The 70,432-nt window shown below is 42.7% G+C and overlaps 5 protein-coding genes across 10 annotated transcripts; 4 read left to right on the forward strand and 1 right to left on the reverse strand.

Annotated features, from left to right (window-relative positions):
* Positions 1-16,355: 16,355 nt before the first annotated feature.
* LOC308111406 (transmembrane emp24 domain-containing protein 9-like) lies at positions 16,356-22,749 on the forward strand. Its single transcript, XM_080466297.1, has 6 exons — positions 16,356-16,552; positions 18,234-18,334; positions 19,243-19,368; positions 19,456-19,602; positions 19,715-19,841; positions 21,872-22,749. The coding sequence occupies exons 1-5, from the start codon at positions 16,363-16,365 to the stop codon at positions 19,832-19,834; spliced, it is 684 nt and encodes a 227-aa protein (XP_080322423.1). The 5' UTR covers positions 16,356-16,362; the 3' UTR covers positions 19,835-19,841; positions 21,872-22,749.
* tmem216 (transmembrane protein 216) lies at positions 21,982-25,664 on the reverse strand (the record flags this gene model as incomplete). Its single annotated transcript, XM_080466299.1, has 5 exons — positions 25,645-25,664; positions 25,087-25,100; positions 24,134-24,227; positions 23,962-24,054; positions 21,982-22,187 (listed from the first exon to the last, which is right to left on the reverse strand). The coding sequence occupies exons 1-5, from the start codon at positions 25,652-25,654 to the stop codon at positions 21,982-21,984; spliced, it is 417 nt and encodes a 138-aa protein (XP_080322425.1). The 5' UTR covers positions 25,655-25,664.
* Positions 25,665-26,162: 498 nt separating this feature from the next.
* Positions 26,163-31,820, forward strand: LOC308111189 (transmembrane emp24 domain-containing protein 9-like). Its single transcript, XM_080465995.1, has 5 exons — positions 26,163-26,340; positions 29,242-29,342; positions 29,434-29,559; positions 29,647-29,793; positions 30,268-31,820. The coding sequence occupies exons 1-5, from the start codon at positions 26,181-26,183 to the stop codon at positions 30,415-30,417; spliced, it is 684 nt and encodes a 227-aa protein (XP_080322121.1). The 5' UTR covers positions 26,163-26,180; the 3' UTR covers positions 30,418-31,820.
* An 8,476-nt stretch (positions 31,821-40,296) lies between these two features.
* Positions 40,297-51,763, forward strand: b4galt7 (xylosylprotein beta 1,4-galactosyltransferase, polypeptide 7 (galactosyltransferase I)). Its single transcript, XM_080465164.1, has 6 exons — positions 40,297-40,899; positions 42,859-43,224; positions 47,214-47,439; positions 48,804-48,887; positions 49,585-49,689; positions 50,572-51,763. The coding sequence occupies exons 1-6, from the start codon at positions 40,835-40,837 to the stop codon at positions 50,725-50,727; spliced, it is 1,002 nt and encodes a 333-aa protein (XP_080321290.1). The 5' UTR covers positions 40,297-40,834; the 3' UTR covers positions 50,728-51,763.
* Positions 51,764-54,620: 2,857 nt separating this feature from the next.
* sil1 (SIL1 nucleotide exchange factor) lies at positions 54,621-64,211 on the forward strand. Of its 6 annotated transcripts, none has more exons than XM_080466235.1 (13): positions 54,621-54,876; positions 55,015-55,052; positions 57,604-57,683; positions 58,539-58,674; positions 58,798-58,903; positions 58,991-59,084; positions 59,280-59,366; positions 59,441-59,536; positions 59,610-59,731; positions 60,108-60,204; positions 62,683-62,847; positions 62,916-63,080; positions 63,149-64,211. In XM_080466235.1, the coding sequence occupies exons 3-13, from the start codon at positions 57,609-57,611 to the stop codon at positions 63,344-63,346; spliced, it is 1,341 nt and encodes a 446-aa protein (XP_080322361.1). In that variant the 5' UTR covers positions 54,621-54,876; positions 55,015-55,052; positions 57,604-57,608; the 3' UTR covers positions 63,347-64,211. The 6 variants fall into 6 exon arrangements, with proteins under 6 accessions (XP_080322361.1, XP_080322363.1, XP_080322359.1 ...); XM_080466236.1 differs by having other exon boundaries at positions 54,623-54,876; positions 55,018-55,052; XM_080466237.1 differs by lacking the exon at positions 55,015-55,052.
* The last annotated feature ends 6,221 nt before the right edge of the window (positions 64,212-70,432 follow it).

Genomic DNA, 70,432 nt, shown 5'->3' on the forward strand with positions numbered 1-70,432 from the left:
CATAAAAACTTGGGTCCAGTGAACCAGGTTGATGACAGAAGCTCGCTGGGAGTCAGGCCTCTAGAAGCATGGTCAGCAGGATTCTCAGTGGTGGGGACGTATCTCCATTGTTTTGGGTTTGAACCGAGATGAATCTTCTGAACACGGTTAGCCACAAAGGTGTGGAATCGCCGTGCTTCATTTTTTATATATCCTAGGATCACTTTAGAGTCTGTCCAGTAAAACTCCTCAGTGTCGGTTGATCTCAGTTCCTCCTTGAGCATGTTACTTATCTTAATGGAGACAACTGCGGCTGTTAATTCCAATCTTGGAATAGTTGTGAGTTTTGTAGGTGAGACTCGTGATTTTCCTACAACTAGGGCACAGTGAACGTCTCCCTCTTCATTTTGTAGTCTCAGGTACGAACACTGTCCATAACCCTTTGTGCTGGCGTCCGAGAAATGATGCAATTCAGCCTTTGAAACCCTTCCAAAACCAGCAGGTGTGTAAGTGCGGGATATGGTGACATTATCTAGTTGAGCCAAATCATTTCTCCACTGTTCCCATTTTGGGCGAAGCTCGTCAGTGAGTAGATCGTCCCAGCCTGTGCCACGTCTACACATCTCCTGAAGGAAGATCTTCGCTTTAAGCAGGACAGGTGCCACAAACCCGAGAGGATCATACAGGGATGCTACTGTAGAGAGAATGCCTCGGCGTGTGGCAGGCTGCTCCTTGAGGGTGACGTTAAGCCGAAAGTGGTCTGACTCCACATCCCATTGAATCCCGAGAGCTCTCTCGATAGGCAGATCGTCGAACACCATATCCATATTCTTCACATTGGTTGCTCGTTCGGAGAGTAGTATACTCTCTAGGACGCCTCTGTCATTTGACACAAACTTGTGTAGTCTGAGACCGCCCATGGCGCAGAGTTTGCGTGCTTCCCTGGCGAGTTGAATAGCATCTTCAGTGCTTTCGACGCTTGTCAGCCCATCGTCTACATAGAAGTCGCGCATGATGAACCTTGATCCTTGAGGGTAGGTGTCGGCATTTTCCTTAGCTAGATGTTTTAGCCCGTAGTTTGCACATCCGGGTGAGGAGGCTGCGCCGAACAGGTGCACTTTCATGCGGAAATCACAGGGCTCTGCATTCAAGTCTCCTTGCTTCCACCAAAGAAAGCGCAGATAGTTGCGATCAACTTCATCTACGTGGAATTGATGGAACATTTTTTCGATGTCACATATTAATGCAACAGGATGAAGACGAAAGCGGATGAGGACTCCGTTCAAGTTGTTCAACATGTCAGGCCCAGAGAGGAGGTGATCGTTTAGGCTAGAACCTTTATATCTGGCTGAGCAATCGAATACCACACAAAGTTTATCAGGCTTCTTCTCATGATAGACGCCATGATGGGGAATATACCATTTTTCACCTTCACTCCCACCGTCTTCGATCTGCTCTGCATCTCCCCTTTCGATGACCTCCTCCATGAACTCGACATAATGCTCCTTATACCGTTCATCCCGTTGCAATTTCCTTTTGAGATGATTGAGGCGTATCATGGCAAAGTCTCTGTTGTCAGGCAAGCTGGGTCTCCTTTTGAAAGGTAGCGGCATTTCGTAATGGCCCAGTACATTTTTTCGTATGCCATCATCCAGCTTGTTGAGGAATGTGATATCATCCTGTGACACTGTTTTGTTGTCTTCACTGCCATCTTTAAAGTCTGATTCTAGAATACGGATAACATCTGCTGGAGTAGCTTGAGGTAGCTCTTTAACTGAGATTCTGTGACACAGATGACTTGTGTTTAGCGAGTCATGGCTTTGTGATGAGCGGCCCACAATACTCCATCCCAAATCTGTCCGTACAGCATAGGGTTCTTCATCTGCTCCCAGAATGACTTGCTTTGGTGCCATTGCTCTAGAGCAGTTATAGCCTATGAGGAGACCTACTTCACAGTCCTTCAGGGGTTGGATTTCATCTACTATTTCAGCAAGATGACGCCATTGTTTGGCTGTCTCACAAGTAGGGATGTGAGCACGGTTCAAAGGTATACAGTCTTTTGTGTAGGCAGCTGGAAGATCGACTTGAGTGGTTGAACTGTATCCTCTTATACGAAGGCCGGAAACCCTTTCACTTGTGAGAACTGTGTCTTTTCCGCTCATGGTAGTCAACTTCAGCTTCACTGGATACTTGTCAGCATTGATACCATTGCTCACTTCTTGGTCGATAAATGTAGTGTCGCTTTGTGTATCAAGTAGAGCGTAGACAAGTTTCTCTGCAGTTGGATTATTTTTAGATGACACCCACACTGGTATCACCATCGATGTGTTGGATGAGCCTTCACCTGCTACACTGAGTGACGTAGCAGAGGCACCTTGACTTGTCCTTGTTTCTGATGAGGACCCTTCCCCTCTTTTATAGTTGTGGTCATGGAGAGCTGTAGGATGCTTCCCTTTGCAGGTGTCGCAGGCGTGACGATGACGACAGTCTTTTGCACTGTGGCCAGGTTTAAGGCACCCATAGCAGAGTTTCTTTTCCCTTACGTAGTTCCGTCTATCAACCAGCAACATCTCTGTAAACTTAGAGCATGCGTGAAGCTGATGCCTGTTATCTTGACAAAAAATGCATGAAGTCTTAACCTTTCTCTGATCTGACTTTAGGCAGTCGCTGTTGTCTGCAGCTGTTTGAGTGGTAAGAACGCTAGCCTTATTTCGCTTTGGGTCTCTGAGATTTCTCTTTTCAGGGGTAGAGTCTGAAGGACGAAGGGCGTGAAAAGACGTAATTGGGTTGCACGCAACCTCAGCTTCGGTAGACGTGAATCTAGCAAAGTCCTTGAAGCTTGGAAATTCTTGGTTCTCATTCAGACTTTGTGTGACTTGACGGTTCCAGCGTGAAGCTGCCCAGTCTGGTAGTTTGTGGATGAGCTTCTGGTTCTCTTCACAGTCATTTAATATGTCGAGACCCTTGACATGAGGCATGGCATCGAGACAGGCGTTGAGAAAGTCGGAGAAGTTCCTGAGTCCTTCAGCATCCTTTGGTTGAATCCTTGGCCAATTGGTGAGCTTCTCTCTGAATGCTCTCTGAATGGTGAAAGGCTGGCCAAAACGACGATTCAGCTTGTTCCAGGCATCTTGGTAAGCTTCATTGTCATTTCGGTAGAAGGTACCGTCTAAAACCTGGCGTGCTGGGCCACCAACGTATTTCTTCAGATAGAAGAGTTTTTCAGCTGGAGTGATTGCCCGTTGGTCGATGAGCGAGGTAAACAATGACTTCCATTCAATGAATCGTATAGAATCACCATTGAAGACAAAGGGCTCCGGAACCGGCAGCCTATTTAAGGTAAGGCTGTCTTGAAGGACCTGAGCGAGGGAGGAAATGTCTGCATGAGGGGAAGTTGTGACATCTGACAGAGGGACTGCAGTGACAGGGGCGTTTTTTGTTTCCTTGTTCCTTTCAATTTTAACGAAGTTAGCAGCTTCGCGTTCCGTTTCCTTCTCATAGACCTTCAGTTTAGCTTGAGCTGCCCGTACTTCTTTCTCTGCTTGCAATCGCTCTAACTCACGCTTTTGTGCTTCTATGGCTTTCCGTTGTTGTTCCTCCAACTCCCGAATTGATTCCTTTTGTCTTTCTTCCTCAAGCATCATCATGTAATTTGCTTCCTTCACCGCTAGATCGGCTGCTGCATCCATACGCTTGGCTTCAATTGACGAAGCTATGGAGTGGTGATCGGACGTGCTGTGGCTCATCACGGAAGCTGCAGATCCATAGACAGATGCTGCATAGTCACGGCGGCGCAGTTCATGAAGGCGGCGCCTTTCATTTTCTTCATTGAACTCACCTACCTCATCTATTGCTCTGTCGTAAGCAATACTTATTATTTCTTTGGTCACTGACTCGCACGTATCGACTCGTCTTCTCATGTCGGTCGATGGTGCGATGAGATCTCGAATTTCACTGTACATGTTCATTATGTCTCCCCTACCTTTTTTGAGTTCATCAATGAGAGGCCAGAGCTGCTCTTCTGGCATGTACATCTTCAATTGATCTCTTGCTTCGCGCACCTGAAGCTTCCATTGTTCATACATGGACAGCAGCCTTTTCTCTCTTTTCTTGGCTTCTTCCTCTTGAAACTCACGCATCTTCTCAGTGGGATTTCGTTTACGTTCTGAGCGGCGGGGACCTTCAATTTGATCATTTTCTTTCTGAAGGGGATCCTGGACGTCAGTCGAGCTGTGTTGTTTTTCCTCAATAGCTTCCTTAAGATGATGTCTCTCAGATGCATCTGATGCTGTGTGGAGCTCACCTTGTATGTCTCCAACTTCCTGATATTCTCCAGCTGTCTGCTCCTCTAACTCTGTCATGCCTGCTGACTGTGACATTATTAACAAGATTAAGAAGGAGTTTGTAAGTTAAATGAAACCCTTTAGCAGATATGGTTAGCCTTTGCAGTGAACAGCATAAACATAGATATCAGGACAAAATAATAAGCACCAATGCAGAAATGTACATACACTTCAAAAGGGGAGAGAATATAGGTCAGACAACAGTTTTTTTTTTTTGTTTTGTTTTTTGATAAGCAGGTAGGTTGACTATTGAATGTCCATCTGCTCACATAAACCTGTTCGTCCGTAGCTCAACTTATTTGAGATGCCGTTGTCCTGTAATGAGGTGATGATACTCACAGTTCTGAATCAATATCAGTGAATACGGCTGTACTTGATCATTGCACCGAGTCCATTGTGACCGCTACCAAACCACCGAAGTAGATCAGGCGCCAAGGTGTGGAGACATGCTGCTTGAAGAGTCCACAGGGATGGCGTGGGCGTTGAAGCACCTCCGTAATGGCGACGATCAGTCAGGATCGATGCGGGTCAAGCTCTTACTGTAGCGAACCCCAGCCAGAGAATGGTGAAGCTTACTGATGTTTTAGAGTCTTTATTTATGTTCAGCCTTCATCCTTATTTTGAGCACAAATGTAGTTCTCCATGAAACACCGTAAGAGCTAAAGGATAAAATGATAGCATACAGTTAGCTCTTTTAACACGGAAAGTAAAGCAATGCTAAGGCGCTAAAACCGAGTGCGACCACAATAAACAGAACTTCCAGTTAGCATAACCATATATACAAGCAATACACAATTTAACAGTTCAAGAACATGAAATACCTTGTTCCCGTTCCAGCTAGGCGCTTAATTTACACAAATATCTCCGTTCTCTGCTCCGCTCCATTCATTCATTTCTGTGCTGTCAAGTAGGGCACCTTAAGCTCAACCTTCACTTCCGCCCAGTGATTACCAAAATAAAAGACCCGTTTAATTTGAGAATTACACAAATAAAATAACAACTTACAATAATTAGTTACTTAAAGAAAGATTGTAAGTCCTTTACAGAGAGAGCTGCGCAACCTTCTAGGTGGACTGTGATCTATAAAAGGAAAATGCGTGCAGATGTGCGTACGCACGGTTTTATCAATCCAAATTTTTTTGGGACGCACGCCATTTTCAGCCTTTTGGGCACACATACATTTTTAGTAAGAATCCGACGCAATGTTTTATAACTGACGCCCCAGATTCCAAAATATCAATTGAGTAAACTGATATATTCAGTAAAATGCAGTAGAGAATGCAACAATTTCATTATCACAGAGAGAAAACAACAGCCACTGAAAGCTTCAGCACACCAGCATCAAGACTCTAAGGTCCTGTTTACATGACAGCATTTTCAAATAAAGATGGAAGTTGTATTTTGGGGATTCATTTACATGACAATGGTGCTTGGACCCACTGAAAACATAACTTTATGAAAACGGCTCCCAAGGTGGAACTTTTTGAAAATGTTTCGACTCCATAGCCATGGAAACAGGGTACAACTGAACTTTTCTGAAACACTGCTACTGCACATGCACATCACAGCCGTGGTAAATAGTTCTTCTACACATGCACTACTAGACGGATAAAAACAACAATGGCGGCCTCCAGAGTGTCATGACTCACAGTAAATATTCTCCTGGAACTTGGTAGTTTTATAATTGAGAGTCACCCATAAAGGCATCGAACAAAATTGGTAATGTGTCCTGATTTCAAGATTATCCGTGTGGAATTACTCAAAAAAAATTAGATTTCCGTGTAATGTTGGAGTTTTTTCATACTGCGTTCCTAGTTAAGCCATTTCACACTTCCATTATTAATGATACGTACACAAACAACACACATTCAACTCGTTCAAATGCACGTGTGTGTTGTCGATTTTCAGTGAAATGTTTGACGATATCCTATTTAACACCATTGCTACTTATTATAGTGACAACACCCAAAAAAGGCAGGAAAAATGCTGATGTCAATACAAATGGTTTTTCATAACTGGACACAGAAGGAGGGAAAATCCTTCAGGACGTGGTGCAGCTTTTGAACGTAAGTTGTTGTTAAATACATTTTAGAAGTCATAAGTATTTCCAGAGGAACCATGTCATTTTGGATTTAAAAGACACGAGAGGGAGAGATTGAAGACCACAATGACATTTACTAAGGTCCTCTTAAAAAGTAAAATTGTATAACAGTATGTTATGGTTGCTCCTACACTAAGCCGGCAGGAACTGGCAACAGAGTTGCTGGGAGTTGCAACGAAGGTTATGGGCAGTCTCAGCAACCAGAAACTACAAATCCAGTCACTTGAAAACCAGCTGACCAACGCAAATGAACAGCTGGAAAACGCAAAAGCAAGTGAACAGTCTGAACATCACCCCGAAGAAATTCTACAGCCTGAATATCTTCCTGAACCAAGTGTACAGGTTGAAGGTATGTGATTGTTGACATGATGAGTTTACAGAAAGATTTCTTCTCACACATTGACGGACACTGACAAGCCACTTTCTCTCTCTTCACAGATATTGAGGAAGTTTGTTCTCCTATGGAGGTACATGAAGAAGCTATTGAGATTGTAGTGAGATGGAAATTCAACTTATAGTATCTGTAGATTTGTTCCTTCAGTCCTGAACACATGTAACAAGGGTTATATGTTATTTAATTACACTTGTTATGAATTGGGTTCACAAATTATTTAAATGCTCAATAGCGCCTCCCTTAGGAATTGTAGGTATATGCTGCTGCCAAGAGGCCAGCATTGTCAGTTCACCGGAGGCGTGCACGAGGTGGGTTGTTGCGCACAGTACAGCGTAGAAATACTTTATATTCATGTTCATTCTTGTTCATTATGTAATCGTGTGTGTATTATATATTACCGGAGTGTTGCTTTTCATGTGTTTGATGTGTGTCTCACGAGTTTAAATGTGTATCTGTGTAATTCACTCTGTGGCTAGCTTGTTAGCCTCCGGTAATGAATGTGAATTTCTGTTGTAGCGTGCTGTGTGTAAACGCCCATTGCGAGCCGTGAACCTGACCAGCAATTGTTGTTCCATATCCAGGCAATAAACGACGACACAAGACAGTTCCAGCCTCCCGTCTCATTCAATAATAAAACACAACGCAGAGTCGAGGAATACTTGAGCCAGCCAGCCACCGGCAGTGAAGTGTGGTTGTGCATGGTTACACACACATGTAGCCATAATTACAGAAGAAGCTGTCAATACTAATATATAAAGTCAAACTTTAGTGCACACTTTCAGTTTTTTATGTATACCATTTCCTTACTCAGGGCAGGTTGACTTTGACTTCATATAGATATATGGTTAAACATTGTATTTAGGCTGATGTTTAAAGTCATAGATGATCAGATTGAAGCTGACATTGCATGTCTCATTATTTTGTGAAGCCTCAGGTCGATGTAACACTGGATCGCATCAATAACGGCAAAGAGACAATCTGGTCCTCCACGTCAGAGTATATAGTGGAGTGTGTCCTTGGCTCTGGTACCTTTGGAACCGTGGTCCAGTGCATGAAGAAGCCCTCCTATGATACGGTGGCGTTGAAACTCATAAAAGACAATCATCACATCGAAGAGGTAAAAACGGAGGTGACACATTCCAACACTCATTATCATATTCATGTTTACAGTTGATTTCATGTGATCTCGCGTGATTCTAGGTGGAGGTGCTGAACACCTTGAAGGCTTTGGACTCCGAACAATTTAACGTCGTGAGCTGCAGCGATGCCTTCATGTATAAAGGGTTGTTGTGCATCGAGTTCCAGAAGCTGGATGTCAGTCTGGAAGGTTACCTCAAAGCTCACGGGCCTCTTCAACCCAAAGAGATTCGTCCAGTTCTCCAACAGGTTTCACCTTCTTATGTTCTTCCGGCTTTTTATTGGTTTTTATCTCTTGATTTCATGTTTTGATTTAATAAAAAGTCCCAGCTGCAACTTTCATTATAACACAGCTGCCATTTTAAAGTAAGAGAAAGAAACGATGAAATCCACAGTAAAGGATAGATTGTAGATTCATGTGTATCTTCAGTTCTTTGAATTGATGGTAAAAATATAGATGTGTTTGAAATGCATTTCATTTTTCCTGTTGTGTCTTCTGTTGCAGATGGCAACAGCTCTGACTTTACTGAAAGACAACGGAATGATCCACACAGACTTAAAGCCGCATAATATAATGCTGGCTGACTGTTTTCGACAGCTGCTGAAAGTGCAATTAATCGACTTTGGCGAGGTGATGCGCAAGCCTGAAAAATGGGTGGGAAGAACTTTCCAAACTTTGGTGTTCAGGTATGAAAACCAGATCTGTTCTGCATATCTGGAACACATCTGGTTCTGCACTGTGAGCTGACTTCTCACTTTCTTTATCAAACCGACTCATAACCACCTTCCTGCTCCGGTGTCTTTTTCAGATCTCCAGAGGTTGTCCTGGGTAATCTCTGTAGCAGCGCCATTGACGTCTGGTCATTAGGCTGCATTGCCGCAGGAATGCTGACGGGGACTCTACTGCTGGACTACTGGTCTGATGCTGAACTGGTCAGTAATACAATTCAGACAGAACACAAATAGTACTTCTATAAATAATACATATTGCCTGGAGTAAAATTGGTGTATCTTTTGAAAGCATGCTCTGACACTGTGTTGACTCCACAGATGGACTGGATCGTCTCCGTCCTTGGACAGCCACCAGACCACATGTTGGAGCAAGGAATGCATAGTGACAAATACTTCAGTAAGACGAGCTCCAGCGATACGACCCAGGGTTGGGTTTTAAAGGTACTATTTCTCTTTTTTTCAACTGTGTTTATCAGTGGAAGTTGTCTATTTTCTCTGGCCTTCTGCATCGGTAGTAAATTAATTCATTCCTCTCTTCAGCCATCAGATCGCCCCGCGCGCCCAAACAGGAAACTGCACCATCTTTTAAAGGTAGTTGAAATTTCTTGGAAAAACATTTGTGTTTCGGAACAAGTTCAGTTCTTTTGCTAAATTCTTTTTGCTTTGCTTTTCTGTCCCTTCAAGGTCGCTGCTAGAATCCCAGCAGAAGATCAACAAGCTGTTTGGTGTGACTGGCTCTGCTTCATGGACTTGGTGGAGAAGATGCTCCGCATGGATCCTTCGTGTTAAACTGCGAGGATGAAGCAAATTACTCCACAATGAAAGCCCTGATTGTGTGAATCTGATGTTTTGATCAACCAACGTGAATAATCCTCTCAGAAAAACCTTTGTCTTAAGAGTAGTTTTAAACGGTATGAAGTTAAGAGCATCTTCTAAAAAAAAGAAGATGGATGACTGAAACAGTTCTATAGATGTAGAAACGCTTTGTGCCACACTGCAGAGAATAGCACTCTAAACACCAGTGTGGTGGGGTATTCAATATTAAACCTTATTAGTGGTCCGCTTCTTCTCCTAACCTCCACCTCTGTCTGTGGTTCACAGTTAAACGTCCAAATGGGAGACCAGCCCAACAATACAGTAAGATTCCGCAGCCTGCTGTTGTGGCGCTGCAGGGAAGAATTCCAGAAGGATAAAGAGGACGACAGGGAGTTTGAGAGGCAGCAGAAGACACTGGACTCTGCTGTATCGGTATGCTTTGATTCATCTTCAGATTGTTAGTACAACTCCTGCAAAGATATGTCTGAATAACTTACCAAGGCTAATATTAATATTTTATTAATATTCCTTTTTGCTCGTCTTGTTTATTTTTAGTCAATGGAGCGCAAGCAGATTCAGGTGGAGCTTGAAGAAGCTCAGGCAAAGGCACGAAGGCACGCCCTCTGCAATATTAAGTTCATTGGCGAGCTCTTCAGGCTAGACATGCTGTCAGAGGCCATCGTGATAAATTGTTTGGAGAAGCTCCTGAAGATCCAGGACGACGAGTCACTAGAATGCCTTTGCAAGCTGCTCATGGCGATCGTAAAAGACATCAACTCTGACAAAACCAAGGTGAGGGTGAAAAAGCCGAGTTATGGGTTCCGCACAGTTTGCAGAGACATTAGTGAGGGTTCGTGTTGGGAATTGATCCGCTTTGTTGTTATGGAACAGAGAAACCAAAATAAAACTATGTCTCACCTTCTCTGTGTTTTTTCCATCAGCCTCAAATGGATCAGTATTATACTGAGATAGAAAAGATCAAGAATGAAAAGGCATCCTCCAGAATCAGATTCCTGCTCCAGGACGTGTTGGATCTGAGATCGGTGAGTGTTTGGTTTAGATGTTTGCTCGAGTCTGAAGTCCTACAAAGATCATGCTTTACCCTACACTGATTCGTTTTCATGATTTCTTTAACTTCCTGAAACACAATATTTGTGAACTGCTCACATTTTGATTTCCCGTCTACTTGAAGTCTAATGTTTAATTCATTTTGGGGAAAAGGGGGGAATTGGAGTCAATGCAATGTAAAACAAAAATAAATCCAAACAGTCTTTTTGCAATATTACAGTTAAAAATATTGAACAGTTGGGAACATTTTCAGTCCTTATAAAACATATATATGATTTCAATAGAGACATCTGTGCTGTCAAATACCTGAACGCCCCCTTAAGTCTCACCCAACACAAGCTGAATGTGCTTTGGTATCTGAATTCAAACTGCAGAATACGACACAAGTCATTGATTCACATTAATAAAAAACATTTGTTTTTCTCAGAACAACTGGGTCTCTAGAAGAGCTGACCAGGGGCCTGAAACCATTCAAGCAGGTCCACAAGGAAGCTCACATTGAGGAGCAGCAAAATCTCAGTAAAGTGCACCATCAGCTGATCTCCATGGACAGAGAGAAACCTAGAGAACAGCAAGAGAGAGAGCAGAGACAGAGACAGCAGAAAGAGAGAGAGTGGAGAGAGAAAGAGCAGAGACAGAGACAGCAGGAAGAGAGAGAACAGAGACAGAGAGAGCAGGAAGAGAAAGAGCAGAGACAGAGAGAGCAGGAAGAGAGAGAACAGAGTGAGAGAGAGCAGAGACAGAGACAGCAGGAAGAGAGAGAGTAGAGACAGAGAGAGCAGGAAGAGAGAGATCCATAAAGTATTTTCAGAAGCAGCAAACTCTCCAGATCTCCTCCAGTTTTTCTTTGACTGGCTGGCTGACGAGGAAGTCATCTGTGACGAGGCTTTCAACAAGTGGCTGACCAGCAAAGATCCTGAAGAGCAGCAGGGACGGGATGTGGCCCTCAAGTCGGTCAGGCACTTCTATATTTGTCTGCGGGAGGCCAGGGAGGAAGACGACGACGACTGAGACAGGAACTCTGCAATTTTCATTTTGAACATGTATTAAAAAAAAAAAAAAGTAAATATTTGTACATCCATCCATCCCCGCTTATCCGTTTCCATTTCACGGGGGTGGCAGTCTGGGCACTGTCACCCAGATCACATTGCACCGATTAAGAACCTTCCTGCAGGAGGTAAGCCCACGGGAAGGTGGCGCCCGGCGTGGGGCACGAACCCACTACCATGATACTGTGGGTCTCATGCTCCACCAACTGAGCTAGCCAGGGCCAGAGAAATGTTTTTTTTACATATAGCCAATCCAAAACAAAACACCGAACATTGTTTGAAAAAGGAGTGGAAGTACAAAACATTTTTAATTTCCCACCCTTAATTACCTATTTAGTTTATACACAGATATCCTTATAATTACATAATACAGCTACCTAAATATATACCAAATATACATTTTAAACATATTTATATAAATCTATACCACATATGCACTTTAGAAATAGCTACATAAATATATAATTACAAACAAAAAATATACTATATATATATATATATATATATATATATATATATACACACACACAGCAACAAGTGAACCAGCGTCAGATCAAGGAGAACACTCTCAGCCATCGTCCCAGGAGTGATCCGAGCAGCTTCAGACTGAACTGTGGGCGGGGCAAATAAAAGAAGTCCTCTGAGGACCAGGCGACAGGGTCGACGGTGTCCTCATGTGTTCACCGCCACATTCTGAATACAGTCGTGGCCAAAAGTTTTTGAGAATGACAAATAATACATTTTGCTTCAAGGTTTTTAGGTGTTTTTCTCAGATGTTTCTATGGTATACTGGCATAATTACAAGCATTCCATAAGTATCAAAAGCTTTTATTGACAATTACACTGAGTTCATGAAACAAGTCAATATTTGCAGTGTTCTTTTTCAAGACCTCTGCAATTCTCCCTGGCATGCTGTCAATCAACATCTGGACCAACTCCTGACTGATGGCAGTCCATTCTTACATAATCAATGCTTGGAGTTTGTCAGACTTTGTGGGTTTTTGTTTGTCCACCCGCCTCTAGAGGATTGACCACAAGTTCTCAATGGGATTAAGATCTGGAGAGTTTCCTGGCCATGGACCCAAAATCTTTATGTTTTGTTCAGTGAGCCATTTAGATGTTACTTTTGCTTTATGGCAAGGTGCTGGAAAAGGCATTGTTCATCACCAAACTGCTCTTGGATGGTTGGGAAAAGTTGCTGTCGGAGGACGTTCTAGTACAATTCTTTATTCATGGTTGTGTTTTTAGGCCAGATTGTGAGAGAGCCCACTCCCTTGACTGAGGAGCAACCCCACACATGAATGGTCTCAGGACGCTGTACTGTTGACATGAGACAGGACTGATGGTAGCGCTCACCTCGTCTTTTTTCCAGATGCCCCCAAACAATCGAAAAGGGGATTCATCAGAGAAAATGACTTTACCCCCGTCCTCAGCAGTCCAATCCCTGTACCTTTTGCAGAATATCAGTCTGTCTCTGATGTTTTTTTCTGGAGAGAAGTGGCTTCTTTGCTGCCCTTCATGACACCAGGCCTTCCTCCAAGAGTCTTGGCCTCACTGTGTGTGCAGATGCACTCACACCTGCCTGCCGCCATTCCTGAGCAAGCTCTGCACTGGTGGTGGATCGATACCGCAGCTGAAACAACTTTAGGAGATGGTCCTGGCGCTTTCTGGACTTTCTTGGGCGCCCTGAAGCCTGTTTGGCAACAATTGAACTTCTCTCCTGGAAGTTCTTGATAATCCGATGGTTGACTGAGGTTCAATATTACTTGCTGCCATAAAGTTCCCTGTTAGGCCATTTTTGTGCAGTGCAATGCAATGATGATCGCACGGGTTTCCTTGCCGGTAACCATGGTTAACAGAGGAGGAACAATGATGTCACGCACCATCCTCCTTTTATAGTGTCCAGTCTGTTATTCTAACTCAATCATGACAGATTGATCTCCAGCCTAGTCCTCATCAACACGCACACCTGTGTTAACGGAGGAATCATTGGAATGAAGTTAGCTGGTCCTTTTGTGGCAGGGCTGAAATGCAGTGGACTAGTTTTTCGGGGGGTGAAGTTCATTTTCAACGCAAAGAGGGACTTTGCAATTAATTGCAGTTGAGCTGATCATGCCTCATAATATTCTAGAGTATATGCAAATTGCCATTATAAAAACTGAAGCAGCAGACTTTGTGAAAATGTAATATTTGTGGCATTCTCAAAACTTTTGGCCATGACTGTACATACATACATACATACATACATACATACATACATACATACATATACACACAGATTAAAAAAAACAAAAATAACTATCCCCATAAATAAATATATACCACGTATACCATATACTTAGTTACAATGTACAATCAACACTAATCTATTTAGAGACTATTCTATTTATAGAGACATACTTCCTAAAATGTTTTTGTACCTTTTATTAAACAGATTTATATTTGCACTTTGTTTAATTTCTGTCTCCAGACTGTTCCACAAAGTCACCCCACAGCTCGATACGCACATGCTTTTCATCTTTGTTCGAATCTTTGGTTTTTTAAAGTTTAGGTCTCCCCTTAGAAATACATCTCCTTTCCCTTTCACTAAACATTCCCTGTATATTTTTTGGCAATAGATTATTTTGCGATTTGTACATTAATTGTGCCTTTCTGAATTTGACCAGATCCATAAATTTCAACTTGTGTGATTTTATGAATAGCAGATTTGTATGATCTCTGGATCCTGTATCCTGTATTGTTTATTGTGATTTGGAGCTAAAATAAATATTTGATGTATGAAAAACTCATGATTTCTTCTCTTGATCAGTGGAAATGTGGGTTGAAATGTACGTTTTTTCCAGTAAAGTGAGTGGGTATTTCTGATTGGGACATTCTTGTCAAGCATACAGGGCTCAGTTTTCCTATCATCCCCACCAGTGGCGGCTGGTCAATAGAGGGCGGTCAGTCTCTGATTATCAGCTCTGTTCCATCTCTTCTAATTTTGCCGTTTGAAAGGAAAAATTTGGCTGAAAAGCTGCAGGTCAGGTTCAACTTTCTCCATCATAGTTATTTTTAAATGCACACAAACAGAAATGTGTTCAGAATTTTGCAAATTTTTCCAGGTTTGTTAATGTTTATGTTTAGATATGTTCAGATTCATTAATGACTGAAAATCTAAGAGCTTAAAAAAAGCAGTTTATTCTGCACTTCTTTTATTGAGGTTTCTATCAAAGCTTTCTAAAATGGATGGAAATATGGATTGATGTGTTGTTTGAAAATACACCTGATATACCTTTTGTTTTCCAGAAACTCGGACTGTTATTTCAAGTAAACCAGTATATGTCTATGGTCTAGCAGTCATTCTCACAGTGTGGTACGCGTACCACTAGTGGTACTCGGGGCTCCCTCTAGTAGTACACCAAAGGACCACTGAAATAAATATAAATGATTTGACATCAACAGTTATTCAAGGTAGCGTGCACGCATTGATGGCAAGAGGTGGAGGATTTTAACCCTTTGAGGCCTAAAGCTCATTTGGACTGTTTTCACTGCTGTTGCTTTTACGTTCATATCTCACTATATAAAGTGTTTTTCTTGATAATGTGGTACCGGCGCGTGAACTAATCAGTTGCGGGGTCACAGGCTGTGCCACTCGGCGTTGTCATGCCCAACTGATGGTGGGCACAGGTGGGCATCTCCGCCTATACAGCCCCGGACGTTTCTGAAAATGAATTTCCAAGAATTCCTCCACTTTACCATGAATAACGACATATACAATGGAGTTCTTATGAAAAATAATGTTTTTATGTGAAAACGGTTATTCAGCGGTGCTTTCTGTGGACTGACCCCGACAAAGGGACCTCATTTCTGGGTTTGTGTCACGGCAACTCACGGTAGAGCGTTTATACCCGTAACTTAGTCTGTACTGCACCTGAAAACACGGGATTTAGCCAGCTCTGTGAGAAAAGGCCTATCTGAGCTGGTTCTCGTGAAAAAAGTTAAGTATTTTGTGTGTAAAATGACTTTTCACGTCGAGTCCCGGAGGTTAGCGGGTCGCTAAGCGTAGCATTACGGGCGATCGTGACACGAAGTGCCGCAACTGCCGTAACGCTGCCCGCTGATTAATATGGATGAATTGGACGGTCGAAGAGGAGTTGCTTCGATCGCTTCTAAAGCCGTTATCTACGTCATAATGTTTATCGTCTGAAATACTCAGTCCGTGAATATGACATCATTTCCTGAAATGCCAGCCATGTGTGTGTGTGTGTGTGTGTGTTTCTGTTTCAGAAAGCAGCCATACAGCAGTGTGTGAAGTTAAGACAGCCTGTTTTGATTTTCTTTTAATCAAGTACAGTACATTTTTAACTTAACATTTAAGTACAGTACAGTTTTATTTAATCTTTAATAACTGTTTTTTGCTCATTTATTTTTCATTTATTTAAGTACAATGTTTATTTAACTTTTCTGGGCAATATATTTTAATTGAATCATTATTTAAGTACAGTCTTTTATTTTCCTATATTTAAGCGTAGTGTTACTAATGTAACTGTGTAAAATGTTACAATGGCTGACAATATCAAATATACTTCTTTAGGAATAAAACCTCTGCCTTGTTTTTGATGAATGCTTAGGCTTACTAGGCTACTGTATAGTGTTGGTCATTATGGTGGTACTTGGTGTAAAAAGTTTGAGAACCACTAGACTCTAGTGTAAATGTCTATGCGAAGAAGTACGAGTGACGTGGCACTGCCCCAGCTGCGCATGCTCAGTGGGAGCAGGATCCCTAGCAAGATGGCGGTGTCAATGCAGAGCGGCAGAATGCAGTCGAGTCTGTTTACACTTTTCCTCCTCTTCGTCTTCTCCCGCTCCGTCTCCTCTCTGTACTTCCACATCGGGAATATCGAGAAGAAATGTTTCATCGAGGAGATCCCCGATGATACGATGATTTTCGGTGAGTGTCCGCCGCGACCGGAGCTAACGGCAAAGTTAGCACAACTAGAGCTAGGTGGCTATTCCGCCAGCTTTAAAGTTTACGTTTTCTCCTCCGAAAGTCAAGAAAACAATCCAAAGACTACAACTCCAGCTGCGTTTCGCTCATTTATGTATACTTCATGACATTTATTTTTAGCATTTATTTATTTAGGCGGGGTTGTCGGGAAGTCGGGCTTACGTCACAGATGACGTTTCGGGACGCCGCCATTTTTGTTTGGGGGACAATAAACCAGCCGGACGAATTTTACGCGCGCGATTTTAATTTATTGTTTTCATTACGTGGATAAAATGGCATACAACGACAAAGACTCGGGACCGATACGATACCAAATTAGATATGTTAGGGTTGTCTGAATGTCCGTACACGCTCCCAGCAGACACCTGGATCAACAATCCTAAACAGTGGCCCGACTATATCTTTCCGGATCTGTACAATTATATGATAAACGAATCGCGCATGGCAGTGTCTTGAAAGTCTTGAGTCTGGCCTTTAAAAGTAGACACTGTCAGTTTCCTAACTGAAACTGGGATCTGGTTCCACATAAGAGGAACCTGAAAGCTGAAAGCTCTGCCTCCATTCTACTTTTAGAAAACCGAGGACCCTCCAGTAAGTCAGCACTCTCAGAACCAGGTATTCTTCTGGGGAGATATGGGACTAACAGTTCTTTAAGATATGGTGGAGCCTGGCTTTTAAGAGCTTTATAAGTTAGGGTGATTTTAAATTCTATTCTAAATTTAATGGGGAGCCAATGAAGAGCAGCTAATATCGGGGTGTTGTGATCTCTTGACCTCACAGCAGCTACAAATCTGTGAAGCAGCGTTTTATCTTTGCAACTGCATAGCTTATTTCTCGCCACAAATGTTTTCAGAAATACATTTTGCTGAACTGTTTTAGTAATAAAAGACAAAGTTTGTGTCCGGGCTGCCATGCTGGTCCAGGAGCTGACAGCCCTCAGTGATGGGTGTATCACGTAACCCCGACCTGCTTCATGCGGTTCTTCAGGTCTCACACATTAGCGAGGCTACATGCTAAACTTGATTGAAATATGATTGATACATTTATTAGCGAGTTGGAACTGTCTGCACAGCACATGGCAGTGCCCAAATTGTTGTTGTTTTGTTATTCAAAGTTTATTGCCCCAAATCCAGCTTTTCCTTGATTTTCCTCCATTTGAATATTGGATCATAGGAGCTGCATTCAGTGTCTGTGTGAGCTTGACTGGCTCCACCCACACATGCCCGTCTTGGGAAGAGGAGGAAGTACTTCCTCCCGTGGTGTCATGTGCCAGAGGAGTGCTGCCTACTGGTGGGAGGGTCAAAGGGAGGGCCAAACTTGATTGAGATTGGCTAAACCCCTGATGACACTATATAGGGTTCGATATCAGATTGGCTGGTTAGAGAGACACACTTTATGAAAACTGAAACAATGGAATAAATGGTTTGGTCCTTTCGATTGATGTATGTCCACTATGTGATTTTAAGTTTGTGTGTGTGTGTGTGTGTGTGTGTGTGTGTGTGTGTGTGTGTGTGTGTGTGTGTGTGTGTGTGTGTGTGTGTGTGTGTGTGTGTGTGTGTGTGTGTGTGTGTGTGTGTGTGTGTGTGTGTGTGTGTGTGTGTGTGTGTGTGTGTGTGTGTTTCAGGAAACTACCGCACTCAGCTGTATGACAAACAGAAAGAGGAGTACATGCCGGCCACTCAGGGTCCTGGCATGTTGGTGGAAGTCAAAGACCCCGACGACAAGGTGAGCCAACGCCAAGAAAGTTTCTTTAAATGCTTGTAAATGAAAACCAGCATGCAGCAGAGAGGTTAATGCAAGGGCTTCCAACCCGCAGCTCTTTCCATGAACTAAAATCATAACAGTGCAGCTCTTCCAATTATAAATAGTTCTTGTGTGAAACAATTTTGATTTTTTTTTTTAAGCAGCACTCAAATGCATCGTTCAGCGCAAGACACCATGGACCACAATGTTCCTCTCACTCTCGTTATCACACAGTTGATAACTGAGAGCAGCTCCGGAAAGTTCCTGTATCAATAACTCTGTAATGAAACGTCATGAACACACAAACCCCGCCTCTTTCCCATCGGTGTGAGGCAGGCAATATGCTACCAGCTCATTTGGTCTTTGCAGTAGCAGAAACAAGATTGTTCTCTGTGAGCAGCAACTGTGAGCAGAGGCGGGGACCGTCTGCAAATTACAAACCGCTGCAACAGTGAAGACAGAAACCACAGAAATACCTGATAACCTGACTGTTATTCACTGTGTCACTAGAATCACTGCAGCCTTCACTTGATCACACTACAACACTTGGGTCGATAGTGATATATGTTTTGTAACATCTGTCTTCACTGTTGTAGCAATTTTGCAATTTGATGATGGTCCCTGAACATTAGTGTGGCTGAAGGCGGAATTATTCCTGTAGATCTCACACCTTATGACTGTTGTCTAACTTTAGTAATTCCATATGGAGACATATCATACATTATGAATGTATTTACACTTTGTCATTTGGTGTCTGCGAGGAAGGGAGTTTGTTTGTTAACCTAGTTTGTATGACGGGCCTCTTTGCAGTAGCACCATGATTTTTGTGGCTCTTGGTCTGTGACTGGTTGGCCTCCCCTGGGTTAAAGCGTCCTGTCGTCCTCCTGCAGTTGATCCTGTCTCGACAGTACGGCTCCGAGGGACGCTTCATCTTCACGTCTCACACACCCGGAGAGCATCAGATCTGCCTGCACTCCAACTCCTCCAAGTTCTCCCTGTTCGCCGGAGGCATGCTGGTGAGGAGACGTCTGCTTCTGCAGTGTCGTAATCGTTTAATCCTCCGATTCACTGTTCTGACCTCAGTCCGTCTCCCGTTCCCGCAGAGGGTTCACCTCGACATCCAGGTGGGCGAACGAACCAACAACTACGCCGAGATTGCAGCCAAAGACAAGCTGACGACGCTGCAGCTGAGAGTGAGGCAGCTGGCGGAGCAGGTGGACCAGATCCAGAAGGAGCACAACTACCAGAGCGTCAGTGTGGGGGGGGCACTTTGTGTCTTTTTCTTGCTGGATTTCTATCTTTTAAGAGCAGTTGCATCCTCAGGGCTTACAGAACCAGTTTTCTTACACTCTGTGTTCACAGATCAGAGAGAAACACTTCCGACAGATCTGCCACAGCACAGAGATGTGGATCTTCTGGTGGCCCGTCATGCGCTCGCTCTGCGTCGTGTTGTTCATCATGCTGGTCACCAAGTCCTGCTAGCAGCTCGGTATGACTCACGTTTCCAGAGCTGCTGTCTCTGTCTGTGCAGCTCACACTGTGACCACAGAGGCACAAACTGACTCCAATTAGAACCAAAATGATCAAAAAGAGATGAAAAATGACCCTGAACAGTTGGAAAACTTGCCCCATGGTAGAGAAACTCAACCAGGAGATGGAATTTCAAAGAGACAAAAAAAAGTTACATAAAATCACGAAAAAGGATGCAAAATTACAAATGGAATGAACCTAAATTTAAATAAATCACCACACAAATAGGGGACATGGCCACACCGATAAAGTGACGCAGAATAGAATCAAAATGCCACCTTTGGATCTCTGATTTCAGAAATACAAAGAGAACGTAAACCCCTTTCTAAACTTACACTCGAGGATTGAATCTGTCAGAATAAACACTCCTCTTTTCAATGTTTGACAGTCCAAATGTCACAAACAGTTTCTAGAATGGGACTGGTTGATTTCAAATCACATATGGTAAGGTAAAAGGGCAAGGATCAAGTACAAAGCTTTACAATTAAGTACAGAAAAGGGGGGTTTGGGTCTCCCCTGTGTACAAGAATACTACGCAGCTCAGATTACGCCTGGAATTTGGTTGTTTTCTAGTTTGACATACACGGCAGGAAGTAGAAGGCACGATGGTAAAAGGAGTACGAATAATGGTCCTACTGACAGACAACAAACTACAGGGTGAATTGAGTGTTTCAGACGACTTCATGTTAGAGGCCCTCCTGGCATCCTGGCAGCAAACTTAAAATTTGTAGACTAGGAGATGCACTAAAAATCTTGAGGTGTTGTGTCTATGACTACGATTTTACACGAAATATCCACAATAGATTCAAAATATGGATTTCAAATGGTTTAACGGACTATTATTCATTTGTCCATATGGGGGTATTCCACAGTTTTGAAACCTTTAAAACTAAACATGTCTCGGTTGCAGAAGATTTCTATAAAGGTGAGAAACTATGGGAAAAGGGGAATCTGGATTTCTGCAGGTATTTTGTATCTCTATTAAAGAATGGGAGGTGACGGCAACGTTTTGAAAATGTTGATTTACACAGAAATGGCAGAAACAATGACGTTTTTATGTTGGGCCACTAGTGGGTGCTGTTGGTTGTTTTTAGTACTGAAAGCACACGCACATGCAGCAGAGAACGAGAACAATGAGCTCTAAAGGCCAATTCATACTCCATAAGAACATGAAGAAAGTTTGGCAGTGCGGGGTCCTGCCGAACAAAATGACCTCATTTCCTTCGTCCAGCTCCCTCTGGCCAAAGAAATCTGTTTCGTGTGCCGCACTGCCAAAATTTCTGCATTGCCGTGTGCTGCGCATGCGTGTTCCAGCTCGCTCATGAGTATCAGTCGTATTTTAATCATATTTATCTTGTAACATCACTACTGTACGAGCGCCTTAGCTCGTTAAAATGTCGCAGTGCAGGCTTACATGATGCACCTGAACGCATCACGAACAGCTGTCAGCTCCTGTAGTTAAAACCGGACCAACATCACGCTCGGAGAAAAACTCTCTTATTACTGAAACAGTTTAGAGAAATGTATTTCTGAAAGCACTGGAGGCAAGAAATAAACTGCAGTTGAAAAGTTAAAACGCCGCTTCAGACATGTGGCTGCTGTGAGGGGGCGTGGCCTGCGAGTTCGACAGCTTCTTATCGGATTATGAGCTGTCTTGTCGAAAAAGCCTTTTTGTTCGGCAGCTGGCTGACGTCACTGCCAAATATTCTTCTTGTTCTTATGGGTTCAAAAAGGGAGTATGAAGGGGCCTTAAACATGAACACTGGGAGAACACGGACATTCTAGTGGACAGACCACCAAGTTGGACAAAACGAAAGTTCACATCTGACACCTAACCCAAACTTGCACAATCCTCATGCAAATAACTGTCAAAGTCAAACCAGTTTTAGTCACAAAAATAGTTTATTTACATTTTTTTTTTTTAACATCAGAGTTGATACCTTTAAAAAAAAAAGAAAGAAAAAAACAACTTTACATGTGGTGTTCCAGGTGTCTGTGGGTGGTCAGTACACTTTGGACCTGCGGAAGGAGATTGTGGAGAGAATGAACATGAAAACCAGCAGGTAGAAGAATGAAAGGTTTCCACGGAGGCGAGCGGCTCACCGGGAGAAGGCGGAGACGGACAGCAGGCCGAGCAGCAGCTCCAGGCCGTAGAAGCAGAGCAGCACAGCGCTGAGGATGAACTCCAGGCGCAGCACGAAGGTCTGCAGCAGCAGGTAGTACACGGCCAGCGCGGCGCACGGCAGCAGGATGAAGAGCGACGCGCTCAGGGCCAGGGAGCGCTCGCACAGGTTCCCCTTGCAGCCTGCACAGAGAACCAGTGTGTGGATGGTGTTTCTTCTTCTGTCTGAAGCAACTTTGACTCACTCACAGATGAACTGCTGAGAGTTTAGTGACCTCTTGTTTGTTACCGTGAACATCTGCACTTTATTTTTTTACTGAGCTCTTTTAAGTACATTTATCTGTCTGGACTCTTTGAAAACAAAAGTGTCCCACAAACGTAAATATTGTCAAATGATTTTTTTAGTCATCAGAAATGTTGAAAATGGACAACAAAGAAAGAAAACAGGTGATTCTTTTGAGAAAATTGTCATCAAAATGCAGCAATCACCCACAACATTATGACCAGTTCCCCCTTCTGATTGTGTAAGATGTTATCAACAGCTCCTTGACTGCCTGATAAACCACTGTGACTTACCATGTGTGTGGTTATAATGTTTTGGCGGGTGGCTGTAGATTATATCCTGTGGATTTAGAGCCACAATAAACCAATTTTTATTTGTCTGTATTTCTGTGTTTAAACACATTATCTCCTCTGCTATTGTGAAATGAAGAAAATCTAATTTAATAAATGTTTTCTTTGTCTTTATCTGTGTGTTTGTACATGTAAGGCAAATATATTTAATCGGCATCATTCAAACACGGCAATTCACAGTGTTTTATAAAGAAATTAAAAAAATAAAAATAAATTGCTTTAGGGCTGGAGTCGACGCTTTAGGTCTGGCTCCAGTGTTTTGGTGACTTTGGAGAATCGGCAGCTATTTCAGTCACATGAGGACAAATTGTTGAAGCGGGTCCACGGCGCTCAGCATCCCATGTTTTCTCACGCGGTACAATCTGACTGTTCAGTCACATTTCCTCCATGTACACAAGCAACAGGGTCGACAGGGTCTACAAGTCCTCACTTTCATGTATTTCACGCAGTGATTCAATCTTGTGTTCAAGCTGCTTCACTTATGAGCCAGTTTCTCACAGTCCTTCAGCTGGATGACATTCTTTCACCGGTCTTTGTTAAACTCCTCAGGCAGCTGGTTGAGAGGAAAAGTAAGTTTTGATCCTCTTATCAGCTTCAAAAAGGTCGATTCTGTGGGAATAAGTATTATGTTGACAGAATAACAAAAGTATTTCTTTGAAAAACGTTTTTATGTAACGAGAATGGGGGAAAAAAAAGTTTTGGAAAAAAGCACAGATGATCGCTGTTGACCAGGTTATGGACGAATATGACGTCACAGTGTGATAATGAAAATGTGTCCCAATCCTAGTGAATTTGAAAAATCCAACATTGCTTTGATTCAGTTTTTGTTCTGGGAATCGTTTAATTGTGAAAATGCTTTTTTGTGCGTGTGATGAAAAACGGTGATGTCAGTTATATTACTGGTTTTAGTCTGAAGCAAAGCTTCACCTCCTCACTTTGGATTAATGTTCCCATCAGCTGCTTTGATCCTTTGACTGTAAATCTGAATCTCATCGAGGTTAAAACAAGTAAGGAGGCAAATTGAAAGATGGAACGAGGAGAAAGTATCTAAAAACCTCAACAAGCAGAGAAATTAAGCTTTGTGTCATATTATTCATCACATTCAACAGAACTTCTGCTGTGTGACCTTCAATCTGACAAGATCCAGCAATGTAACGCATCGCAAACTGCCAGATATTGAAGGTTGAAATAGCTTCAAAAAAACAACATCTACAGACATGAAGTTGTCATAAATCGAGGGTTCGGTGTCATGAGAGGGTTAAATGGACGTGTCAAAGTTGAATCTGTCCCGTTGATTATAAGCGACACTGAGGCAAAGGCTCACCATAGAAAAGCCGCAGGGTCTCCAAACCGAGGAAGATGAGCAGCAGAACCACGTCCAGCACCAGGTTGTCCGCCGGGTACGGCAGCAGGATCCCTGGAAGGACAAAACGTAGAGGAGGATGAAGAGACAGGGACCATCGACTCCGTTTTCAGCCTCAGGACTTCAGTCGTACCTTTGTAGATGAACATGAGGACCTCTGCCAGGTAGAAAGCTGCAAAGTACCAGCCGTTCAGGTAGAAGAGGACCTGCAGAGGAGTGGACGATAGCTGGGAGGGAAACCAGTCAAGGACTGGAAACACGTTTCTTTACTGCAGCGGAAACGATATCGAAGAAAACAGAAGTCCTGATCCAACAGGAAACATGAACAATCGACTGTCTTGACCAGTACGAAGCAGACCTTCATCACACAGGTTTATTTTAAAGACATTACATATGGAATCATTCTTCTTATTGTGGCTATGGCTGCAAAACAAGTTCAAATGTTTGATTCTGAAGACTTTTTAATTGTTGATTATTAAATTCCATGTAAATAGACTTTTAACACCCCCCTGATGTTTCCATTGCTGTAATGTTTGGGGCGGCGGTACATTGTTGTATGAAGTTGAGTCCAGGTTGAGCTTGGAGGCTCTGCAGTTTGCATGTTCTCCATGTGAATGAATGGACGTCCTCCCACAGTCCAAGAACATGTGTTTGGGTTAATTGCTGACGTGAAATGTGCCATACATGTGATTCTTAAGTGTATGTTGTTGTGAGTAGATCTCCAGCAGCTCGATTTAACACGGACTGAAGCCTCACTATCCTACCAGCTTGATTTAACACAGACCGAAGCCTCACTATCCTACCAGCTTGATTTAACACAGACTAAAGCCTCACAATCCTACCAGCTTGATTTAACACAGACTGAAGCCTCACTATCCTACCAGCTTGATTTAACACAGACTGAAGCCTCACTATCCTACCAGCTTGCAACAACCAGACATCACATTTTCTCCCAATGATGCGACGAAGACATGGAATCGTTCAGTTTTGTGCCACATTGATGTCGAGTGGCTCGAGTTTGCATCCTGAGGCCTCCACCTCTGAACAGTGGCAGAAACACAGCGAGCTGTTTCATGTGAAGGATACTATCTGCTGGTTTCCTGCAGAAACACAAGAGAAACAGTAAGAGCCAGACTCACAAATGATGAGCGCACCAGACAGGGTTCAGAGAAAGTAGTTTTACATTCTTTATTTCTTTGTAAAGCACTCTGAATCACCTTGTGTCGGAAATCTGCTTTATAAACAAAATCGTGTTGCTGTAGGGATGAAGAAACTGTAACAAGTATACATAATATGAAAACATTTTAGAGTGTTACCCCTTTTCTGTGGCATTTACTGTAAAGGGAAACCGATCGAAAAGCTGTTGTCGATCATATCTAATAATTCTCTATAGGTCGCAGTTTTAATGTCAATCTGAGACCAACGTAGACGTTGAGAGCCAGAAGCAAATACTCATCATCGATCTTTGCAAAATGGTTAGCTTGCAGCTAACTGGCTTCGAACGCCGCTAACACAGGTTGAGGTTTACAATCGTCCCTGAACGACTGGCTGCCGCTAAAATAGCCGCAACAAACAGAGTGTAAATCATGTAACTTTATGTCTTCTAAAGCTTTTTTCTGAGTCGGAGGGAGATGTTTCACTCACCCGACGCCATCTTTGAGTCCCTCCAGTTGCCATGGAGACGGTCTTCTTCGCTGAATTAGTCTGAAGTACTGAAGTGCTGCCCCCTGCAGATTAAAGACAGACCAGCTGCCACCTTTAGAGTTTCCGCTACTTAAAATAGATTAAAATTAGATTTCCTTCGATATTTGTATATTATTTTAAGTACTTTGCAACTATAAAAGCGTATACCGTCACTATAATGCATTGTGATCAAATAGCAAAAAAAGCACTTTATATTTTTGTAATCAATTAGATGTGTTTTAAGACACAAAAACGTTCACAGTGTTTGCGTTTTTATCATTGCGATAAATTTATGAGTAAAGAAATATTGTTTTTCCGTGGACTGACAATATTTGACACTAAAAAGGAATACGTTGTAAGTTTATGCATTAACTAAAAGTAAAATTTACGTTACCCTCTAACTTCCGGTCGTCCTCTGATTGGCCGGTGCTGCGAGGAGAGTTTACGTGGCACTGCTGCCGCTGCGCATGCTCAGTCAGAACAGGAACCCAAGCAAGATGGCGGTGTCAATGCAGAGCGGCAGAATGCAGTCGAGTCTGGTAAAACTTTTCCTCCTCTTCGTCTTCTCCAGCTCCGTCTCCTCTCTGTACTTCCACATCGGGGAGACCGAGAAGAAGTGTTTCATTGAAGAGATCCCCGACGAGACCATGATAATCGGTGAGTGTTCGCTGCGTCCGGAGCTAACGGCTAAGTTAGCTCAACTAGAGCAAGGTGGCTAATCCGCCAGTGTCAAAGTTTAAGTTTTCGCCTCCTAAAGTCAAGAAAACGATCAAAAAACTGCAACTCCAGCTGTGTGTCCTTCATTTATGTATACTTAATGACAAAGTTTGTTTTATTATTGATCTGCGCGTGTTCTACCACCTTCCTGTCGTATATGACAGCTCAATTAGCTTAATTAAGAGCCCAATAATCAATTAGTTTAGTAGTTTTAACGTTTCAGACTAAAAATCTAAAATGCAACTTTTATCTTAATGGTCGTATTCATGTTTTGGAATATGTAATGACCTACAATCTTCAAAAAAAAAAAGGCCAAACGGGAAATTAAGAAACAGGTGTTTGCTGTGCTGAAGTATCTGAAGATTTCTCTGCAGAGTTTATTGCTAAATGATTTTAAATGAATCTGTTGTGTTAATGTGCTTCTGGTGGGTGTAATAGTTGCGAAAATACTTAAATTGTGATCACCTTCTAATGACACGTTGGTCAAACTTTCCCAGGTTCAGATCTAAAATATGCAACATGATTCTAGAAAACGATATTTCGGTCATTCAAATGATTTTACTTGTTAGAAACTGGCTTTTGTGGCTGTTTTCTCTGTAAGGTTAATCAGTCCACATTTGTTCTGATTGTGTTAGAATGTGATCTGCCTCAAAGAAATGGCAGCAAATTAGTTTTTCACCAGAGAAGGAATATTTAAGTCCCTCACATTTATTCAATATTCTAAATTCGCATTTGAATTATAAACATTACAGCTACATCTGGGTAGGAAAGGTACCCAAAATTCACTTTGCAATGTTGGTAGAACTCAGTGCTTCACCGCAGACAAAACAGAGGAAGCGTAAGGTAATGGTCAATTCATGACACATAAGACAAACAAAAAAAACCATTTGAGGGGGGAAATAAAGCTAAATCTTAAGGATGTAATGACACAATATGAAAAAAAGCAAAACATTTTGTTCAACTATATGATGGAAGAATTGAGACTTGTATCTGAGTAATCCTGACTGCTTAATTGAATAGAACAGATGCCACAATTTAGAAATTCCTGCTGTGGTTTGGGTTTTTATTTTGAAGCTGTTTGGGTCTTAAGTGTCGTAATTCCACCACATTGGGTTGTTGGAGTTATTTGGCTCAATAAGCAGCTGTCAGACAAGTGGTGACTTTACAAAATGAACACGTGAACAAGACGAGAGTGGGAAAAAAATTTTTTCTTCAACTTTGGTTCCAAGTTTTTACATTTAGGGGCCAATTTATAAGAATTGCAACACAAATTCCTACTTTGCAGATCAGCAAGAGTAAAAGTCTTAATTAGAAACAGTTTGAGGTCCTTCAGAGCGCCTGCCCTACATGGTTTAGCTCTCCCTGCTTCAACACACATGATTGCAATGAAGCTCATTACTTGGGTTTGTTAGGTTGGTGATGACATGATCATTAGATTCAGGTGTGTCGAAGCAGGTAAAACATGCGGGACAGGTGCTCTCCAGGACTGGAGCTGGACGCATCTGTATTACTGTGTTCACAGCTGCTCCTGTCCTGCATGTCTTGGCTGCTTCAACACACCTGAATCTCATGATCATATTAGAGAAAAGCCCAATAACGAGCCCCTAATTGAAACCAGGGGTGCTGCAACTGACGCCACGTTTACGCGTACTTGGATTTTTACAAAAACTGACATTTCCCCCTCTACCTTCCAAAAAAATAAAAAATCTTCATTTATACTGACCTGCATATACACCCTGTTCAGAGTCACACTTCAGCCATGTTGAAGCAGGGAGTCGTGGAAAACCAGCAGGGCTGCAGACCTCTAGGATCTGAGTTTGACACCTGGTTTACATGTATCCAGGTTTTTAGAAAAAAATTATATTCCTCCCTCTACGTTTACCTAAAAATATCTTCATTTACACAGACCCGCATATCCACCTGGTTCAGAGCTACTATGAGCAACCAAACCTGTAGGGGGCAGTGTAACAAGAAGCATCAAGCCACTATAGCCAATCAACAGTAGTTGAAGAAAGTCAAGTCAAAGCATCTTAAGCACGGTGCCTCAGTCGTCATGGAAACAGTGCTTTACTAGTTGTCTGTCTGGATCAGAGAGAATCAAACTAACTCCAAAATTTACTTATAGGTCCACGTTAGAACTGTTACCATTTAAATAAGGGACACTGATTGAATTACTGCTTTAATTTCCTAAATCTATTGACATTCAATTGAGTCGCTTAAATATTTTCAGTCTTCAAGTCTAAACGTCTTATCTGGGTAAAACATGGCACTAATCAGAGAAGTAGGACAAAGTTGGAAATGTGGCATTTTTGTACTAATCTGATGCAGAAAAAGCTGATCTCTGAATTTAAAATGATCCTCAGCTGGACTTTCCTCATGAGGAGCTTCAGAGGCAAAATGACCCGTTTTGAAACGCGTCCGACAGGTTTGAGAGAAAGAGACAGAAGACCCACCTCCAGTCTTTGTTTTCTTATGAGATGCTCAGTAAATCCACACTCTGAGGACGTGGCATGCTGACGGGGAAAAAGAGGCGGTTTTACGATGTGTTTTGTGTAAATTGATTGTACAAGGAGGATCCTGGACAGTTTTCCAGGTCTGGAGGTTCAAGGAAACGATGTTAATCTGAAGTTTTAAAACGTTAAAGCAGGAAAATCCAGAGAAGTTCCAGGACGTCAGGTTTTAAACCACAGATTCAGCATTGATGTAAAGAATATTAATTATAAAGAAGCTTGTTTGTATTTCAAAGTTGTTGTTTATCTTCTTGCACTTCTAATTGAAGTGTGGAGTAAATGGTTGTCTTTTGGATTGATTATTGTCCACTATGATTTGAATGTCTTTCAGGAAACTACCGCACTCAGCTGTATGACAAACAGAAAGAGGAGTACATGCCGGCCACTCAGGGTCTGGGCATGTTTGTGGAAGTCAAAGACCCCGACGACAAGGTGAGCAACGCCCAGAAAGTTTCTTTAAATGCTTGTAAATGAAAAGCGGCGTGCAGCAGAGAGGTAAAAGCGTCCTGTCGTCCTTCTGCAGGTGATCCTGTCTCGACAGTACGGCTCCGAGGGACGCTTCACCTTCACGTCTCACACACCCGGAGAGCATCAGATCTGCCTGCACTCCAACTCCTCCAAGTTCTCCCTGTTCGCCGGAGGCATGCTGGTGAGGAGACGTCTGCTTCTGCAGCGTCGTAACCGTTTAATCCTCCGATTCACTGTTCTGACCTCAGTCTGTCTCCCGTTCCCGCAGAGGGTTCACCTCGACATCCAGGTGGGCGAACACACCAACAACTACGCCGAGATCGCAGCCAAAGACAAGCTGACGGAGCTGCAGCTGAGAGTGAGGCAGCTGGTGGAGCAGGTGGACCAGATCCAGAAGGAGCAGAACTACCAGAGGGTCAGTGTCACTGAGCACCACGTACCTGCACCCAGATACAACACGTTCAGACTGTGGTAAAAATGAGTCTGGATTTTTATTGACTGAAATCTACTTTTACATGTTGGGGACAGTAGGTATGCACTGATACAGTATCTGGTCCGACGGCTCACATAGACGCCCCACGCTGCGTACTATAGATGTAGAAGTACTTGTATTGACAAGTAACTAAATGTTCGTAGGTTAAAAGTGATATTGGTGCGTCCCTACATTTTTCAGGAATTTTAACTGCTTTGACTCATTGAGCTGTTTTGCTTGTTTTTTCCTTTTTAGTGGTATAAGATTTTTTTTCTAAGCTTTTTAATCCATTGAAGGTTTATTGAAGTTTGAGACTTGTAGCATTCAGGAAAATAGTCTTGAGTGTGAATAAACTAAACTTCAGGGAGCCTCTACAGAGCAGCTGAGGATTTTAACCATGTGATTGTGTGTGTTCAGTACCGTGAGGAGCGTTTCCGTCAGACCAGCGAGAGCACCAACCAGCGTGTCCTGTGGTGGTCCATCGTGCAGACCCTCATCCTGGTGGCCATCGGCATCTGGCAGATGAGACACCTGAAGAGCTTCTTCGAGGCCAAGAAGCTGGTTTAACCTTTCACTGCTGGAGGACACTCAGTGTGTGTGTGTGTGTGTGTGAGAGTGTGTGTGTGATGGATGCGGGCCGGGGGGGCGGGGTCCGCTCCAGCTGCTGCTCTGTACCTCCGTCATGTGGACGTTCTCGCAGGTTCTGTGGGGGACGAGCTCCTCACATTCACAGCTTCAGGGAACACGCCACGACTATTTATTACCCCACAGGACCCCGCCCCCCATCACCCCGACTCCTGACATGTTACTGCCCCCTAAAGCTCAGAGCGGGTTAGTTTGAGCTGATCTGAACTCAATCCGACTCGTTCTGGCGGTTACTGGCAGGATTTTTCTGGATTGTCTTTTCCGTCTTGTGGTTTGCGGGGCTGATCTTTGTCAAACTGTCCAGTCAGCACAAAGTGAAAAGTCACACGGAGGGATCAGAAATCCAAAATGACATCAAAATCTTTGGGATTAGTTAAAGTTCTTGTCTCAAAAATATTTTTAAATTTCTATTAAATTAGCAGCTTTTCTCTAAATGTGCACATTTTCTTACGTTTCTGAGATTATCATCAAAAATTCCTAAATCTCAAAACTGTTCATTTCTGCTTAAATTTGTAGATGTTTTTTTTTTTTTTTTTTAAATCAGTCAAGATAACATTTTAGGTAAAAACTATTTATTTTCCTCAAAATTAACCAGATTGAACAGTTTTCAGGTCTCGAACTGAATTTCAACGAATCTGAAAGGACAAGAAGTTTTGTGTGTTTGTGGCTGTAGAGGCGGAGTTTAGGTTGTTTTTTAACCGCATTCCAACTCGTTTTACATTTTGTTTCATTAGTGACCCGAGATGTTTGGATTTCCTCGAAGCGGCACACAAACAAGTTTTCGCTTCTTCAAACTTTCACAAACTGAGTTATCGCTTTACTGCTTAATCTTGAAATTCTACTCTTAATTTAAGTTCTGGTTAGTTTAGGAAATAAGGCCCAAAAGGTTTTTCTTTAAAAATAACATTTTATGAAAGTTAAAACTTTAAAGTAGATTTTCTGACTTGATTTAAAAAATTTACTTTGGCTCAAGTTCACTTGATGTCAACCCAATTAAAAATGAGGGTGAAAAAATCAGGAAATAACTTTTTTAAATAATGAATGTATTTTTAACATATGACAAAATTTTCCCCCTTAAGAACAAAGAACACTTAAAAAGGTTTTTTAAATTACGTTTGAAGAAAAACTTGCTTGACTACATTTTTGTCTTAATTAACCAGAATTCTATTTCTAGAAACTGCACTTGAATAGAAATTATAGTGAAGAGAGAAAAAAAACTTTAACTCGAGGTTAAGCTCTGAATTATGAGAATGCGAGTCACACCGTTCTAAAGATGATCTTTAAATTTACTGAAACTAAACTTCATATATTTAACCTTTGGTGCTAAAAAGATTTTTAAAAAAACCCAGACCTATTTACCTCATTTGCACTCATTAAAGTCCGATACAGCTATTTTTAGGCATATCTTTCTATTAACTTCTCATTCATTCAATAAATCATTTTAATCTGATAGTTTTGTTCCTTTCAACAGGTGAAAGTTCAGGTTTGTGTGCTGCGACGAGGATAATTGTAACATTTTGTCAGATTTTCATGTAAAACCACAAATAACCGTAAAAGATCCCGTTGTATAATTTTTAGTGGAATACAGCTTTTTTCCCAGGAGAAATCCTGCAATGTTAAACTAACCCCTTCTGCTATGTAATACCACTTTGTACCAGCAGGTGGAATGGTGAGTTGAAGCTCTCTGCTGCCGCCCAGTGCACAAAATGTCATTACATCAATCTTACACTGTTTCTTTAAAGTTTTCTGAGTTTGTACTGAGATTTCCTGAAATCAGATTTTGTTGCTGGTAGTTTTTCTGGGTGAAGTTGGAATCAGACGGTAACGAGTTTTAACCGGGATGAGGGGCTTGATTATTTTCTTTCATTTTTTTTTTTTTTTTTTTTTTTTTTTAAAGAGTTCATGTGAAATCTTCTAAAATTGCACTCGAATTAGTTTTTTTGTCACATTTTGGTGTGGAGGATGGTGACTGAGTTTCCAGCAAAACTCGGCTTCTAAAAGTTTTTATACGCTGTAATTAATATTGTACTTTGAGGGGGAAAAGTATTGAGTTACTAAAGAAATGTGACTGCAAAATGTAATAAAGTTAAACAAACCTGAAAACTCTTTCTGTGCTTGTTTTCTATGTAAACCTTCACACGTCTAATACGTCTGCAAGTTATTGTATCCTCAAAGTTTTAATGTGATTTTTCAGAAAGAAATGTGTTCACCGTAAAGAAATTTATTTTATTCACATGCTGTTGAATATCTTTAAACACAACTTAATAGGTTTTGAAATCTTTTCTTAAATTGGTTGATTTATACAGGCATCACTACTTTTTCATGATTGTATAACTTATCGTATCAAGGTAAATGAATAGTCTCTATCGGATGCTTTTATACCAAATATTGTGTTTTAGCATTTAGGTGCAAAACTATGTTTTCATGGGAAACTTGTAATTATATTTGTTTAATGTATATTCTGCCACTTTAGGAACAGCAGTAGAAGCAGTTTGAACCTGCTTCTGGTCAGATTTCGTTCCATATTAACATGAAAACAGCGTTGTTTCTGAACGTGTGATGTGAATGTCTGTCCTCCACATCCCAGCAGGAGCTCTGCTGGACTGAGATCTGTCTCTAGAGGACGGGGAGCTCGCCGGCGTGGCTCCATCAGAAGATGGGACTCTGGTGTAGGAACCCAGTCTGAAGCTCACTGGTTCCTCTCGGTTCTTTGATCCTCTACTTGGTTGTCTAAAAAAACAAGTCTCAAGACGGCGATATACGTCTTAACATATATTTAGCAAAGATAGCCAAATGCAATATGCAGCGCTGAACCCTGACCGCTCACGCAGGGGTACGAGCAGAGTGTTAATATTTCTTCTGGGTGGGGGCCACACTCCATCAATAAGTTGGGCTTCAATGCAATTGGTCAATTTTGTCTTGGCGTCTGCTGCCAACCAAACATCATCCTTAATGTGTGTCATGAAAGCTGTGTGTGTACGTTGTCAGAGTAGCTGAGTTCTGTCTGCTGCTCTGCGTCATACGTCAGACTGAGCAGAACAACCTGTATGTACTATGTACTGTTAGAATGAACACAAGCTGTGATCATAGTCTGGTGGACCTGGCTGGTTTTCCGCCCTGGTTCCGCTGCCCACTTCGCCCAGAGCAAAATCCCCCGCTGATGGTTGTTTTTGTAATAAAACCACACACTTAACATTTGGGAGAATTTTATTTATTTTTTTTCTAATTGGTTCTGTTTCTGGAAAAAACAGTTTTAATCAATTAACAGTCATCAGTAACTCGCTCTATATTGCGGACATTTGAAGCTGGTTTACAACATAAACTTTTTTTTAAAGAGACAAAGTTGCAAAATATGTGGGGCATTATTCTTTTCTTTTTCTGACCATAAATGTAGAGAAATGGTTTTTTTTTTAAGCTCATATACTTAACTACACTCAATAATCTGATTACTTACAATGTAACTCATCACTAGACTATGTGACGTCACATAGGTCTTTTATGAAATTACCAACATACCAGGACCTGGCATCCCTCCGCCAGCCCACCAAGAAGCAGTCACTCTATTTCTGCCTATTTTTGAGTTTTGTAAGATGACCAACACACCATGATGACTTCTGCACCCATCTCGTCCCCTTCAGCCCGGACATGTTCCTGTTGGTCTGCTCACTTTCTTTGTCCTGTACGAAAGAAAAAATACCGTTTTGGACCGGTTGTCTCGAATCGCAACCTTTGGCAAGCTGGGGAAAATAGTGCTTTAAGAAATGTGTTAAACTGCGAGGATGCAGCAAATTAATCGACTATGAAAGCCCTGATTGTGTGAATCCGATGTTTTAACCAACCAAAGTGAATAATCCTCTCAGAAAAACTTTTGTAAGAGTACTTTTAAACGGTATGAAGGTAAGAATATCTTCTAATTAAGACGATGGATGACTGAAACAGTTCTATAGATGTAGAAACGCTTTGTGCCACACTGCAGAGAACAGCACTCTAAACACCAGTGTGGTGGGGTATTCAATATTAAACGTTATTAGCAGTCCGCTTCTTCTCCTAACCTCCACCTCTGTCTGTGGTTCACAGTTAAACGTCCAAATGAGGGACGGTCCAAACAACACAGTCAAATTTGACCGGCTGCTGTTGAGCTGCTGCAGGAAGGAGTTCCAGAGGGCCAAAGAGGGCGAGGTGGACTCTGCTACATCCGTATGCTTTGATTCAACTTAAGAGTTTTACTACAACTCCTGCAAAGATATGTCTGAAAAACTTACCAAGGTTAATATTAATATTTGGTTCAACATTCATTTTTGCTCGTCTTGTTCTCTTTAGTTGACGGAGCGTAAGTGGGTCCAGGAGGAGCTGGAAGAAGCTCAGGCCAAGGCCCGAAGGCGCTCCATCGTAAACATCAAGTTCATCGGCGAGCTGTTCAGGAGGAACTTGTTGTCAGAGACCATCATGCTCAACTGTGTGGAGAAGCTGCTGAAGAACCACGATGAGGGGTCACTGGAGTGTCTGTGCAAACTGCTCACAACCATCGGCAAGGACATCGACTCTGAGAAAACCAAGGTGAGACTGAAAAAGCCGAGTTATGGGTTCCGCACAGTTTGCAGAGACATTAGTGAGGGTTCCTGTTGGGAATTGATCTGCTGTTTGTTGTTATGGAACAGAAAAACCAAAATAAAACTATGTCTCAGCTTCTCTGTGTTTTTTCCGTCAGCCTCAAATGGATCAGTATTATACTGAGATAGAAAATATTAAGGAGCGACAGACATCTTCTCGGATAAGATTCCTGCTCCAGGACGTGTTGGACCTGAGATCGGTGAGTGTTTGGTTTAGATGTTTGCTCGAGTCTGAAGTCCTACTTGAAGTCTAATGTTTAATTCATTTAAAAAAAAAAAAAGTATGATTGGAGTCAGTGCAATGTAAAACAAAAAGAAACCCAAACAGTCCTTTTGGGATATTATAATTAAAAATATTGACGAATTTTGAAAAGTTGGGAACATTTTCAGTCCTAAACAAATACGTATATGATTTCAATAGAGACATCTGTGCTGTCAAATACCTGAACGCCCCCTTAAGTCTCACCCAACATAAGCTGAATGTGCTTTGGTATCTGAATTCAAACTGCAGAATACGACACAAGTCATTGATTCACATTAATAAAAAACATTTGTTTTTCTCAGAACAACTGGGTCTCTAGAAGAGCTGACCAGGGTCCTGAAACCATTCAGCAGATCCACAAGAAGGCTCAGATTGAAGAACAGGAAAATCTGAGAAAAGTGTACCAGCAGCTGCTCTCCAAGGACAGAGAGATACTGAGAGAGCAGCGAGAGAGAGGGAGAGAGACAGAGAAAAAGCAAGTGAGAGAGCAGAAACAGAGAGCAGAGAGAGAGAGGGAGAGAGAGAGAGACCAGAGAGATCAGAGAGAGCAGCGAGAGAGAGAGAGCAGCATGAGAGAGTGCCGCAAGAGAGAGCAGCGATAGAGAGAGCGGTGAGAGAGAGAGAGAGAGAAGCGAGAGAGAGCGAGCGAGAGAGAGCAGAGAGAAGAGACCTGCCATTCGAAGCCGATGTTAAAGAGCAGCAGGCCCACGGAGCTCAGCAAAACACCAACGACCTCCAAGGTGAGACTTTGCAGGAGGAGCTTCTCCTCTCAGTCAAACCACCAGCAGCTGGATGGAAACTAAAGACTTGACTGCTGGTTGACCACTCGTGACACTGACATCGTCCAAAAATGTATTTTATATAAAAATAGAACATTTTAGGTCAGAGGGGGCGGGCCATAAAAATCTGACTGTGGGCCTTGATTGGCTCCAGACCCGGACTTTGGACACGCCTGATCTAAACAAACCACCTGATACGGTGCTCCTGCTCCTGCTCCTGCTCCTGCTCCTGCTCCTGCTCCTGCTCCTGCTCCTGCTCCTGCTCCTGCTCCTGCTCCTGCTCCTCTCTTTTGTGTTCATCACATTATTCACTTCTCTCATCTCATCTCCCACTGAAACTCCAGTTGATGGAGCTGAACAGCTCCAGCTCCGCCGCAGTGCCGTCCAGAAAGATGTTTCCTGAGGAGCTGAGCTGCCAGATGGACAAACTCCTCCTGGACGACACGGCCAGTGACCAGCAGGTCTTTCACTGGGTAGCAGTATGAAAGTTAACCTTTCAAATATCTCATAATCGGTGCAATGTGACCTGGGTGACGGTGCTCAGACTGCCACCCCCGCGACCCGGAAACGGATAAGCAGGAGAAAATAGATGGATGGATGAATATCTCATAAAAAAGGCTGCAGAGATGATATTTTTTGGATTATGTGTTATGATTTGTTGTGTGCCAGGCCAGTAATTTCAAAATTGATTTACATATTTACATATATAATGCTTTAAGCCCCTTTGTTTTAAAAAGCTTTACATTTCGCCCATGAATGAAATATATGTTCGTGATTGATGCCTCTACTTACCAGTGCTCTTCTTTCTCTCAGCTCTGTTTATCAGGCGAACCTGAATGAAGGTCAGAGGAGGTCGCCGTCCTTCCTGAGGGCTCTGATGACCGCTGTGTGCCGGTCAGCAGTGGTAGGTCAGCTCACCACCACCTGGAGGAGACGCCTCTCTTGTGTTCTGCTCAAATAGCTACGCTGACTGAAATATCTACAGTTGGAGCCGCTCGGCATGCACTCACTCTTCCTCCTGCTTTGCTGCACAGCTTGTGACGACAGCTACCTTCTGGACCAGAGCGTCCAGCAGAGGACAGCCGGTCCTGCTGGAATACCTGGACTCAGGTACTGAGCAACAGCTGCAAGCTCTTTATGCTCTTCAGGGGCTGGTCGTTGCCCGGTCAGCCTCCACGTAAGTGATGCATCCCAGTGTACTACTTCTAATGACATGAAGAGAAATAGCTTTCCTACAACTTATTTTATTTTTTTATTTATTAACTAAACAGCCGTTACAAGAAGTTTTAAAGCCTTTCAACACAACATTTGAGGAAAATCAAAGTCTACTGCACACTTAAATGCACATTCTGAGCTTGAAACTGAGTTTTATGACTGGATACTTAAATACCACTGTTGGTTATGACACCACATTGATAAAAAAAAAAAGAAAGAAAAGTATTTAATGGTGGAAAAAAATAGTAATCACACAATCAGAATGTAAAAGTTATAAAGACAAGCTTTTGTCGATATTATTTAGATTCGATGGAGGTGAAGCTGTAGATAAAGTTCACTTGTACATTCCTGCTTCTCTCAGGGTTTTATTTCCTGCAGTAAAAGCTGGCGCAACACATGGTGGTTTCATTTCTGTAGATCATTACTTTAGTTTCATGAGCACCATTGATACTTGCAGTGAATTCACTAAGCAGTTTCTAATAGTTGTATAAAATAGTTGTATGATTTAGCTTTAAAAATATCAAATGTGGGGGGAAATGATTTTCCTCCATTTATTTATAATCCTGTTTTTATTTTATTGGAGAACAAGACATGATAATTGAGTGGTAAAACTTGGAGTACAAGGAAAAAGAAAACTTCAGTTTAATCCTGAGTAGTTGCGTTTTGCTCACAGCTTTATGAAGTCGTCATGCTGAATGTGTCAGTGAAATCGTCACCGTGCATTAAAACGGTCGTTCATTGACATGAAACCGGCTCGTTAAACATTAGAAATCGATTCGACATAAACAAAAGTATTTTCAGAAGCAGCAAACTGACATTGTTGTCCTCTCCAGTTCTCCTCCTGAGACAGGAGCTCGCCAGGCCATGAGGCGTCGTCGGACAGCATCCCAACGGCAGAGGACACTTTCAAAATGGAAGCACCATTGTGATTTGGAGCTAAAATAAATCTTTGATGTATGAAAAACTCAGGATTTCTTCTCTTGATCAGTGGAAATGTTGGTTGAAACGTACGTGTTTACCAGATAAAGTGAGCTGGTATTTCTGATTGGGACATTCTTGTCAAGCGTACAGGACTCGGTTTTATTATCATTCCCACCAGTGGCGGCTGGTCAATAGAGAGTCTCTGATTATTAACTCTGTTCCATCTCTTCTAATTTACAGTTTGAAAGGAGAAATTTGGCTGAAAAGCTGCAGGTCAGGTTCAACTTTCTCCAGTATAGTTATTTTTAAAAGCATACAAACAGAAATGTGTTACGAATTTTGAAAATGTTTCCAGGTTTGTTAATGTTTATAAATGTTTAGATATGTTCAGATTCATTAAAAGCCGTTTATTTAAATTTTTTGAGGTTTCTATCAGAGCATTCAAAAACGCTTTGAAAATGGATGTTGTGTTGTTTGAAAATATACCCGATATACCTTTTGTTTTCCCTAAACTCAAATTAACTGTCATTTAAAGTAAACCAGCCCCAAAACACATTATATTTGTGAACTTGTTTCAGTAATAAAAGAGAAAGTTTGTGTCTGAGCAGCGATGTTGGTCTGGTTTCACTGCATGAGCTGACAGCTGTCTGCGCAGACAGGGGGCGGAGTCACAAGACGGTATCTGAGCCTGTGCATGTGCACCTCTATTGAGTTTGGCCCTGGGCAGCTGCCCACTTCGCTCATAGCAAAATCCCCCACTGATCATAGTATTGCTAATGTAATATCCTAAAGTGGCCATGAAGGGACCAACAATCCAAGAGTCCAGTTTGAAGCTCCACCCTGTTTGAAAGCTCAAAGATTCTCTTCTGCACACCTCCGGTTGGAACTCGTGGATATTTAAGTTCCCGTTGTCCCAGAGACTTGAAGGTCTCTGGATATTTGTGTGAACGAATCCAAGCAGATCAGCAGTTCGTTCCATATTCAGAAGGTCTTAATAAACAACAGACTTTAACAAATCCAGGATCAACGAGAAGTGAGTTCTCTTAGGTGTGAAAGATCTTGTGTGAACGGGGCGTGTGGTTGGGTACCGTCCATAGCGTATTATTTACTGTTAAATGTGTGGTAAAAGCAAATACAAGATTATTCCAGGCTAAAGTATTTTGTCCTTACTACCGAATCATAGTGGATGTAAGACGTTAAATATTAAAAGTGTTATGGAACACAAATTTGTGACTGTGATTTTTTTACTTTTTTCTTTGTAAAGCTTCAATGTATTTCTTTTATTTCTTTGTAACGAACTGGGACTTGCCCTGGTTGAATGGTGCCCTATAGATAAATTTGCCTGGCCTTGCCTGAAATTTATATTTTCCTTTTATTTGGGTCTCATGAAGAGCACGAAACTACGGAAGCGCATTGCATTCATATGAAAAAAAAAAGTACTCTGTTTTTTTGGATTAATGACATAATTATCTCATAATTATGAGAAAAAATTCATTAAAATAAATTCGGCTCTGTTTTTCTGAATTTATGAGATAGTGTTTTTGGAATTTTTTTTTAAATTGGCTCTGTTTTTCTGATTATATAAGATACTGTTTTTTGAAAAATTTTAAAAGTTGGCTCTGTTGTTCTGAATCAATGGGACAGTGGTGTGTGTTATTCCAAGCAGAAGCTGTGCTTGACCGTTGTAGGTTTGGAGTTATAAACACTGCAAAGTTGACAAACTAATAACAATACCATCAACAATACTTAAACACAGGAGTATCTCCCAACCAAATAGAACTAAAACTGGATTAAATTTGGCATGCCAATTTAAATTTTTTTCAGAAAACAGTATCTCATAAATTCAGAAAGAATTTGCCGATTTTTTTTCTACATTTTTTCTCATGATTATGAGATAATTATGTCATTAATTCAGAAAAACAGAGTCGATTTTTATTTTTTCATGTGAATGTAATAGGCTTCCGTATGAAACATATTCAGTATTCGTAGGAACCTTACAGTGTGTGCTGTTTCCAGTAGAAATCATTTACAGCACGTACCGCGTTACAATCAGCTCCTTGTGTTTGATTTCTCGTACCTTTTTTTGTTGTTGTTGTTGTTTTTCCAGTATTTTGTGTTAAATGTAATTTTTCCCCGGACCGGGACTCTGTCTGCGCCGGGAAGCGGGGCTGCTGTCGCGGGTTAGAGGCGAGCTTGTAGCCAGTGGTCGTTGCGTTCGTTCGGACCCGGAGCAGCGGCGCGAGCGAACCGCTTCATGCTACGTGTCCCGCGTTAGCCTGTTAGCAGCTAACGGCGGCTCGCGCGGCTCCCGCACGCCGACATGGAGACGTGGCGGAGCGGACACACACATGGAGTTTGAACGCCGCCTTGACAGCGAGCAGCCGGACGCTTGTAGCCGGGGCAGAGGGCGCGGGGAGCCGGCATGGAGGACGGTTCGGTGTCGGTCAGCAGCTCCACACGAGCCCGGGGCGCAGAGCAGTGAAACCCGGAGGGTTGAAGCAGTTTGAAGAGTTTCGAAGCGGTTCGATGTACCTGGACTGAAATCAGTCTGAATGAATAGAAAAATGATGTATTCATCGAGAAGAAAGCCTGTGCTGTACTTTAAAGAGGAGAGGCGGTAAGAGGAACAATTTTAACTTATTTACAACCTTTATGCTTTGTGAAAACAGAAGTTCCTCCAATAACAACCAACTCTGTGTTTCTAGTTACTTTTTTATTTACTGCTTGAATCTGTATTTGGTGTTTTTTTGTGTCTGCTTTTTTGCTTTTTGCAGTTTCATGTTGCTATTTCTGTCCTTGCAGTTTTGTTTGTCGCTTTTTAAGGTGTTAGTTTTTTTTTATTGCATCTGAAGTTTTGTCTCTTTAGTTCTGTTGTATTTTTAATGCACTTGATGTTTTGTCAGTTGCTTGTGTAGGTTTGTTTTGTCACAGCTTTCTTTTGCTCAAGTTTGTTTGAGTTTTTAATGACAAAATGATTACAAATAGTGACATTGCAAATATCAATATTGTGTCAAGTTTAATTAAATTCAACTTTATTTAAGTAGCACCAAACACAATACAGCCATTTCAAGGCAGTTTTACAGAGAAAACCCAAGAATTCCACATGAGCAAGCAGAGCGACTGTGGAAAGGGAGAACATATGCCAAAATAAAAATACTTAACAAAAAATTTAAATAAAATAAAACAAGAGCATCCCCCCCTCCTGGTCACCACATACTGATGGAGTCAAGTATAAAATACACATAATATAGAAAACTTCTTTTTTTTTTTTTTTTAACACTCGATAGCCACGTCATGCAAACAAATAAGCCCTGTACAGGTAGTCATGATAATTTATTAAAAACCAGTTAGTCTGGAACAGAAACAAACACAACATGTGTGAAGAAAGGCCCCATCTTATGAAAGTGAATAATGAGGAACAGGAAACTTCCACTTCAAAAAAAAAATTAGGCGTTGCGCAAACAAGCTTTAACAAATAAGACAAAGTCTGCCTTACATTTAGGGATTAATGGTGTAGGAGACAACACCTCAAATAATGCTGAGAGGGCTGTGGCTCGAGTCCCTAGCAGTGCAAGTTGAAATGGAATCAAATATTTGCGACCAATTAGACAAAAACAACGGGCAGGACCAAAGCATATGACAGGTTATGCTGGAGCCTGTAACATCTGTCACAGCTGGGGGGGGGGGGGTATGAAAGCTGCAGACATCAGAGATATTGTCTAAAGTGCAACTTTATTGCTGTGGTTGTTCTCATCTAAAATGCATATAAACAACCCCAAAATAGTAAGTAAATGAATCTCCGTCATTCAACATATACAAGCTTTAACCAGGTTTAAACAGAAGTGCAACAGCAGGTACGGAAACCCACAAGGAATGGTAGAACGGAACGTGGAAAACGTTGGGGGACTAGAATTGGCAAAATAAAAATCGTTTTTGTGGCCTCAAACTCGGTAAATCGATTAAATCGATTTCTTTGCCCAGCCCCACCGTCCTGACGGTCTCAGTTTGAGAACTTCTACTCTTGGCTTCATTTTGATGATATATGGTTGTGTCTTTGTGGAGGTTTGAGGTTCTACTAAGTTCATCATCATCTAATCTGTATAGCTGCATTCCAAATAATGTATGAAATATACTTACTACACATACCCACACACAGTTTAGACACCGAGGGTACTACTCTTTGTTCAGGAGTGTTTTCCACTTCTTGGATGTTATATTTTAATTATTCTAACTCTGTGCTGTATGGACCTGACCTGTGAGTTCTAACAGAAGAACAGGGTGCGTAGGTGCTTGATTCTGAGTCCTTGCTGTTGGGATTCATAATAAACTCAATGAGGAAGACCTGGACTGTGGCGTTCCAGTTCATCACCACGTTGGAAAATAAAACAGTCGGACCAGAGAAATCTGTTCTGCTTGTGTTCTGAATACATAGAAGGTCTTTACACTGGGCGCTGAACTTCATATCAACAGGCGACGTCACGTACAAGTCATAGAAATGGTACCATAGCGTCGTTGTGTCTCTGGAATTTTCCATTTGGATTTCACGTGGCGCTGTTCTGGTCTGCTGTTCCTGCAGGTTCCTTTCGGGCCGCTGTACCGTCTACAAGCTGTTCGGGCTCTGCATGGTGCTGGTGCTCGTCTCTCTGCTGTGGCTGCAGCTCAGCTGTTCAGGTGAAATGTCCTCGGCCTCGCTGGAAGTCCGGCGTGCCGCCCAGCAGCAGCAGCAGCAGCAGCCGCCTCCTCCGCCGCCGCCATGCCCCGCCCACGATCAGGCGTCTCCGTCAGACGACCCCACCTGGGGTCCTCACAAACTGGCCCTGATCGTCCCCTTCAGGGAGCGCTTCGAGGAGCTGCTGGTGTTCGTGCCCTACATGAATGCCTTCCTCAACAAAAAGAAGATCCGGCACAGGATCTTCATCATCAACCAGATGGATCACTTCAGGTGAGGACGGCCACGTTCTGACTCGGGATGCCGGAAATACCTTATACAGAGAATTTATAAAATATAGAACTAAAGAGGTGGAAAATAACGCCCTAAAATCCAAGGGCAAGTGTCCCCTGAAGACAGGTGTTCTTCGGAGGGACCGGTCACGAGGACAAATTGTAGGACCAGTTGATATTGAACGAACCGAACACCAAATATGTAATGGTTATTTAAAAGCACATAACTGAACCAATACAAAGATGTATACAATATATATGTGTGTGTGTGTATATATAAGATGTATACAACACAATTATTAAATAAGATTTTTATTAATTCAGGGACCAAATACAGTCCCGTTTCATCTTGGTAAAATATTGCTATAATAACCTTTTTAAATTTACATTTCAAAGTTTTTCTTTGTTGTGGTCACAGTGTACAAGATGAAATCATCTATATTTTTGCAACATCAAACAGTTGGTACTGAAAATGATTACAATTTTAAAAAATGAAGTCAATTTTAATGAAACATTCTGGTGCAAAATACAATGAAATGAAAAAAAAAAACAACTTGTATAAATCCTATATCACCTCCTTGTTTGGTGGGACCAGATTGGAGCCTCTTGGTGGGTTGTGGCCCACGGGCCTTATGTCCTCTGCTGTTAAGGGAAAGTGAAACTAACGGAGAGGAGCTTCACAGCAGCACCGTGCTGCGAGGAAGCAGCGATTATTCAGCTCTCAAAACGAATCTCCTGACACCTCAACGTCTGAATATTGGAATAGTCGAGTTCAGAATAAGTATTTCGGCAATTTTAGTGTCACTCAGCTTGAAATTTGCCAGGAAAACCAGTCCGTTGTCTGCGTCAGGCAGGTTGTCGCTCATTGAAGTGTGTTAACAGTTGAATGTGTCCGTCCACAGTCACGTGTCCGCCTGGTAAAGAGTGTCGCTCGTCAGAGGTTTTATATATATATATATATATATATATATATACTACCGTTCAAAAGTTTTCGGTCACTTAGAAATGTCCTTCTTTTTGAAAGAAAAGCACAGTTTTTTTCAATGAAGAAAACTTTAAACTAATCAGAAATACATTCTATACATTGTTAATGTGGTAAATGACTATTCTAGCTGCAAATGTCTGGTTTTTGGTGTAATATCTACAGAGGTGTATAGAGACCCATTTCCAGCAACGATCCCTCCAGTGTTCTAATGGGCCAATGTGTTTGCTCTTTGTGTCAGAAGGCTGATGGATGATTAGAAAACCCTTGTGCCGTCATGTTAGCACAGCTGAAAACAGTTTAGCTGGTTAGAGAAGCTATAAAACTGAGCTTCCTTTGAGCAGCTTGAGTATCTGGAGCATCACATTTGTGGGGTGGATTCAACACTCAAAATGGCCAGAAAAAGAACTTTCATGTGAAACTCGACAGTCTATTCTTGTTCTTAGAAATGAAGGCTATTCCATGTGAGAACTTGCCAAGAAACTGAAGACGGTGTGTCCTACTCCCTTCAGAGCACAAACAGGCTCTAACCAGAGTAGGAAGAGAAGTGGGCGGCCCCGCTGCACAACTGAGCAAGAAGAGAAGTACATAGAGTCTCTAGTTTAAGAAATAGACGCCTTACAGGTCCTCAACTGGCAGCTTCATTAAATAGTACCCGCAAAACACCAGTGTCAACATCTCCAGTGAAGGAAGTATTTAGAGAAGAAGCAGGCAGCTGGTATTCTATCTGTAATGGAGTGGCCAGCGCCGTCACCACATCTAAACCCCATTGAGCTGTTGTCGGAGCAGCTTGACCGTATGGGACGCAAGAAGTGTCCATCCAGCCAGTCCAACTTGTGGGAGGAGCTTCTAGAAGTGTGGGCTGAAATTTCTCCAGATTACCTCAACAAATTAACAGCTGGAATGGCAAAGGTCTGCAATGCTGGAATTGCTGCAAATGGAGGATTCTTTGACGAAAGCAAAGTTTGAAGGAAAAAATTATTATTTAAAAAATAAATATCATTATTTCTAACCATGTCAGTCTTGACTATATTTTCTATTCATTTTAAAACTCGTGTGGTAAATAGAAGTGTGACTTTTCATGGAAAACACAAAATTGTCTGGGTGACCCCAAACCTTTGAACAGTAGTGTATATATAGATATATATCTATATATCTATATAGATATATATTAGGGATGTCCCGATCCGATTGGTAGATATCGGATCGGGGCTGATATTAGTGATTTGTGAGTGATCGGGGATCAGCAAATCCAGCTGATCACCCCGCCGATCTAAAAAAACCCCAAAAAAACAAAGAAAAACGCAGTCCACAACGTCCCCTAATAACAACAACAATCAGGGACTAGAAGCGCCGGTCGAGCTGCAGAAGCTAGAAGCAGGCGGAGCGGGGCCATAGACCTATAAAACTAGAGTTATAAGTGGTTTATGTGTTTATGTGCAGAAGTCTACTTCTAAATTTCTATGTGATCTGTCTTCTTCTGCGTTTTTATTGTGTTTGGTGAGTCACAGCGCCCCTAAAGGCCTGGCATGTGTACTACATGCCCTGAAGCCTCGTGCTGAGCCGGGTTCATAGTGAGCTGTGGATGGGAGTTTGGGAGAAGGCCAGGGAGGAAAAAATCGGGGGCAAAAAAGTGTGATCGGGACATCCCTAATATATATATATATATATATATATATATATATATATATATATATACATTTTGTGTGATAAAGATGTGAAGGGATAGGATTAAAAAAGTTATACTTCTTCCTAACCCCTTTTCGAACATGTAACACACATCTTTTCAAATTGGAGTGTGTGTCATGTGATCTCTGGAATACTCATTTGAATGAGTGCCTCTTTTGTTTTCATTCCCTCTATTCGTTACTCTTGTTTTTTAGTTTTTTTTTAGTTTTGTTGTTTGGAAATGTTCAGAAATAGATAAATAAAAATGAAATAATTAAGTGTGTTGTGTTGTGTGTTATGGACTGTCAGTGCTCAGACCCTAATAAGATTGATTCCTGTAAGACGTGTGGGAATGTGAGAAGAAACTGCAGTTTGTTGAACTCTGCAACAATATTTCAACTTTGTGTGGCAACAGCAGGGGCAGACGCACGCACGCACGCACGCACGCACGCACGCACGCACGCACGCACGCACGCAGGCAGGCAGGCAGGCAGGCAGGCAGGCAGGCAGGCAGGCAGGCAGGCAGGCAGGCAGGCAGGCAGGCAGGCAGGCAGGCAGGTAGCTCTCCCTGTGTGACGGAGGACCGACCTGCACTCAGCTCTGCACCGCCGGCAGGTGTTTGGTGCTGATCAGTCAATGGAGGTCAATCACCGTGGAAACCACCGGCTCGTTGTCCTCCGTCTCCTTCAGATGAACTCAGTCGGTTCTGCCAGGATTCTGACTGAAATGCATCGGGGGGGTGTACAGTGTGTGAACATTAAAAATGAGTTCTAATCTTTGTTTTTCACAGAAACTGTGAAGAACCAATGAGTCTCAGTTTACAAAATTGATCAATTGTATGTTTTTTTCTTTTGACACAGACCCGAACACCATACAAGAGTTAAAAGCAGGAAACTATAAAATGTATAACTTTTAAGTGTCCTGAAGACGATGTTGATACTTATAATAAAATGCACATTAAGCTTTTTAAAAATAACAAAAGTAAATAAATCATGTCTTAAAGTATAAATATCGTACGTCACGGCACAGTGTCGCAGTGGTTAGCGCTCTCGCCTCACAGCACGAAGGTTATGGGTTCAAGTCTGAACCTGTGTGTTCCTGCATGTTTAGGGTTTCCTCCAGGTTCCCCGGTTTCCTTCCACAGTCCAAAAACATGCATGCGATGCTAAATTGGCCCTCGGTGTGTGGTTGTTTATGTCTATATGTGTTTGCCCAGTGACAGACTGGCGACCTGTCCAGGTGGATCTCGCCTCGCCCTCTGGGATCGACTCCAGCAGGATATAAAGATATATTTAATTCTCCTCCAGACTCGTTGAGCGGCAGTTTGTTTTGTTTGTCAGGTTTAACCGGGCGTCTCTGATCAACGTGGGCTTCCTGGAGAGCGGGAACGACACCGACTACCTGGCCATGCACGACGTGGACCTGCTGCCGCAGAACGAGGCCCTGGACTACGGCTTCCCCGCCGACGGGCCGTTCCACGTGGCGTCGCCGGAGCTGCACCCGCTCTACCACTACAAGACGTACGTGGGCGGGATCCTGCTGCTCACCAAGAGGCACTACCACATGGTACGAATGGCTCGGTCATCGGCTTCTGAGAGAACTTTAGAGAGTGTGAGGGTCCAGAAACCAGGCGATGCTTCCTGGAGGTTCTGAAGTCTGACCACGCCGAGCACTGGCTCACTCTTCATACGTTGATTTTTAATGGATTTGGACTGTTAATCAATTCCCACATGGAACTGAGTGCTTATATGCTGGTTTTTTATTGATCTTTATACTGTAATTTCCAGACTAAAAGCCTCTACTTTTTTTCACTCGCTTTGAGCCCTGCAGCTTAAACAAGGACGGGAATAATTTGTTTGTTTTTACGGGTTCATGATCTTAATGCTGCAGATACATTTAGCCTCTTTATATCAGACCAATGAAATTGCCGAACAGGTCACAGTGGACCAATGAAACCTTAGTGATGCGTTCAGGTGCATCACGTAACTCCGTCTTCCTGCGCTCTGTGGCTGACCAATCCTCCTCAGAGGAAAATCTTCTTCCTCAGAATCACAATCAACAGATAACCGATACCGTAGATGTGTAAGAAAGATTCAAGAAGCACTGTGACGTGGTACAGACCCTTCATACACTGGTAGTCATTAGAGTGCAAATAGTTTTGAGTCTAAAGTTTGATAATTACAGAATTATCCTCGTCAGAGTTTTTGTCCTGATCAGTAGCCGACATTAAGAAGCACCCTTACATGGTACAGAGTCAACAAATGCTGATTTATATTTGATTTTAAAGGGTTTATAAAGGTGAGATGATATTGCACAAAGTAATTTCTTATGGTACACCACTTTTGATTCAGTCACAAGGAGGTATTGATTGTGGTGCAGACCCGTCACACTCCGCTATTCGTCGGTTTTTGAAGGCTTCATAGTTCCAGAGGCGTGACGATCAAGAAGAAACACTTCTGAATCTTTATATGCTGTTTTTATTTTTTCTCGTGATTTTAGGTTTCAAATGTTTTGTTATTGCATCAGTTTGTAGTTGAGTTTCTTTGTAGTTTGGTGTCTCTTTATTTTTATAGTTTTATTTTGGTGGTCATGCTTTTGTCCTCTGGTTTTTAAATAATTTGATACTTACATGTTTTGCTTCCTTGTGTTTTAGTTTTTTTTCTCCCATAATTTAGCTTCAGTTTTGAGGCTGTACTTTTTATGTCAGGTCAGGGTTTATTTCTTTTCTTCATACCATCGTTTTATTAGGACCGGAAGCAGTAGTGTAATACTCTCGGTGACCACCAGAGGGGGTGATGGTGAGTCAGAGTTGTTATGCAGATTTGATTTGTTTTGGAATTTTCACTCCTCCATTGAGAAAACCTTAGTATTCTTGCCATCATGTCTGGTTGCCGTCTCTTGTCTGACTACACTACTCCTCTGTGTTTCAGTGTAACGGCATGTCCAACAGGTTCTGGGGTTGGGGCCGAGAGGACGATGAGTTCTACCGACGCCTGAGAAAAGCCGAGTTACAGGTAAAGAAAAAAAAAGAAAAGACTTTCAGAAGAGCCAGAACTTCCACAGTTTCTTCATTTTATCCAAGTTTGCTTTCAAAACTTGTAACTTTGTTTTTAATGGTTCTTTAGAAATATTTATGATAGATTATTTTGTGACGTTATCGTTTCACTTTTACTATTGTTAAAAAACATAGGTGTATTATTTTGTGTTGTTATTAGTGTAAGCAGTAGCAAAAATAATTGTTTAACATTTCCAGTTATCAGAAAACAAAACAAAAAAAATCCAATTGTGTCTGCAGGAGTTGAGTTCATTAGTTTTGTCAGATTTGAGTCATATGTGTGTTATGTATTCAGGTGATTCAATTAATTCCTACTGTTATTGTTTTTAAAATATCATGAATTTCTCAACTGTGTGTGGAGGCAGAGAAGGATGAGACGGACGAAGGAGTCGAGTCGGTTTCTCTTAATTGCCTCCCGCCGCATGACAGTTCACCTGTCAAACATTTCTCCTGTGCGTCACCTCCGCCTTTAACACCTTCCCATAACTAACACCCCCCCCCGACATCACTGACACACTCACTCCATTCTGGGTGCGAGAGCCTCACCTGGAGGGAGAGTGTGTGTGTGTGTGTGTGTGTGTGTGTGTGTGTTTGTGTCTGTTAACTTTGGACTTGTGAATTCTATGAAGAGTTATTTTTAAACTTTTTTTTTACAGCTGTTTAGACCGAGCGGCATCACGACGGGATATAAAACCTTCCTGCACATCCACGACCCGGCCTGGAGGAAGAGGGACCAGAAAAGGGTGGCCTCTCAGAAACAGGTACACACACACACACACACACACACACACACACACACACACACACACACACACACACACACACACACACACACACACACACACACACACACACACACACACACACACACACACTCCTCTACCCACTGAACGAGGGTGAGAAATTGATTCAACTTGTGATTAAAAAGTTTTTGGGTTTCTTTTTGATTTTGAGAAAGTCGTTAAAACGTTTTATCAGTTTTACTTTAAATTCTGCTATATAGATTTTTAAATACGGCGGTAAGAGGTTTTTTCGTTGCCTTACAGTGACATCTAGTGGTCCCAGGTGGTATGTACCGTGTGTTTTTAATAGATAAGTTGCGTCTTAGGCCCCAGTTTACACGTCAAAGTTTTCAAGTGAAAAGTGACAAAGTTGCGTTGCACTTTGGGTGTCGGTTTACACGACAACTGTGCTCAAAGGCACTGAAGACAAAACTCTTTTGAAAACTCCGACACGTCTCCTGGGAAACGTGGGGGGGGGTGGCGCACGCGCGCAACTTTTTTCAAAATTCCGGATGCCGTCACCATGGAAACGAAAAGACAACTTTCCTGAAACACTGGTTCTCCTGTTGTTTTCAGTGTATCGTTCTCTGCGCGCATGTTTGTGTCGTTTTATGACAAAAACAACCAACAGCGCCAAGTCTTGGCCTGTCAAATCAACGTTGTCATGGAAACGCAAAACTTTTCCAAAATCAAAACGGGGCGTGATGCAGGAGGCGGGTCGAGTGCATCATGAACTATAGTCCAGATTACACGGTAATACTGTGGACAACTGGGACCATTACCGGTTAGAAAACCCAAACTTCCCAGTTTAAAAGTGGTTCCCCACCCCCACATTTCCCACACCCCCCACCTCCCACACAGGAGCAGTTCAAGGTGGACCCCGAGGGGGGGCTGTCGAACCTCCGGTACCAGGTGGAGTCCCGGCAGGAGCTGACCATCAGCGGCGCCCCCTGCACCATCGTCAACATCAAGCTGGAGTGCGACACAAGCGAGACGCCCTGGTGCATTCTGGGATAGACGTCCTACATGTTCGTTTGTTTTGTTTTTTTAAACTGATCAACCAGATTGACGAACTGAGGAGCCCGGAGGTGAAATCTGCTCCACGTCAACAATACAAAGACGATTCAAAAGAGCGGTGAAGGTTCCCCTGCAGCTCAGACAGACCACGACTTTTCTTGCTTTTCTTGTTTTCTTTGGTACCTTCTGGTATGTGACGGTTTTCATTCCATTTATTTTTATTTTGAGAGTTGTATAAAACATAGGAAAAAGAGCGAGTGGATGACGCATGTTTAGAGTTTCATTAAGATTTAAACCAAAAGGAGAAACGTCTCCTGCAGTCACGTCACTGACTGGTGGAGGGTCCAGCTTTATTCTGGAGGATTGTCTGCCATAACAGTGGAGGAGGAGGAGGAGGAGGAGGAGGAGGAGGACGGCTCCTAAAGAGAGTATTTATTTAGGTAAAATGTGTCTTTAATGTATTATCTGATCCAACTTTCTTGGTTAAAGTCATTTTGTTCAAGCTTCTGTGCTGGAGCTCAGGCAGCCTGCATGTTAAAGACCAGAAGTGACGAGTCGCTTCAGAATCTCACAGATTTGAAGTTTCTGCATCAAACCCTGCAAACCTTTACATGATGACAGTCTGGAGGTCTGAAGTGTTTCTGTCCGAAGAGCAGATTTCACTTCATAAACTGAATAATATCCCACATGAACATGAAAGTGTTTCAAGTCATTTAGATCCAGCATGAAAACGACCCATCATGTCTACTAAACTTACATTTCAAGGAAAACCATTTGAACTGGCGTAAAGTTAGGAAGAAAATAACAACCCCTCACAGGTGGTGAAGGAAGGAAACATTTCAGTGTGTCACCTTTTAAAAAAAGGTCGATTCTGGACCTGAAAAACTCCAGAAACCCTTGGATCCAGTCTGATTCCAGGTGAGCACTTGTTAAATGTCAGTATTGTTTTCAGAGGGTGGGCCTGTAGGGGGCGCTGTGGGGTTGCAGGTACTTTTTATTGTACAGTATTCAGTATTTATATGATAAACCTGATTCTAAAAACAACACAATGTTGTCTTCTTTTTTTTTCGCTGCATGATTTCAGAGGGTGTTTTTGTATTTCTGTGTGAGTGAGAGACGTACGTTGCACACACTGCACTCGACAAAAACAAAGTTACTCCAAAACAATAATGTACATTTCAAAACATTTCCATGGACCAAGAAGTGGGTTAACAACCTGAAGGTGTTCTGCTCCAATGGAGGCTCATCAAACCTTGAAGGTTATCAGATCGGTACAATATCCCTCTAAAAACCTCTAAACTCGCTCTTGAAAGAGTTTCTTTGTTTCTTTGTTGGAGCCTCAGTTTGTGATGAAACTGTCTATAATTTTGCAAGATCAAACAATTAGTCCTGAAAATTACTACAATCTCAACATAAAGTCCATTTTAATGAAACATTCTGGTGCAAAATACAGTGATATATATATATATAAAAACAAACATTGTATAATTCCTGCATGACCTCCTTGGTTGGTGGTTTGTGGGCCGGATTGGAGCCGTTGGCGGCCGGTTTTGGCCCACGGGCCTCATGTTTGACTGACGTGAAGTTCAGCGCAGCCCCGCGCTGCAGGAGGTCGTCTGCTCATAACCCCCCCCCCCCCCCATGTTCTGTTTCGTGCCCCTAACGCACCCTGCCCACCATCTGATACAGAAATCTTGTTTTTGTCTAATAAAGGTTGATGCTGAAAGTTGCAGCCTGAAGTTCGAGGACGACCGCTCAGCCTCTTATGAAGCATCCGGTACATTTGTTGGGAAGCTCCTGGACAATCATGCAAAGATTGTACTGTGACATTGTCTCTTATTGCAACAAGAATGATCTCATAAGTTGGTGTTCAAACATTAATCAAGCAGATCCAGCGCAGTGTTGAGTCAAAACTGGAGCCACAAACGTGGAACTAAAGAGAGGAAGTCAAGTGTTTGCAGTCGTTTGTGACCTGCTGCCTGATTCTCATCACATCCTCTGATCACTTGCAATGAAATGTGGGACAATTCTGAAGATCTGTTTTGAATTTAATCTGTCAAGATTCGACTTTAGTTTTTCAGCACAATGAATAGTTTTACTTTTCATGATTTATTTTTTTATCAGGATTTCTTCTTACAAAGTGAAGTGAAATGAATTCTGCTCATTTAGGAATCATCCTGAGCCTGATATTAATCTGAAGATTGTTCAGAGAATTTTCCACACTTCCTGTTGTTTAACAAGCCGGCCTTTTGAGCACACTTGACTTTCTTTCTTCCAGAATCAATTTCTTAGAATCTGGATGAATCTTATCTGTATCATTCAGATGAAAAACCTCTTCCGGTTCCTCTGTAATCTAATTAGAGGTTCAGAGTTTGATTCATCGGAACAAAGACTCTGATTCACCTGATTGTGAACAATATTATTAATGAAACCTCTGTGTGTGTGTGTGTGTGTGTGTGTGTGTGTGTGTGTGTGTGTGTGTGTGTGTGTGTGTGTGTGTGTGTGTGTGTGTGTGTGTGTGTGTGTGTGTGTGTGTGTGTGTGTGTGTGTGTGTGTGTGTGTGTGTGTGTGTGTGTGTGTGTGTGTGTGTGTGTGTGTGTGTGTGTGTGTGTGTGTGCGCATTGCTCAGACAGCAGCTGGGAGAAGCTCAGCTGTAGGACTCCAACCTCACACAGCAGCACGTTGTGTGTCTCCATTCTGTCTGGATAATCTGTGTTCAACATGTGGCCCACTGCAGGGCCAATCCACACCTTCCTCGGTGTTAAAATACTAAGACGACTATTTTTCAATAGCAGAAACTGTCTGGATTATTTACTGGGGATCAGACTGATGTAGTTAAGTTCTTCTTAGAACAATAAGCTCTGGGCAATCTTCACATTAAATGTAAATGTTTCTTGAATGTTTGGCATTAATTAGAAAAACCTGTATTTACAGCATATGACCTCATGTGAAAGCGATAACCTTTAGAAACATGCAAAAAAAAAAAAGATTTCATTTTACAGTGTTTGACATTTGAAAAAATACGATTCAAACTGCCTTTATTCACCTTTACATCAGGATAGCAGAGCTGTGTGAAAACAATCAGAAAAGAACAAGTCCTGCGTCCCAGTCAAACTGCCTGCGTCTACCTCCTCCGTCTGGGATTATATACCTGTTTTCTTTTCATGGATGTGTTCTCTCTTTCCGTCCACCCCAATAATTAAATAGTAAAGATAAGGAGTCACACTCATATTTTCCTGGGCAAATGTATTTTAAACCAAAAAAAATTAATAAAAACTACTCTGAGGAATCACGTCTGAGTGACGCTTCATCTGATTCAGTTTAGTATCCGAGGTGTAAGAAATGTTTTAAAGTCACCTGCTACACAGCAGCACCTGTTAAAAATCCTGGTTTTATTTCACAATAGCTGGTTACTACATTTCAGTCTGCCTCAAAGTCACTATTCACTCATAATGCCACTTTGAAAGCTGAAAGCTGCCTTTAGATGTCCAGATAGCTGATGTCAAATCCAAGAATACATTTGAGCATTTATATGTAAATGTTAGACTGTATATTCTCATTACTTCAGTCGTGTGACCATTCAGTGATTTGACACTTTTAAATATTCGCTGTCAAAATTCAAGGAAATAAAAATTAAAGTTGTTCTTTGGCATCTGCTGTTTTTAAACAGTTATATACTCTGCCCTTGCTGGTGTAAGATAGCAAATCTTTCCCTTCACCAACGAACAAAGTTGGCCGAGAAATGCTATGGTTTTGTCAACATGTATTTATTGGTTAGTATATATGCATTTTACCAACTTTTCGCAAAAACTTTTAACCCGGAATGATTGCGTCAGCACTGATGTGATGTGACAAGCAGTGAGTAATTATAGCCCAGCCCCCTTAATGACGTCGTAGCCCTGCGACGTTATCGTTAGTGTGTGAACGCCAGCAGCTGCAGCTATGAGTCACGGTTGGACACATGTCCGTTAAAGAAGGATAAACACTCGTAAAAAGGTAAAACACTGTAAATATTATTGTCAATGAGGATTAGCCAAGCGCCTCTGTCGAATTGTTAACATATGCTGTTGCAAGCTGTAAAAACGGACGCTACAGGCTACAGGAAGTCGGTTACCAGTTAACACGATCACCACTTAATCCGGAACACCGGTGAGTCTGTACCGAACATAAATTGACCTTGGCATCTTGACGCCTACTCGGGTCCGGGTTTGTCGGATGAAGGCTAAGAACTCCGTCCAAATGATCCCGAATAACTTTCATACTGTGGCTATACTTTGTGTTTGTTAGCAGCCGATTCTTCAATAAACACCACGGGACTCCACACAGTAAGTGTGAGCCTCCATAATCTCACTTTTATCCCAACATTAACATAAACTCCTTAAAACGGCTGTATCGTGAATGTAGTTTGGCCTGCTGACGCGTCTGGTCTCTTCCATCCAGGACGGGAGGGTGCGGGTTCGAGTTCAACTTGTACCTTACCTTAAAAAAAAACGAAACTCTTTTTACATTTAAACTGCACATTGTATCGGCTGGTATCTTATTGAACACAAAAATACTTATCAGTATTAATTATTAAGGGTATATAAATATTTTCATTTGAAAAATTTCAAATTCTCTCCAGCACACCTCTTTAATTTGTATTTTCAATTGTGTCAGATTGGTACATTACATGACCATATAACCACATCACGACCCTCCTTTACTTTTTACAGCTCTTTACAGTTTGAAATAAAGGAGTACATGATTCAATTCAATTCAACTTTATTTATATAGCACCAAATACAACACAGTCATTTCTAGGTGCTTTTAACAGAGAAAAGGGAAAAACCCAACAAATCCACATGAGCAAGCAGATTTATTTGCAACTGTGGAAAGTAAAAACTCCCTCTAACAGGAAGAAACCTTTGCAGAAACCAGACCCAGAGGTGGCGGCTTTCTGCTGACCGGTTGGGGTGAGGGGATAGAGGAGAGGAAAGGATAGAATAGACAGAGAGATAGTTTGAGGGGGAGATACGAACCTTGGAAACGTCACCCTGGTTCAGGTAGGAGAGGTAGAGAGAGAGAGGGGGGGTGAAGCAGCCCTAACTGTGAGCTTTAGTAAATAGAAAAGTCTTGAGTCTCGTCTTAAAAGTCGAGACTGTTTCAGCCTCCCTAACTGAAACGGGGATCTGGTTCCACATAAGAGGAGGCTGAGAGCTGAACGCTCTGCCTCCCATTCTACTTTTAGAAAACCGAGGACCCTCCAGTAAGCCAGCACTCTGAGAACGAAGTGCTCTTCTGGGGAGATATGGAACTAACAGTTCTTTAAGATATGATGGAGACTGGCTGTTAAGAGCTTTATAAGTTAAAAGAAGGATTTTAAATTCTATTCTAGATTTAACAGGGAGCCAAGGAAGAGAAGTTAGTATTGGAGTGACGTGATCTCTGATGTTGGTTCTTGTCAGGACCCTCGCTGCAGCATTTTGAATTTAGTTGAAGACTTTTTAACCAGTTATTTGGACACCCTGATAATAGGGGGTTACGATAATCTACTCTCGAAGTAACAAATGCATGAATTAGTTTTTCAGCATCACTCTGAGTCAGTATGTTTCTAATTTTGGAAATATTATGTAGGTGAAAAAAGGCAGTCCTGCAGATTTGTTTAATGTGGGAGTTGAAGGATAAATCCTGGTCAAAAATAACTCCCAGGTTCCTCACAGTGGTACTGTAGGTCAAAGTAATACCATCTAGTGTTATTATATCTTTAGATAATTTCTCTCTCAGATGTTTTGGGCCAAATATAATAATTTCAGTTTTATCCAAGTTCAGAAGCAGAAAATTATGGCTCATCCAAGCCTTCAAGACAAGCTTCTACTTTAGAAAGTTGGTTATTATCATCTGGTTTCATAGATAAATAAATTTGTGTGTCATCTGCATAACAGTGGAAGATCATCAAGTGTTCTTTTATTATATTCCCTACAGGAAGCATATACAAAGTAAAAGGTATAGGACCTAAGACAGAACCCTGTGGAACTCCCTGTTTAACTTCAGTCTGGACTGAAAAGTTATCGCGAAAATGAACGAAGTGGAACCTGTCTGATAAATATGATCGAAACCAATTTAGTGCTGTACCTTCAAGCTATGATGAGCTCTAAAACCTGACTGGAAAGACTCAAATAGGTTATTTTTGCTTAAATGGTCACATAACTTACTTGCAATCACTTTTTCTGGGATTTTAGAAATTAAAGGAAGGTTGGCTATTGGCCTGTAACTTGCTAAGACACCTGAGTCAAGGTTAGGTTTTTTTAAGAAGAGGTTTAACAACAGCAACCTTAAAGGCTTGTGGTACATAACCTGTTATTACAGATATGTTGAGCTGATCTAGTATGGATGTACTAATCACGGGGAAAATATCTTTAAACAGTTTAGTGGGGATTGGATCTAGCAGGCAAGTTGTTGGCTTAGATGAAGCCACGATTGAAGAGAACTCAAGGACTTCTATAGGGTGTAGAATTGGAAATCCAGCTCCACTAACATTTCTGAGGATGTGGTTGATCCATCTGCAACTGCACTGGGCAGTGAGTCTTTAATTTTATCCCTAATAATTTGAATTTTGTCATTAAAGAAGTTTACAAAGTCATTACTGCTTAAAGTTAAAGGGATATGAGGTTCGACAGAGCTGTGACTTTTTGTCAGCCTGGCTATAGTACTGAAAAGAAATCTAGGATTGTTCTTGTTTTCTTCTATTAAGGAGGAATAGTAGGTATTTCGGGTTTTGCCAAGGGATTTTTTATAGATTAACAAACTATCTCTCCAGACTGTGATGTAGGTTTAAATGAAGTAAGAGATTAGGGAAGTTGTTGTTTGAGGTTTGATGATGATCTCTGCTTTTTTCAGACACCATGAGGCCGAACTTCACACTGTTCACCCTCCTGCTGCTGCACTGCTGGCACATAGACCGCATCCATGGCCAAAAGGTGAGCTGCACATTTATTTAATTGTATTTTATAAACCTGATGCCGGCTCAAGTGTGAGAATAAGAGGTGAGACGTTTGAGTTTTTCTGAGCTGGTTGTTTATCAGCAGGTCCCAGAATTAAACAGCTGGAGAATTTCTCTTTGGACTGCAGCCCATTTGTGAAACAGTAAAGTGTGTTTAAGGCCCCTGTTACACGACAGCGAATAGGTGTGTAGCCGCAAAACTTTCGTCACTTTTGGGGGGTCCGTTTACACGACACCAGTGTGCGGATCCACTGCATCCATAAAGTTTTTATACTGGCTCCCAAGGTGGAAAGATTCTTTCACAGTCGCAATTCCCTCCGACAGAGACTGCCAGAAGTTATAGAGTATTCTTACTGCGCTTGCACATAGCTCCCCCTTCCTCTTGAAAATAGTCTCTCGATTTTGTTTGTGTATTGTTCTCTGCACACAAGTCTGTGTGGTTTCATTACATAAACAAACAACAGCGCCCTCCCGTGGCCTGCCATACTAACTACATCGTTGTCAGTGTGTCCGCTGCTGCAGCGTAAACGCACCCCGTTTTTCTTTTAACGGATTAGGTGTCACGTGAAACGTCGTGTAAACGGGCCCTAAAACACAGAAGTGTATTAAATTACATTTACATTTTTCTGCTCTCCGACATCGGGGGAACCTCTGCAAAAGACTAAAATGTAAAGAGTACATGCTCTGCAGAAACCAGCTCTGATATGACGATCCTCAGGTTCTTATAGTGAAACAGTCTCAACTTGCAATGTGAGGAAAAATATTCAACACATAGTGAGAATAAGAGAGAAAAAAAGTGTTCTTGGAGGAACTGATCTCATCTTATGTCCAGTCTGAAGGTGCCTTAACTGTGGTCGAGAAATCAAAAGGAGAAGGAGCGGATGAGGAGGAGGCCACTGTCGGTGATGAAGATGAAGGAGACTTGGAGGTGGTGCAGCCCACCGAGCTGTGGCAGACCCTCAAACCAGGTAACACACACCGTCCTGATTTACTGACGGACAATATAGACAGGCACAAAACACTCTGTGTACACGCGCGCACACACATACACGCACGCACACTCACCTTGGGTGTGTTTTCTGTGTGTGCAGGCCAGGCGGTGCCTGCAGGCTCTCACGTGAGGCTGAACCTGCAGACAGGTGAGAGGGAGGTCAGACTGGGAGAGGAGCAGCTCAAGTACTGGAGACAGGAGCATAGGTACGAGTCCTCCACCCTCACACTGCACTGCTTGTTACTGAGCAGGTGGAGGGAGAAGCTTTGACAGAGTGTGTGTGTTGTGTGCAGGGAGGAGGAGGAGACGCTGTCCTCCTTCAGTCCAGAGGAGCTGAAACGAGCCATGAAGAAGATAAAGGAGGACTCCAACGCTGCACACAATCAGGTAACAGAATGTTGGAGGAGCCTTCTTTCTTCAGGGTTGCCAGGTCTGACTGACAGTTTCCAGCTCAGATACGAGAGATAACAACCTGACTCAATGGAAGCCAGCTCAAATGATTCTTTACTAATGATTATTCTGACAGATGACCTGAGTGAAAGCTCACTACAGTTTGAACCAGCCCCCCTACTGTGTCTGCAGGCCTCTGTGGAGTCCAGATTTCGCCCCCTGGAGGAGCTGAAGGAGGACATGGCTCAGCTGCACCTGCTGGTGGAGACGGACTTCCAGGTATGGCAGCTTCCTGTCCTGGTCCAGTCCTGATGGAGAGATGAAGGTCAGTGTGAGGTTCTCTGTGTGTGCAGATCATGAAGCGCCTGCTGGAGCAGCTCAACAGCAGCAACACCACAACAGAGCAGAGGGTCAGCGTCCTGCAGGAGCTGGAGTACCTGGTTCACCAGGTAAACACACACACAGTCCTGCAGGAGCTGCAGTACCTGGTTCACCAGGTTCTGACCCAGCTGTATGTGGCAGGTGGATAATGCTCAGACGCTGTGCTCCATGGGGGGTCTGCAGCTGATCCTGGGGGGTCTGAACAGCTCTGACTTCAGAGTGCAGGAGAACTCGGCCTTTGTGTTAGGATCAGCTCTGTCCAGGTGAGAAGTTCGGTTTCTCCCAAACCAGGACAGCAGGACCTCAGGTCATCATATAAGGTGTGTGTGTGTGTGTGTGTGTGTGTGTGTGTGTGTGTGTGTGTGTGTGTGTGTGTGTGTGTGTGTGTGTGTGTGTGTGTGTGTGTGTGTGTGTGTGTGTGTGTGTGTGTGTGTGTGTGTGTGTGTGTGTGTGTGTGTGTGTGTGTGTGTGTGTGTGTGTGTGTGTGTGTGTGTGTGTGTGTGTGTGTGTGTGTGTGTGTGTGTGTGTGTGTGTGTGTGTGTGTGTGTGTGTGTGTGTGTGTGTGTGTGTGTGTGCCTGTGTGTGTGTGTGTGCCTGTGTGTGCCTGTGTGTGCGCCTGTGTGGTGTGTGCGTGCACAGTAACCCGGTCGTTCAGGTGAAAGCTGTGGAGGACGGCGCTCTGCAGACTCTGCTCACCGCTCTGGCCACGGCGCAGCCGCTCCACGTGAGGAAGAAGGTATGGACACACACACACACTCTAGAGGCCTGTACTATATGACGCTGGATTTTCTCTTATCGAGATAACTTCAGGATTAACTCTGGGTTTTCTGTACTACGACGCTCGCTCACTTCTCACTGGGATAAAACACCCTGACAATTTAGGATGAATGTCTAATCTGCTCCTGAGCCGGCTACGTTCTGGATAAGGCTCCACCTCCTGACCATTCAGATCTCTTGGAAAATGACCTGCCTAATCTTAAATGATGGTGATTGGTGCGCAAGTTCAGTGCTGAGCTGAGCAGAAAGTATTTGGAGTGATATTTTATAACCTTCATTTAACCAGGAAAATAAAACCTATCGAGATCAAAATCTCTTTCACAAGGGTGACCTGGCCAAGAGGTCCACAGCACACATCACATCATTAGATTTAAAAAATGTAAAACTGATCTAACAGAATACAATGTTAAAGTGAGAGAGTGCAGATTTCCAAAGACAAAATTTAAAACATAAAATGCAGACTTTAGGCAAATTACAAAAAAGTACAATAAAAATTGTACAACGTATTTATTAACAGTAAAAAATGTAAAAACACGAACACTGGTTTATTGATCCTCGCTCTTTGAAGAGTAATAAAGAACGGAAATGACTTAAGGATATCAGTTCGGACATTTTAGTTTCTGTTTGACGGTTGTTCCAGGCAGAGGGGCAGAGAAGCTGCAGTTCTACCACGCAGTACGTGTCGGAGCGGGGCGGAGCAGGAGGCTACGGTACGGCAAAGAGCCCCCAGGACCAACTCTGTCGCGCGGTCCCATCACAGAAAGTACGATAATAATGTAGGCGGGGTTGTGAACGACTCGGAGAGCGTCCAGCGAAGAACACGGAAGCGGCCTGTGGGCGTCCAAGTCGTTCTCTGTGACTCTGGTTAAACTTTGTCATTGTAAACAGCAGCGTCCAGCTCCTGCTGAATCTCCTCCTGCTCCTGAGAGGAACGTCTGTGTCTCGTTAAAAGACGCCATGTTGTGGAGCACCAACGTTTCTATAAACCCAGTTAACAAATCAACCAGTGAGCGCAAAGCGGCGTATGTAAACAACAACAGGAGGGTTTACGGCCGATGAAATAGTTAAATATTGCGGCCAAGTGGAGAGTGAGGATCGTCACTACCAATCAGCAGACGGCTGCGTTGTCGCTTCTCCTCACAGACCCGTTCCTCGGTGCTAGGTACCTCAACGGAGGGGTAGCGGAAAATCGTAGCCGGTGGTCGTGGTTTCTTTCCGTACCAACCACAACTTTTTTAGTCGGACCGCACTGACACCCGCCCCGCCCCGCGACGCCCCGGCACAGACAGTGCGGTGGAACCGCGGCTTAAAAGCTCGCTTTCCCAGCTCAGTCCGAACACAAGGAACATGTACGTGTAGAATGTCATTGGAGCGTAGGGAATAATGTCTTGTTGGTTCTCTGGAGAACGGCACATAGATAGGAAGGAACCAAGCCAAGAAAGGTCTTGTATATTAAGGTCATCCAGCGTGGCCCTCCTTGCTCTGAGTGAAGGCCACTCAGCTCTGGCGTACAGTTCACAGTAGTGAGCACAGCTGGTCGGAAACCTTAAGGCACAATGATACGCTGTATTCAAGGACTGCAGACTTTTCGATGAAGCACTCATATAAAGAACGTCGCCATAGTCGATAAGCGGTAAGAATGTTGCAGACACAAGACAATCTTCCGAAAATAAAATCCAATCTTGATTCTCAGTTTGCAAACTAAAATTGCTCTTTACAAGAAAGATACTTTTGACATAATATAAATCCTGGTGACTGAGGCTTTTTGTTCTCGACTTGTTCCAAGTCTGTTTCACTCCACGAGGGTTGATCTGGAATAGAGAGCTTAATAATAATGCTCACGCTGACAGAACTGCAGAAACTTTCATTTATGGAACGCAGAACGACTCATGCTGTCGCAGTGATGAATTAATATTTCAACATAAAAGACACTCACAGAGGAACCTCAAAACAACTGGAAGGAGAATGTAAACTCAAAGAAGAGCAGTGAGGAAGTTCAGCCCAACACGTTTCTGCTGTAATAAAGTGAAAGTGAGTGATCACAGTGCCGTCCGCTTATATTGTCCTATGAATTAATCTGGTATAATCTCACCAAATCAGCATTAACAAGTCAGGAATGTTCTGGCTTTGGCTGCAGCAGCAGGGTTGCTTTTAACTGCGGGATGTATTTTAATTCTTATTCTCAGAGAATAATTGATCCTTCAGTAATGTGTAAACTGTGTGTGTGTGTGTGTGTGTGTGTGTGTGTGTGTGTGTGTGTGTGTGTGTGTGTGTGTGTGTGTGTGTGTGTGTGTGTGTGTGTGTGTGTGTGTGTGTGTGTGTGTGTGTGTGTGTGTGTGTGTGTGTGTGTGTGTGTGTGTGTGTGTGTGTGTGTGTGTGTGTGTGTGTGTGTGTGTGTGTGTGTGTGTGTGTGTGTGTGTGTGTGTGTGTGTGTTAGGTGCTGTTCGCCATGGCCTCTCTGCTGCGTCACTTCCCCTTTGCGCAGCATCACTTCCTGTCGCGCGGCGGGCTGCAGGTCCTGTCGGAGCTGTTCCGGGAGGACGGAGGGGGAATCGTGCGCACGCGGATCGTCACCATGTTGTACGACATGATCAGTGAGAAGGTGAAACCCGCAGAGTGTCTCCTGAAGTCGGTGTGAAGTCCCCAGTTAACCCGACTCCTCCCCTCCAGGAGCTGATCTCTCAGAAAGGCCTGGAAGCCTTCATGGACTCCGCCCATGAGGAGCGCGTGCGTCAGTACTCCAAAGTGTCCCTGCAGGGGGCGCTGCTGGACGAGGGCTGGTGTCTGCTGGTCCCTCAGCTGCTGGACTCCACCGAGCACGACTACAGAGAGAAGGTGAGCCACAGACACAGTGACGGCGTGTGGAGCAGCGCACTGACGCTTCCTCCTGTGGTTGGTTTCAGGCTCTGCGGGCTCTGCTGGCCATGGCGCCGGTCTGTCTGCAGGAGTACCGCTCTCACAGCTCTCTGCTGGGCTCGCTGCTCTCCCTCCAGGACCAGTACCAGGACCTCATCCAGTCCGAGATGATCCTCGGGGAAGAGAACAGCTACTTCCTGGAGATCGTGGAGCTCATCGAGGCTCTGCATGTCAAAATGAAATGACCAGAGTTGGATTTGTGATGTTTGACACTGTGCCAGGAAAAAAAAACTCCACTCTGCTGCTTCAGAACCAGAGAAGTGAAAGTTTTCAGTCGAAGGAGCATCTCGGAAGAGAGACGAGCATATGAACTCATGATGGAGCCTTAAAACATTGACGAGACTTGGAGAGATTCAGCTCTGTGTGGATAGTCAATTATTTAACAATGATGACATTGTGTTTGTTGAATCTGTTGAATGTTTTGATTTCCTCATCTGTGTCACAATCACTTCAATTTTATTTATACAGCATCAAATATAATATTTGATATCATTTCAAGACACTTTTACAGAGAAAAGAAAACATTAGTTCCACAAGTAGAGGAGAATTTGAAAGGGAAGAACTCACTTTTTACAGGAAGAACATGCAGAACCAGACCCAGAAGTGGAGACTTCCTGCAGAACCAGACTCAGAGGAAGAGCCTTTTGGCAGAAATTTGCTGGTGATATTTTTGTCATTGTTGAAGTGTGTATCGATGCTTTCCTTGTAAAAAGAGGACGTGTTGCACAAACAGCAGCAGTAGTAAAGGTCTTCATTTACCCAATAACCCTACACTGATCATTATAAGGAGTTTACAGCTCTATAATCTACCAAACAGAAATAAACCCACCCAAAACAAGCATTTCATGTCTTTAAAGTCACTTGGAACTTTTCTCTGGATTCAGATTTGATTTTGAAATAGAAAGATATTAAAGGGTTTGGTTTAAGAGTGGGATTTGTCTAAGGAAAGTCATTTGCAGAAAAATGCCAGTATTCTGTGAAAAAGTATATTCAAATTTTTATCTGGTTATGAAAATAAAGTCGGAACTGTGGAGGAAGGCCCAGAATGACAAAAGATATTTCGTCTGGGGTTCTAGTTTTATTGTTAAGTTAGTGAGTTAAGAACAGTACTTCGATAATCCATTGTTTTCTCTGTCCACCGGCAGGGAGCGGTAATGAGATGAAAGTAATGATTGAATTTGATTGGGAGGGGGGTAACTTCAACCCCATCTAACAAGAGCAATTGAAAAAGTAATCGGGGTGATCAAATTATCAAAGATGATGAATAGAGTGTTAATTCATGCAGTCAGTATCCAACAGTAGGAGAAGATCTGTAAACTGACGTCCCGAGTAGGGGAAAAGATAAAGGCTTACATACCTGGAGCACTTCCCAGGCTGAAAGGAATACTGTAATTTCAGGAATACCACAGAATGTGTCAATGGATTAAATCAAAGAAGAAGTCAAAGGAGGGAAAGTTATTGATGCCACCAGGATTAAGAGCAAAAGGGATGGTATTCTAAAAGATGATATTGCAGTTTGAGAACAGCATTCCCAAATCAGTGCAGAATCGATATATGAATTACAATGTGAGAGACTGCAGCCCCAATCCAGTCAGGGACAAATCGGTAAAGACTGCAAAGGAAAACTACGATGTGCCCGATGTGGAGGGCAGCACGAATATGGAAAATGTGAGAAAGATGCTCAAGTCAAATGCTGTTATTGTTTAGGAGATCACAGTGCAGCTATGTAAGGAATACTGTCTCTTATGCAGAAGCTCGAAAGACAGAGAGGGAACTCACAGTATGGTCAGTGACAAGCAACAGAGAGATGGAGCACAGAGAACAAGCACACAAGAAAAGCAAATCCAATTGCAAGTGACATCTGCAACAGAGCAAAGCACGTGATCACATAAATGTCAAGTGGATGACAGTGCCATGTTCGTGAAAAAAGAGAACTTTATGGCTTCTATCTGTCATGCAATAAGTGTACTGTAGCAGTAAGAAAAGTGATCAAATTAAGTAAAATTTTGGGACATGAAAGAAATGAAAGCAGATCAGATGCATTCATTGTTGACAGTAACAGAAGCAGCAGAAAACATAAATGAAGTGGCTTGATGTATTAATGGTGGTTATACACATACTTCAGTGGAATGCTAGAAGTCGGCGAGCTACTGGACAAGAGCTTAAAAGATATAAACTGTATATATATGATCTGGAAGCAGTCCCAGATGTTATTTCTGTTCAGGAAACATGGCTGAGGCCACAGTTAGATTTTAGAAAACCTGGATTCAGCGCAGTTAGACATGACAGATATGCCAGCCAGAGTGGAGGATGGTGTGCCACATTTATTGAAGATGGGTTCCCATACAGAGAGATCACCTCGCCTAATGAGATAGAGCGTGTGTCAGTGGAGCTATGTAGCCCAAGGAATGAAAGAAACTTGAGGATAATAAACTTTTATAATCCATGCAGGAGCTTATCCAGTGACATATTTAAACAAATAGCAAGTAGTGTACATAGAAGAGAAATTTGGCGTTGGGATTTCATTGCCCATGACAGCTTGTGGTGAGGTCTACATACAGACAACAAAGGGAGTATAGTTGACGAACTGAAGGATGAGAGATACCTGGTGTGTATTAACAATGGTAAAGGAACCAGGTTAAATGTGAACAGAGGGACAGTGTCAAGACTGGACCTTAAACTGGTGTCACATCAAATGGTGAACAGCTGCGAATGGTGTGTTAAGGATGAGGCAACGCTAGGAAGTGATCACTTTCCAATCATTACCATAATAAATGATAATGTGGTTAAGCAGGAAGGACAGGCAGTCACGAGATGGTGCTTTAGTAAAGCTAACCAGGATCAGTTTAGACGGGAGTGTGAGGAGACAGCTCACATGATAATGCTTGATGGAAACAGAGGAATGTGCTGGACAAGTCACTGAACATGTTAAAAAGGCAGCAAATAATAGTATCCCTCCAAAAAAACCAATTAAGGGAGATATAAGAGCAGTTCCAAGGTGGGATGATGAATGCAGTAGAGCAATTAAAGATAGAAACAGGTCCCTGAGAGAATTAAGAAAGAATATGTCAGAAGAGAGCCTAGTAGAATACAAAAGGAAAACGGCTCTGGCCCGTAGGACAATAAAGGAGGCAGAAAACCAACATAAACATAAAACATAGACATAACTGTGGGCAAATGTCTGGGCAATGTTTAAGAATGGGAGAAGAAGTTCGGTTAAAATCCCAGCGCTGCTCCGGGAGCAGAGGATAGTAGTAACAAACAAAGAAAAGGCAGATGTGCTGGGTGGGACATTTGCAGCTCTGCTTAGTGGCGAACATCTGGGAACATCTGGGTTCCATGCTTTCTGTTCTTTTTTCTTTGCCCACAATCTTCACTGCGTCTGCATATGTCACTTTCTGTTCTGTTCTGATCTGTTGGACCTTTGCTGCCTCCTTCCTCCTGACGCACCGTCCATACGCTGCTGTGTGGTTTCCTCCGCAGTTGCAACACTTAGTTGGTTTGTTTTCTCCACACTCCCCTATGAGAGTTCACCTACACATTTTCTGAATCTCTGTTTTCCCCTGCACACTGTGGCAATGTGGCCATTTCTCTACACATGTGTAGCATCTAACTGGAGGTGGAACATATCCCCTGACGTTAAAGCTCATGGAGCCTATCATGACTTTGTCCGGGAGCTTTGTGTCATTGAACTCAATTAAGACTGATGTGCTGTCTCCTCTCTCACCGTTTCTAAATGCTTTAAGACCAACTATATCTTTCACCGTTCCTCCTTTAATCATCTTTTATAGTTCTCCCAACGGTATTCCATATATCACTCCCTTGGTGCCTCTCCCTACCCCAACTGCTTTTCTTTCCACTACTTCTTTCTTGCAGATGGTTTGGAGTTCTATTGCTTTGTCTCTTTGTCCAGCTGATTTACATTTAATGAACAAGCTGCCATCTCTGAGCACGTCGGTTATTTCGATGTCTCCCAGTGCTTTCCTTAGAGAATTTGTCAGTGTGATTGGGCTTACGGATGCTGTATCATGACCTGTTTTGAATTTCAGTATTATACTGAATTCTTCTGTCAGTATCTTTTTTCTGCCTTCTTGTCTTTCTTCATCATCCGTCAGTACTCTCTTACTGGCTGGTGCTCTCTCTCTGTCGTTCTCTTTCTCTCTGTGTCTCGGACTTCGACCGGGGGTCCAAACCCCACCATCATTATCAGAAAAGCCTGCACGACTATTTGCCATTCTGCTCCACTCTCCTCAGTTTTCAAATTATTTGTGATTTTTTTGTCCTCCTTTGTGAAGTCGCAGAATTTACTCCTCGTCTCGTAACGCCCAGTCGCCACTTCCTCCTACCCGGTGTAGGTACCAGATCAATCCGAGCAGTGACGTGCAGTCAGGGGAGGCAGGTGAGGCAGTGCCTCACCTGCCATCATGGAAAGAAAAAAAATGTAAAAAGAAATTTTTTTTATTAAATTGTTATATGTATCCAGTGATTATACTATAAAGTTACTTTCCATTTAACTTCACCAGTTTTAGATTATTTTTATTCAAAATCGCTGAATTTTCTCATTTACCGTTCAAATACTGAGAAGAGACTTGCGGTGAGGCAGCAGCCAGCTGAGCCTCACCATGGATTGCGCAATGACTCGGCTAACTGCTGGCCTGCTGTGCAGTGAGAACGTATTGCTATCTCTCTGTATGTCGCTATTAAAATGTTCAAACACTTTTGCTATATGAATTATAATATAAATTTCCATAGTTTAGTTAACTGAGGTATATAATGTACAGTGTATTCTGTCAACAACTGTATGTGTGTAACGTGTTTCTTGTGCTGAGCAATCATAAAACGGCTGCGAAGACGCACTGGGTGAGGCACGCAGTTCTCCTGCCTCATGGTAGAGGGCGCTAGTGATCCCAGGGATCCTTCTTGCGACTCCTCGGCTGCAGAATAAGTGACAACAAGCTACAGTTAGCAAGTCAAGTGCAGCGGCAGCGATCGTTTATTTTTTCCTCTCGCCTGGACTTACTTTTAACATGGAGGATTACATATCTAAAATAAAACAGTTTTCTAAACTTCTATAAACAAGTTATCGATGCTTTTGTTCAGAAGGAGCGGCGCATGGACTTCATTTATAAGTAAAGGTAAGACCATAATAACGTTTTTTTTTATTAAATGTGCTTTTTTGTGTGCTACAGTTTGTATGTGTAAAGAATGCTGGTATGAGCTTTTAAACATAACCCGTTAACTGCTGCCAATCAAATGGTGAATAAGATCCTCTTTAGGGTTCATATGTTTGTAAATCTGACTGTGATGAAGTCAGTGCCTCACCAGCCATGAACCTCACCGCACGTCACTGAATCCGAGCTACCAGATCTGTCCGGGGTGGGGCTTGCACCGACACCTTCTGATGACGTTTTACATTATGATGGGCTGTGATGACGTTTGAAGCTAACGTTAGCTTTCACAGTTAGCGTCGTAGCTTCGTGGCAATATTGGCAACTTGGTGACTTTTCAGGTCCTGTTGGCGACTTTTTTTGTGAAAAGCTTTAGCATCAGTTCTTTGTTTTTCCACTGCCAAAGCTCCGGTCTACCAGGGGTTAAACGGGTGCTAAGCCGGCCCCACTTCATTGCTGGGCCAGAGCGGGGCCAGACACGTCATCAGCTGGGGGCGGAGTTATCCCTGCCCACAAGGCGAAAGAGATGTTGAACCGGCTTTCCTGGTTGTGGTTGAGTGGAGGAGGAAAGGATGAGGTTCTAGACGGGGTTTCAAACATTAAATTAGATTTATTTTGAACTTTCTTTTTGCAAGAGTTCAATAAACATTTACTTCCAGCCTCACAGCAAGCTGGCTGACTCATACTTACTCAGACCATTTTCCAATAACCATACCCATCCATATTTGTGTTCTTGTGTACCCGTGAAACGTCATCAGTGGGACGGAGACCAAGTACTGATTCAATTCTTAGGTTTCTCACCGAGTATGCATGGAATGCCCGGATGTATTCCCGCTCCACCCACTTTATCAAGGATGCATCGACACCGGGCCTGTGTAGGCTTGGAAAGACAAATTAGAAAGAATCTTTCCACCTTGGGAGCCGGATTAAAAACTTTGTGGATACAGTGGATCCGCAAACTGGTGCCGTGTAAACGGACCCCCCAAAAGTGAAGAAAGTTTTGCGGATACACTCGAATTCGTTGTCGTGTAAACGGCGCCTCAGTCATCTCTGACACTAAAGGTGTGCCTCCTTAAATAAACCCTGCCCCACCCTGAATTGGGCCAATCAGGACATACTGGGCTGAAACAAAAGTCCAAGGAGTGTTTAACCCACCCTAAATTAACATAACTCCCAAACACACACACACACACACACACACACACACACACACACACACACACACACACACACACACACACACACACACACACACACACACACACACACACACACACACACAGTTTACAGATTACTGAAGGATCAATTATTCTCTGAGAATAAGAATTAAAATACATCCTGCAGTTAAAAGCAACCCTGCTGCTGCAGCCAAAGCCAGAACATTCCTGATATACTTTCGCTGTGTATGGACAACCTGACCCGTTATGGGTCTCCATCTTGGATGATGGCTTTGTGGAGCCCATGGACTTGTTGTCCCAGCAGGCGACTGCACCGTCCCAGGGTGAGAGCTCCAGGCTGCATCTTGTCGTGGCCAGATTAAACAGCAACTTCCGCAGCCCGCAGACCAACAACACCACCAGCAACCCTGTAGCTCCTGCTGTCAGCGTGCAGGAAGTGCTGCCTCCCATCATGGGTGCTTTTGGGGTCGAATCCATTAATGAGTTCAAAAAACAACCAGACTTCTCTCACCAGATCAAGCGGCTGTTAGGTTCCCTGCAGCAGACCCAGAACCAGAACCAGGGGGGGGACCCCCAACAGGTGAAGTCCTGCTGCTGTTGGTGTGTGATGTATGTTCCTCTCTGTCTGGCTCCTGGCGTTTAAACTGCTCTTCTCTGGAGTGGACCAGGGTTTGCAGCGGATAGTGGATAACCCCCCCCAACAAAGTGCCTGGCAGCCCTCCATCAATACACAACCACGGGCCACCTTTTAATGCCGGCGTAGGCCCACGCATGATGGAGCACCCGTCAGGTCAGGGCTAGGGGGGACAATGGCAAATACTGGGGAGGCCAGTCTACGAGAGGAACCCCGCACAGATTAGGCCATTTCCACTGAGGGGGCTGAGTGAGGCACAATACTGAAGTCAAAACGGCTCCTGGTAGCTGT

Source organism: Lipophrys pholis (genome assembly GCF_963383615.2).
Source record: "Lipophrys pholis genome assembly, chromosome: 6".
NCBI classification, from domain to species: Eukaryota; Metazoa; Chordata; class Actinopteri; order Blenniiformes; family Blenniidae; genus Lipophrys; species Lipophrys pholis.

Excerpts from the sequence above, each read along its gene's own strand:
- LOC308111406 (XM_080466297.1), top strand. The coding sequence starts at position 16,363 with ATGCTCAGTGGGAGCAGGATCCCTAGCAAGATGGCGGTGTCAATGCAG. Across the intron at positions 16,553-18,233 it reads CGATGATACGATGATTTTCG|GAAACTACCGCACTCAGCTG; the intron begins GTGAGTGTCCGC and ends TGTGTGTTTCAG. Across the intron at positions 19,369-19,455 it reads TGTTCGCCGGAGGCATGCTG|AGGGTTCACCTCGACATCCA; the intron begins GTGAGGAGACGT and ends CCGTTCCCGCAG.
- LOC308111189 (XM_080465995.1), top strand. The coding sequence starts at position 26,181 with ATGGCGGTGTCAATGCAGAGCGGCAGAATGCAGTCGAGTCTGGTAAAA. Across the intron at positions 29,560-29,646 it reads TGTTCGCCGGAGGCATGCTG|AGGGTTCACCTCGACATCCA; the intron begins GTGAGGAGACGT and ends CCGTTCCCGCAG. Across the intron at positions 29,794-30,267 it reads AGGAGCAGAACTACCAGAGG|TACCGTGAGGAGCGTTTCCG; the intron begins GTCAGTGTCACT and ends GTGTGTGTTCAG.
- b4galt7 (XM_080465164.1), top strand. The coding sequence starts at position 40,835 with ATGAATAGAAAAATGATGTATTCATCGAGAAGAAAGCCTGTGCTGTAC. Across the intron at positions 48,888-49,584 it reads TGAGAAAAGCCGAGTTACAG|CTGTTTAGACCGAGCGGCAT; the intron begins GTAAAGAAAAAA and ends TTTTTTTTACAG. Across the intron at positions 49,690-50,571 it reads GGGTGGCCTCTCAGAAACAG|GAGCAGTTCAAGGTGGACCC; the intron begins GTACACACACAC and ends CCTCCCACACAG.
- sil1 (XM_080466235.1), top strand. The coding sequence starts at position 57,609 with ATGAGGCCGAACTTCACACTGTTCACCCTCCTGCTGCTGCACTGCTGG. Across the intron at positions 58,904-58,990 it reads TACTGGAGACAGGAGCATAG|GGAGGAGGAGGAGACGCTGT; the intron begins GTACGAGTCCTC and ends TGTTGTGTGCAG. Across the intron at positions 63,081-63,148 it reads AGCACGACTACAGAGAGAAG|GCTCTGCGGGCTCTGCTGGC; the intron begins GTGAGCCACAGA and ends GGTTGGTTTCAG.